Source organism: Medicago sativa, chromosome 5, assembly GCF_051527215.1.
Source record: "Medicago sativa cultivar Bolivia chromosome 5, Bolivia_mono, whole genome shotgun sequence".
Classification (NCBI taxonomy): Eukaryota; Viridiplantae; Streptophyta; class Magnoliopsida; order Fabales; family Fabaceae; genus Medicago; species Medicago sativa.
The window spans coordinates 66,180,677-66,241,624 of record NC_140753.1 but is presented as its reverse complement, the minus strand read 5'-3'; the positions used below and the strand labels follow the sequence as shown (position 1 = coordinate 66,241,624).

The 60,948-nt window shown below is 32.2% G+C and overlaps 5 protein-coding genes, 2 long non-coding RNA genes and 2 pseudogenes across 15 annotated transcripts; 4 read left to right on the top strand and 5 right to left on the bottom strand.

The window, feature by feature from the left end:
- Positions 1-2,651: 2,651 nt before the first annotated feature.
- On the bottom strand, positions 2,652-3,464 carry LOC146924138 (uncharacterized). The gene is made up of 2 exons (XR_015010957.1): positions 3,208-3,464; positions 2,652-2,986 (listed from the first exon to the last, which is right to left on the bottom strand). It is a non-coding gene; the product is annotated as an uncharacterized LOC146924138 (long non-coding RNA).
- Positions 3,465-6,075: 2,611 nt separating this feature from the next.
- Positions 6,076-9,469, top strand: LOC146924137 (protein yippee-like). The gene is made up of 6 exons (XM_085709163.1): positions 6,076-6,188; positions 6,327-6,464; positions 8,359-8,402; positions 8,678-8,786; positions 8,868-8,923; positions 9,185-9,469. Exons 2-6 carry the CDS (start codon positions 6,369-6,371, stop codon positions 9,267-9,269), a joined length of 390 nt encoding a protein of 129 aa, XP_085565289.1. The 5' UTR covers positions 6,076-6,188; positions 6,327-6,368; the 3' UTR covers positions 9,270-9,469.
- A 552-nt stretch (positions 9,470-10,021) lies between these two features.
- On the top strand, positions 10,022-17,658 carry LOC146924136 (uncharacterized). 7 transcript variants are annotated; one of them, XM_085709156.1, is made up of 7 exons: positions 10,060-10,257; positions 11,593-11,698; positions 12,775-12,965; positions 13,838-13,958; positions 15,220-15,334; positions 15,740-16,873; positions 17,159-17,658. In XM_085709156.1, the coding sequence occupies exons 2-7, from the start codon at positions 11,598-11,600 to the stop codon at positions 17,438-17,440; spliced, it is 1,944 nt and encodes a 647-aa protein (XP_085565282.1). In that variant the 5' UTR covers positions 10,060-10,257; positions 11,593-11,597; the 3' UTR covers positions 17,441-17,658. The 7 variants fall into 7 exon arrangements, with proteins under 7 accessions (XP_085565286.1, XP_085565282.1, XP_085565287.1 ...); XM_085709157.1 differs by having other exon boundaries at positions 10,118-10,257; positions 11,585-11,698; XM_085709161.1 differs by lacking the exon at positions 12,775-12,965 and having other exon boundaries at positions 10,104-10,257; positions 11,585-11,698.
- An 8,445-nt stretch (positions 17,659-26,103) lies between these two features.
- On the top strand, positions 26,104-26,824 carry LOC146924135 (Pleckstrin homology (PH) domain superfamily protein). The gene has a single exon (XM_085709155.1). The coding sequence runs from the start codon at positions 26,224-26,226 to the stop codon at positions 26,656-26,658; it is 435 nt and encodes a 144-aa protein (XP_085565281.1). The 5' UTR covers positions 26,104-26,223; the 3' UTR covers positions 26,659-26,824.
- Positions 26,825-28,320: 1,496 nt separating this feature from the next.
- LOC146924134 (putative LRR receptor-like serine/threonine-protein kinase At3g47570) lies at positions 28,321-31,882 on the bottom strand. 2 transcript variants are annotated; one of them, XM_085709154.1, is made up of 3 exons: positions 31,374-31,820; positions 29,103-31,266; positions 28,321-28,842 (listed from the first exon to the last, which is right to left on the bottom strand). In XM_085709154.1, the coding sequence occupies exons 1-3, from the start codon at positions 31,374-31,376 to the stop codon at positions 28,490-28,492; spliced, it is 2,520 nt and encodes an 839-aa protein (XP_085565280.1). In that variant the 5' UTR covers positions 31,377-31,820; the 3' UTR covers positions 28,321-28,489. The 2 variants fall into 2 exon arrangements, with proteins under 2 accessions (XP_085565280.1, XP_085565279.1); XM_085709153.1 differs by having other exon boundaries at positions 29,103-31,882.
- Positions 31,883-36,598: 4,716 nt separating this feature from the next.
- On the bottom strand, positions 36,599-40,262 carry LOC146924133 (uncharacterized). Its single transcript, XM_085709151.1, has 2 exons — positions 37,351-40,262; positions 36,599-37,140 (listed from the first exon to the last, which is right to left on the bottom strand). Exons 1-2 carry the CDS (start codon positions 39,986-39,988, stop codon positions 36,788-36,790), a joined length of 2,991 nt encoding a protein of 996 aa, XP_085565277.1. The 5' UTR covers positions 39,989-40,262; the 3' UTR covers positions 36,599-36,787.
- Positions 40,263-42,918: 2,656 nt separating this feature from the next.
- On the bottom strand, positions 42,919-45,628 carry LOC146924132 (uncharacterized). The gene is made up of 2 exons (XR_015010045.1): positions 43,441-45,628; positions 42,919-43,354 (listed from the first exon to the last, which is right to left on the bottom strand). It is a non-coding gene; the product is annotated as an uncharacterized LOC146924132 (long non-coding RNA).
- A 6,900-nt stretch (positions 45,629-52,528) lies between these two features.
- LOC146924131 (uncharacterized) lies at positions 52,529-55,867 on the bottom strand (annotated as a pseudogene). The gene is made up of 2 exons (XR_015010043.1): positions 53,198-55,867; positions 52,529-53,065 (listed from the first exon to the last, which is right to left on the bottom strand). The product of XR_015010043.1 is annotated as an uncharacterized LOC146924131 (transcript).
- Positions 55,868-60,870: 5,003 nt separating this feature from the next.
- The window catches only part of LOC146924130 (SKP1-like protein 1B pseudogene), a 471-nt pseudogene continuing 393 nt past the window's right edge, over positions 60,871-60,948 (top strand).

The following is a 60,948-nucleotide window of genomic DNA, read 5'->3' as shown; positions in this document are numbered from 1 at the left end:
TTCTTGAAACAGAGCCTAGATAGGGACAGATCTACACTTGATTCATACGGCTTCTAGGTTTTCAAACTTTTTCGGAATCTTTTGAAACGAAACCCTAATCTAAACTAATTTCTTCACTGATTATGGACTTGAACCTAGATTTACAAAATAAACGGTGAATCTTGGACGATTTACATTTTTAGGGTTTCGTTCAAACTTTTTCGAATCTTTTCAAAATTCTTCTTCGATTCACCGTTTATTTGTGATTACAAACCTTCGATGATGATTTAAAACAAAAAAACGAGAAGGTTTCGAGAGTTTACCTGGAGATTCAAGTGAGAAGACGAAGAAGATCTTCGTGGATCTTCTCTGAGTTTCTGGTAAGTGATTTGTTGTTGCGAATTGAACCAGTGAACTTCCTCTTCTACTTCTCTGATTCGAATCTTCTTTGTTCCTCCTTCTTCTCTCTCAAACTCTCTGCGATCGTACGAATTCCCACCTCTGGTGGAGGATTTGTGCTTGAATTGCAGAGGAACACCGTTCGATGATGAAGACTCGCCTTTGAGTCACTGAGAACGGTGAAGAAATTGCTTCAATTTTGCTCAATTTGTGATTCTGGAGAATTAGGGTTTTGAATGTTCTTCGTGTTCTTGGTATTTTTTGGAAACGGTTAGGATTTTGATTCTTGATGAGATGAGAGAGAATCAGTTTTTGTGTTTGTGATGATTTTGCTGAGTTGTTTGATTCTGACTGGAATGGCAATGATTGGGGTCCTTTTATAGCTTGACATGTGTATTTGTGATCCAATGGGATGTTGACACCTGTGTCTGGACTGAAATGGCTCGGCCTTGCTGGATTTTTGACAAAAGGACCTTTCTGCGAAAATTGAAAATTACAAGGACCTATCTGCAACATAAAAAAAAACTAAAAAAGAAGACTGGACAAAAATCAGGACCATTTTGCAATATTTGAAACTTTGGGGACTAAAATGTAATTGACCCAAAAAGGACTTAAAACGAAAATTGACCTAAAATTAAAAGGACTTAGAATAAAACGACACAAAGGGGCCAAAATGCAATTTTAGAATTTTAGGACTGAAATGAAATTTAAAAATAAAATTGAATTAAAATTGGTAAAATGGAAAATAACGTAAAGTGAAACGATTAACATTGACAAAACGGACTAAAACGAACCAACTACTTAAATGAGGTACTTTAAAGTAACCTCTCTCTGCCAAAATTTTGTGTGAAATGACCAAAATGCCCCTGAGGACTAAAACGACTCGAAATGACTCAGACGCAATTTTTTAAGATGGATTTTTAACAGGAAATTAAAGCAAGAGCTTATATAAGCAAATTAAAAGACTCAGAGACAAATTTTAGAATTTAAACAGGGTTTTAACACATAAAAAGACTAAAATGCCCCTAAGGGCTAAACTGACTCAAAATGACTCCCAATGCAACTTTTAAAAGGGATTTTGACACAGAATTGAAATAAGGACTTATTCGGACTAGTTGAAAAGACTCAAACAATCTTTAAAAGACTAAAATGAGCTTGGACACAGGAAATGACTAAAATACCCTTTTGTGTGAATTTTGCAGGTAATATTGAAATAAAGTGCAAAGAAAGATGTAATTGATCAGAGACATATCAAATGACTTGAAATACAAAAAAGAAGAATTGAGTTAGTATTTTTAGGTCCAAAATTAGGGTATAACACTTGATAACACACTAAACACACCAAATGATGAATGCAAACACACTTATCACAACACACAAAAGTTTGTGAATTGGTTTCCCTAGACAAGCCACGAATAACAATTAACCATCATTCACTAACGAACAGTAGTTAACTACAACTGGAAGTATCCTTTAAAAAAAAAAACTACAACTGGAAGTATTTTCGTCAATTAAGGGTGCTTGTGAGCAAATTGAGAGTGCCTAATAAGCAACTTTCTTAAATGGATCACGACTTCATTTGGGTTGTATGTTTATTTGAATAAGATTATAAACAATGAACTGTGAGTGAATTTCTCTTCCAACACCTCTTTTTTTTTTTTTTTAATTGTGAGTGGCTTTTTGTCATACAATCCAAACGCATCACATATATTCAAAAAAATTCATTGCTTTTTGTACGTCTAGATTGTACAATTCAGAAGGAGGAGTCTGTGAATTTTTTGACTGATCCACAGGAGGAAAGATCGACATTTAGGTTAATAGATGTTATGGTGTACGATGTACGGACTGGTAGGAAGGAAATATGTATGTGCGGACTTGACTGGGATTTTTCCCACTTATGGGATTGGGGACTGAGACTTTTACTGTGGCACACGTAGCCCCCAAAGTCGCTTCAAACAAATTAGAGAAAACGTATTATGACAATTAACATAATTTTATACCATTTGCTTTTGACATTGTTGACTTTCTAGTACCATGCGTTGTGGATCTTCTAAAAAGAGTTCAAATGTTCATGCATAGTAATACTGTGTCTCCTAGATCCATAGATGTAGTTTTTAAGAGAATTAGTTTTGCCATCTATGTAGAGTTAGTGGTGCAACTTGTTGTCTACTTGACTTTCGTTCTTCTCTCTATATGTGTGTGTGACCAAAAACACTTTAGATAGATAGACAAACATACATACATAGATATAAACAAATAAACAGACAAATATATAGTTTTTTTTTTAAGAAGCAAAAAATTATATTAAAAGAAAAAGAGTCCCAAATAAGCACAATATGTTCCTATGAAGGATTCAAAACAGTGTCACATGATACAATTGCAGAAAGGCCAAAGTAAAGCAAAAATTAAAAAAGATGCATGCGGCCATGAGCCTTTAACCATCACCAAACGTGAAATTTAATCCTTGCAATCAACTGAGAGAGATGAAGCTCTTTGTTTCTAAAAATCTTGGGAGTTATGTTTCTTCCAAAAGACCCATATACTAGCCAACCGGATCACTTGGAAGCAACAACTAATGTCCCGCTTTTAACATATGAAAACCACCAAACTATAGAGCATGATGCAAATGTCATATGGAAGAACACAACAAATCCCCAACCAATTTAGAATGGACGCCAAACATTGTCGAATACATCACAATCCAAGAAAAGAACACAAAAGATATTCAGGGTTTTTTAATTATGTATAAAATTGAAAACACAACAATACTTTAAAATTAACTATAATCAAAGAGAGAACACAAAAGAGATTCAAGATTTTTTTTCTTACCTTTCGAATCTTGTCCTCAAATGGAGTTTTTTGTGTGAAAGAAAAAAAAATATGGCTCACTAAAAGATAACACAAAAGAAAAAGCGAAAGAACCATTTGATGTGATAATCAAACCTTAGCAAAATTAAAATCAAAGAGTTCCATGAGCAAAATATAAATCTAGGGCTTTACTTACATTTTGAAGATGTGGAAGAACACACAAGAGAATAGGGAAAAAAAAAGATTTGATGTTCAATCGAAATGATTCGGTGTGCAATGGAAAGCTTTTCAATTAGGATTTTAAAAGATTTGTTTATGATGAAAAAGTTTTCGAGTATTTAATCAAGACTCTTTGTAACTTAATTTTTTATGAGAGAGACTCTTTGTAACTTGATAAAAAATTTTGTGGTATTTAATCAAAATTCTTTGTAACTTAAAAGAATCTTGTGGCATTAAAAAACATTATGATTTCAAGGGATTGTTTAAAAAATTGGAGTTTGATGTATTTTGTGAGACTTTTTAATGAATTTTTAGCATGAAAAAGTCTTTCATATAAACATGATATTTTTATGGATTGTCATTTTTGTTAAGATTTTACCTCTCTCTCTCACACACACACACAAGCGCGCGCACAGAGAGAGAGAGAGAGTGTGTATTGCCAATATTGTGAGAGAAAGTGTGTTATAATAATTTCTCTTAATGATTCCTTAAAATTCATAAAGTTCTTTGAAACCTTATAAATCCACAGTCATTTTTTTTACTTAAAATCCATAGTCGTTTTAAATACTTCAAAATCTGTTATATAAATCCTTTGAAATCCAAATTGTAAATCTTAAATGTTTTTTAAAATCTTAAACTCCATAAGACTTTTTTAAATATAATCAAAGCAGTTTTACTTGCAAGGACACCGTCCCTCCTAAAACACAACATATTTTGCCAAGTGCCCTTTTTAGTAAAAATGTTCAGGATATGGTAGTGAAGTTTGACATGACCACTAGACAGAAGGCGATTTTAGAGTGCTTGCAAGCAACACATGCTTAGGATTTTCTTCTAGCTATCCCTATTGATGGGTTAGGTCAGCATATGTCGCCAGTGGTGTATAATACTATCCTTAGATATCGTGTTATGATTTCACTATTTCCTATTGATGAGGCGTGTCCTGTTTGGCGTAAGGCGTGCCTAGATACTCTTGGGGAGCATGAAGTTTATTGTAAGGAGCTTCTTGGCTTTAAGTACATACATGACTTTGTTAGGGATGTCCTTTTGTTATATTCAGGTGGACGAAGGTATCAATGAAGAAGGAGGCGCATGTGAACTTCTTGACAGACCTACTAGATAAAAGATCTACACTTAGGCCTGCAAATGTTATGGTGTACGGATGGGTAGGAGGTAAACATGCAAGTGTGGACTTGACCGGGGTTTCGTCACTCGTGGGATTAGGGTTCTGGGCTTTTATGGTAGGGCAGGTATCCCTAAAAGTTGTGTTAAGTAAAGTGGTCAAACATGAGAAAATGTGTTCTAACGATCAACATGTTTTTATACCTTTTGCTTTTTGACACTTTTGGCTTCCTTGCACTAGAGGTTGTTGACCTTATACATATAGTTCAAAGGGTCATGAACAACAATGCCACGCCTCTTAGGTCCATGATTGTTATGTTTACGAGAATTGGTTTTGCCGTCCAAAAAGGTCTAGCGTTGTAGTTTGTTGCATGCTTGCCTTCTATTCATGTGTAATTAATCTTTGATATATAAAAATTTCTATGCACAACAATCCTAATCCAATACACTACCTTAAAGAAATAGAGAAAAAGTTTTTCAAAGAAAGAGAAAAAGGGGGAAAATTTCATAGCAAGAAAGAGAAAAGAGAAAATTTTATTTTGATATGGGAAAAAGGTTAAAGAAAATAAGGGACACTAAAAAATACACGCGAGCTTATTTTCGTGAAAGTGAAAAGTTGTATGTGGCTAATTACAACTATTACCCACGATCAACTTAACCGTCGCTAAAGAATCATGTCTAATGTCGATTTTCTTTTTCCTATTGACAAAAAATGATATTTATTTATTTAAATTGATAGAGTATGATACGATACAAATTCGTTAAAAACAAAAAGGATGAATCCACGAACAAACACCCAACATCCATCTCCATAACATAAAATGACAAAGTATATAAGCCTACAAATAGGCCTATATTAAGTCTACATAAAAGCTACACCTCCAGATTTACAACATTGATGATGTAAAAGTCATTAATTGGATTTACACTGGATTTGTTTAATATCTTTCTGTTTTATTAATTTTATGGGAAATGTTAACCAGTGCCCCCGGAGCACTGGATAAGGAATTATAAAAGGAAACATTATATTGGAACTTGTGTGTTCTACTTTTTAAAAGTTAAAAAAGTGCTATTTTTAATGTAAAATTTGACTTTTCTTTATACTTTTAGTTTCTTAACTAGTGCCCCGAAGGCACTGGTTAACAAGACCCTACTTTTATTACTTGACGAAAGGAGAAAACATTGTTTAAAAAGAAGTTTTGTGTTGCAAGCAAACTATAGCAACAAAATACTCCCTCCGTCCCATATTACTTGACCTATTTAGAATATTTGCACTATTCATGTAACATGCTTTGACTCTATTTTTCTACTAATATATAAAAACAAAATATAACATATAAGATGTTGTTAGATTCGTCTCGATTAATATTTTCAAAATATCAAATTTTCGTAATTTTTTCTACTAGATTATTAAAGAAATTTAAGTTTAAAATTGTGCATTGACATACGTGACAGAGTCAACTAAGTCAAGTAATATGGGACGGAGGGAGTAATCCATGTTGCATTAATGATTGTAGATAAAATAAAAACAAAAAACATTAAAAAAAATAAAAAACACAAAACCCACGCATCTTGTCGTGTTCTACTTTTTCAGAAAAAGCGATGTTTCATTTCTTCTCTCTCCTCATTTCTTACGTACTCTTCTCTCCAAAACCAAACCAAAGGTAACATTCAACGTTTTTCTTCATCTTCATGTACTTCATTAATTCACCCTTTTGTGATTTATATTTGACTATTTATTTATTTGTTGATTTTCACTTTGACCATTTTTGTTCTTTAACTGTCTTTTTGATCATGTTCAGTTATTGCGTGGAATTTTTGCGTGGAATTTTCTTAGTTGAATTATGGGAAGATTGTTTGTTGTTCATCTTGAAGGAAGGATCTATAGCTGTAAACACTGTAGAACCCCTCTTGCTCTTTGTGAAGATGTTGTTTCAAAGGTTCTATTTTTATTTTATTTATTATGACCCAATTTTGATGTTTTTTATGAGATTGTAATTTCTTTTTAAGTTTTTGTTTATGTTTGGATTCATAGTGAATTTGATAAAATTACGATGACACCGTAGTTTTGTTGAAGTTTCAACGATTAGGTTTAGTTTTTAACAAAATCACGATGACGCACTATGATTCATGGTGAATTTGATAAAATTACGATGACACTGTAGTTTTGTTGAAGTTTCGACGATTAGGTTTAGTTTTTAACAAAATCACGATGACGCACTATGATTCATGGTGAATTTGATAAAATTACGATGACACTGTAGTTTTGTTGAAGTTTCGATGATTAGGTTTAGTTTTTAACATAATCACGATGACGCACTATGATTCGTGGTGAATTTGATAAAATTACGATGACACCATAGTTTTGTTGAAGTTTCGACGATTAGGTTTAGTTTTTAACAAAATCACGATGACGCGCTATGATTCTGCCGAAGTCACTGCGAATCTGATTATGCATTCAGATTAATTTGTAATTTATTTTACTATGGTGGGTAGAAATAATCACAGTTTCAGTTTATGGTGATAGTTGGATAACAGCTTTGCTTATTTGGTTTATAACAATTTAGGGATTTTTTGTGTGTCTAATTTGTTGATTTTAATGTTGCTTTGAATACAAAATAAGCTAATTAAAAGACACGCTTGATAATCGATTTAAGGTTGCGTTTATGGTACACAGCTTAAATTTTGTGTTAAGGTACACAAATGGTCGGAAATTAAAGTTATGGTGGAACTAGAAGGACGAATAAGTAAAGATAAACAATCGGACTGATCGGCCTTGAGGCGGGGCACTTGACTGTATTACTGGTTGGGTTGTTGACCAGTTGAAGCATGACGATTAAAGTGAATTTATAAATTAGGGGTGAGGTTATCCGAAATAAAAGTGGTTAAGCATGGTATTGTGGCAATGGTGCAAGATACAAAATGGCGAACAAATAGACCGATACATCCTGAGAATAGTTGATGCGGTAGTGGTGCCGAAACTGCCGAAACAGCACCATGGCAGCGGTCATCAACCATTTGTGTATTGGTACACAAAATTGAAGTTGTGTAACGTAAACGCCTTGATTTAATGACCACCTTCAACCTTATGTTATTGTCTTTCATCTTTTCCAAATTGTGCTAATGCCAAAACATGTATGCTTCCTTGGAAACTTATAAATGCTTATTGTTTGCTATATACATAGAAAACAGTTATTAACTTTCATGCAATGTAATTGCTATTAACTAAAACTTTTTGGAGAATTCAATTGATATGTTATGAGTGTATCTGACAAAGTGGTCAAAGAGTTTGATTCTTGATTTTCTTGCTGCTATTCTTTTAACTACAAGAAGTTACTTCTGTGCAAAAGGAAAGGTGGAAGTAATCCTACTTTTGAAGGACTATTTGCTCCATTGTCTAATTCTGAAGTACAAGCCATGTGTTGCATGTTCATAGATATTCTCTGCTGAAGAAAAATAGTTGTGAAATTTCTAGTTTGTTTTCTCATAGAGAAGAAAGATTTCCTCTACAATCTACATAATTCACTGAGTGGTTTCATATATTTCACAGAGGAGCTGTGAAAAACCATTCTATTCTGATTTTGGTTTTTCATACTACTGTGAATGTCAATGTGCAAATGAAGTATAAACGACCAAGTTTTTTAGGGCCGGTTTAAATGGAAATATCATAGTTCGAAAGCGATATACTTTGAAATTGTTATTATTTTCCAAAATTCAACTTTTTCTTAATGTTTTAACGGTTTTTTTAGTTGGAATCGACATTTCTTTATTGGTTATTTGAAAAATATGTATATATATTCTGACTGGTATTTTTACTTGTGCTGTTTCATTCAGGCTTTCCACAGCAGACATGGGAAGGCTTATCTCTTCCGTAAGGTGTAAGTTATCCTTGACATTGGTACCTTTCACTACGTGTTCTGTCCTGATAACTTTGGTTTCACCATTTTCAATGAAACCGAAATCTTCCACCCTTTAACCTTTTGTCCTGCATCATTTTGGGCCTTGTAGTTTGTAATCAAAGGTGTAAAGGAGAACAGTTATGTTTTTTATTCATGGCTTTGGGCCTCCGAATCTCCATTAGCTCTAGCCGCATTATATTTTGCAGTTAGTTCTGTTCATGCATTGTAGTTAAAAATCTTCTATGCTTTTACAGTGTGAATGTTTCTATTGGAGAATTAGAGGACAGAAATATGATGACTGGGATGCATACTGTGGCTGACATTTTCTGTGTCGGTTGTGGATCAATCCTCGGTTGGACATATGTAAGACTTATCACGACACAGTTTTTTTTTCCTCCTGTTTCTATGCTGCATTAAGTTAAGTTACCCTTTGGTTTCTTTCAGGAGACTGCTCATGAAAAAAGCCAGAAGTACAAAGAAGGAAAATCTGTTCTTGAACGGTTAGTAGAAGTGATGTGTGAGAAAACATTTTTAATCTAATGTGATTGTGATGTTGTTTTGAGCTATGAAGCACATTCACGAACACTAGACACGACACTGACACGTCATCATTGATAATAATTAGAACAAGGGAAGAAAATGAATGTAATTACTCTGTCAGTGTCGTGGCAGTGCCAAACATCAACACATGTCGGTGCCACATGGGTTTTGAGCGATATATAAGTATGTCGTGGATTATGAGTTTTTGCTCTTTTGACCAGGTTCAAGGTGTCTGGTCCTGATGGCAGCAATTATTGGGTTAGCCATGCAACACATGGTGTTGAAAGTGATGCAGATGATGCTTAATCATCCCGTCCTCATTGACAATTGAATTGTATATTCTTTAATCCCCTCTCTGTTGATGTTCAATGAATTTGGATTTATAAGGACAATTTAGCAAAATCGGCATTTTGCCCCGAAAACCATTTGAATTGGTGATTCTCATGTAAAAAAAAATTGATGTTCAGACTTCTAATCAATCATGTATATCATGTTAATTATCTTCATTTAGATTTACTAATTGCTATGCAGTCGTATGAGCCTTAAAGAGCTAAACACAAGTCACTCAATACTTCTATCGTAAATATGACATTCTGGTTAGTTATCGGCCCAAACAACTCTTACCTCTGACCTGACACCGCATGCCACCAGGCACCAGCGAGCCGTTAAACAACCAACCACCCTCCCCAAATCAAGATGAAGTAGGTTTTTCTATTGCTAAAACTTAACTTGGTACGACCGCATTTAAGTTTATGTATTGTTGTCGGAATCAAAAAAATTGAGCTCTCTAGTATAGTTATGAATAACAATATGAGAAGAGTCCTCAACAAAGTGATGATGATTAGGTGAGTTTCACAGGTCGCTAGTATCCTTTGATCCTCTTTCAGTCTTTTCAATGTAGGTATAGCTGATAAATGATATAGTTAGTTAATAAGTGTAAAAAAAAAAATTGTTATTCACCATGGACCACTATGATGGTGGATGATAACAACAACTACTACTATTTTTTGAATAAACAACAACGACAACTATTGTTATGACAAAAAAAAAAAAAAACTATTGTTAATTTGTTTTACTTTACCTTTTCAAAACCTGCAAGTGAACACAACTATAACTGCACAGAAAAGCCAAAGAAAGAATATGAAACTTGAGTAGAAAGGAAGAATATGAACTTTGTGGCTATCAACTCACCACTAGAGATACAAGTATAATATTTTTCAACTTGTTTCTTGCTCACTCTAGCTCAAGTAGAGACTCCTTGTGGCTTATGCAACGACAGAGGCTACAATAACAGGTTATTGTTATTTTTGCTGATTGTTATGGTCTGTTAATTTGTTATAATGTTAAAAGACATTAACTAAAATATTTTGTATAGAGTCAATTATTGATAAATTTGACCTCTATCTTAAAATTTTGATTGAATACAAACTTATCACTACAAAACCGATTTATAATTAGGTGGGGTGGCGCCCTACTTTTCAATATTGAACTTAAAGTATTTCGCCAATATAAGCCTATGTTTGGAACAATTTACGCGTCCAATTTTCTCGCGCCTAAAGCATGTATAAGGTGAAATTAGAGAAGCTACAAAATGTAGCAGTTGCATAGACGTGAGTTTACTTTGATTTCAACGTGAAAACAAACAACCACTAAGTATGTGTTTGGTTTAGAGTTTTGCAATGACTGCCGCACATTTTGAAGCCATTTTACCGTGATTTGGAGAAGCTACTATACGTAGCTTCACTGGAAAAGTGGTCCTGCCGTGGTTTTGGCTTGATGTGGAATTGCCAACGCACATCCAAACATAGGCTAAGTAGATTATCTGATGTCAATTTTATAACTAATACTCATTCAAATGCTACAACATCTACTTCTTGTTAACTAATGTCACACGTGAACTAGCATGAGACAAGAACTCTTGAATGATAATGGAAACCATTTAGCTTCACAATAAAATTCATATTATTCTTGTAGAAGAATTTTGAAGGTTTCTTGTGTTAGCTTCTTGTTTCCATCTTCAAGATATAGAAATATAATTGGTGTGATGCTAACAACCAAATAAATAAGAGTACACTTTTCGGGAAGGTTAAAACAAGAGCAATATAGTTGTTAGTCAGAAAATGAAATGGCCACTCTCTCTCTGTTGTCCTTTTTTATATTAAAGCCAAACAACCAATGCATTAACTTATTCTAATGATTTTTAACTAACCATAATAAAAAAAAACCTTAAAAAAAACTATCCATAATTTTTTCACGATGAATATTAATTGAAAACCAACGGGGCAAATTAAATAACAAAAAATCGTTCTGAAGGAAAAACATTCCAATTTCCGAACAATTATTTATATTGACACTACAATATTTTGAGTAGTAAAAAAATATTGTAGTTTGAGAATTCATGTTTACAAAAATAAAAATAAAAATATATATTAAGAATTCCTTAAATCTCTCTAAAAAAAAAAGAATTCCTTAAATCAAATAACATAACAGCATGACTTTAAAATAAATTATAAGATAAAGATTATATGACAATATTATCACTCACTACTACTTATTTATTTATGTCATGTGTGTAGAAGATCATCCCAACTAAACACAAAAAATGCAATAACCGCTTTTAGGTGCGCAGGTTGCATGAGTCATGAGTGCAGGATTGTTAAAGTCAACTTTTTCCTTCTTCTTCTTCTTGACCTTACCCTTCGGGAAATAGAATGTTTTTTACTTTTTAAATTAAGGTATTTTTTTTCTTCATCTAGTTATGTAGAGTATTACTCTCTCCTTTCTAAAATATACGTGACTTTAACATATTGCACATAAATTTTAAAATGCAATTAATTTTGTATGAAAATGTAAAATTTTGGTTTATTTCATAAAATTATTTTGTATTAATGGTTTGAGAAAGAAAAATGAAAAGAATTGGAGAAATAGTGGGTAATAGACAATAAAGAGTTTATTAAGAAATTAGAAACATTCATGCTTAATAGATAAGATATTGTAAAACAAAACAACAACAACAACAAAAAAAATACCGTAAAACAACTTATAAAATGTAATAAGTTTTTGACTAGAATGGTATATATTGTGGGACAAATAGGTTGTATTTGGTAAAAAGTAAAGAATGATAAGTTAGTTGAAGGGGTCAAACTCATAGTATTAACAAATTAAATGAAGTACTTTGAACTCATTTAAGTTAGTTTAGTGATATTGGTTTGAGACTTAGAATGTACCTTGATAAGATTGGAGAATGCTAACTAGTGCCTTAAGGGTATTGCTTAAGCATCCAAAACAAGTAAGTTTTTATGAAAACGTTGTGTAATAATTGTTTGATCAAAAGTAACATGTTATATTTCCAAAATAAAATTTCTATTTGTAGATTCTTTAACCATTGTCCTGACTCATACAAACAATTTTGAGGGACTAAAAGTTAAAGAAATTTTTTAGAGAGACTAAGACGAAAGTTGCTATATTTATAGTGACCTTAAACATATTTAATCCTATTAATTGAAATGAAATGAAATGAAAAGAGAAGAGGGTAATATGGTCATTATCACATAACTCCTCAACTTTTTTTTTTTTTTTGAAGACATAACTCCTCAACTAATTTCATCAAAATGAAGCCAACCATGTAACGTAGTCTTCAAGTGATAGCAACAGTTAACGTAACGACAGCAACATCACAGCATCTATCCTCTCTTCTCTTCACTTCTCATCTCATCTTCCTCAAATGCCACTCTCACTTTCACCCTATTCATGTTTCACAAATTCGAACATTCTAGAACTTAATTAAGCCCATTTTCGGAATGAATCGTAGTTTCAGAGCTCCGGAATCCAAAATGCAATCTTCTGCGTTAAGGCAGAGGAATCATCAATTCGAGAATTTCAGATCTTCTTCGTTCAGGGATGACGAGCTTGCATTGTTTCATCAGATGAAGAATTGCGAAATTGAGAATGATGATCTTCTTCTTCGAGATTCCACTGAAGAATTCGTTGATTCACCATTTGGTAAATAAATACTAGTACAATTTGTATCTATATTAAGAAAATTAAGTAGTGTGTTTAATTGCTTTGTTTTTGGAGAAACGACTTATTTGTAGCTTATATCAAACAATAGAATAACAGCTTATGGCATACTTCATACGGTTATGTTTATCTACTGACATATGTTTGGGAGAATTTTTTAAAACAGCTTATGGCATTTTTCATAAGCTTTTTTTAGCTTACGAAAACAGGTTATAGCGTATACAAAAACAATTTAACTTTATTTTATCATTTGCTATAAAAATAGCTTATGTAAGCTCATACATTAGCGCTTATCGTGATAAGCGCGTGTGTTATAAGCTGCAAATAAGTTGTTTATCCGAATAGGACCTAAATTGATTTCTTATCAGTTAGAAGGTGAAAACAAGGTGAAAGTGGCTAATGAACATGTTATAAGCTCTTTTCATAAGTTCCGTCAAAGAGTCTCACAAAACTTATGCCAGTAGATAAACTCAAATAAGATGATCCAAACAGTCGTTAGTAGTTTTAATTAGTGATGTATTTATAAAATTGTAATAAATGTATCGAGTAATTTTGGAATGAAGTTTATACCTAAGGTTAATTTTTTTCTACAAACTTATGTTTTCGGACATAGGTGGTATATATATAACACATTTTGAAGTGAAGAGCACTTGTTTGGTGTTAAGGTTTTGGGAGGTTATGGTTTTTGTTGATTCCCCTGCATGATGATGATTATGTGTTTTTGTTGATTCCTCATGATAATCATGGTTTTTGTTGGATGGAAGTGAAGAACTGCAAAATCCTTTGTTGTTGGATCTATTTTATTGATGTTGTTGGTATTAACTATTATTATCTATGATTTTTGTATGTTGCAGACTTGAATCCAAAGGATTCTCACTTATTTAACATTTCATCATCAACTGAAGCCCCTGTGCATAGGACTGGTGCTACTGATGATTTTCTCAATTCTGAAACTGATAAGAATGACTATGAATGGTATGTGCTGCTGGTACCATTCTGTTTGCTTTTCCCATATTATTTTTGGTGATAATAGCATTCTGTTTTGGTAATTAGTGTAATAATGGAGATTGAGGGATTTTGTGTTAATGATTCCTCCTTTTTTTTATTAGATAAAAGATTATAGAATTTGGTTTCTATAATTAGAGAAAGTTAAGTTTTTGCAGTTTATAATATTAGCTTTGGTAACTTTACATCTGTGGTCTGTGTATATTTCAACTTTTTGCCTGATCTCTCACAATAAAAAGAGAAGAAAAAAATTCAATACACATCTGGTCATTTTCTTCAATGTCTGGTAGAAATTTAACAATTACAAATGGATTGGAAGTTTCCATTTATTCTTTATTGCTCCATGAGTATATATGTAGGTAGCACTCATTGTCATTGACATTAAATTCCTTCATCTTACTTAAGCAAATTAGAATCCAAAGCTAATACCTTAAATAATAATATAGGGTTCAATGATATAGTGTGTTCTTACCATATAATATGGTATTATCTGCTAATAGTTAACATCGACACCAACTACCATTCTTTATATATTGAGGTGTCATTGTGTTAGTATCGAGCCTATGTTTCTTGATGTTAGACAGTACACACAGACAGATTAGGAGAATTTATGGTTATATGATGACAAAAATGCCTTCAATACATTCACAGGACTTGGGAAATAAGATGTGTTACAAGGACTCTGTCATTCAGAACTTAAGTTTTAGGATACGTTTCTCTAAATTTACAAAGTTCAGAAGTAAGGGTTTATCTACCCTTGGTTTAATTTAAAGTATATATCATGATCTTATCTGACTATAATTCAAAAGTGGGCTCACCCTTGTGCACTACAGTTACGCTTATTTAGAGGAGAGTTTTCTCAGGTTTTACTGTTTTAGTATTAGTATGATGATATCGACAAAGTTTCTAAAATGTTACCTTTTTTCATAACATGAAGTTTGGTAGATGATGGTTATTTTATTTACAGAGGGAATTTTCTGCATTGTTTGATCTGTGTAGCCTACCTCATCTAGTGAATAAGGTTTGGTAGTTGTTGTACAAAGGCTCTTGCATAGATGCTGTGTGTCTGAACCAATGAGAAACATATTAATTAACACTACTATCGAATGTGGTGTTGTTAGCCACCTGCTATATATAATTGTATTTAATTATTTATCGGACATGGCCTTTTTAATGTTTTTAAGCTGTTAGTCGTTCAAATTGGAACATAGCATTCTTATTGTCTTTTCAGGCTTCTAACTCCTCCTGGGACTCCCCTTTTTCCTTCTTTGGAGATGGAAACTAAAAAAAATGTTATGAGTCAGCTTGGCGCTTCAACCACACGTCCCACGGAATTAAAATCTAGAGTAAGAAAATTTACAAATTATTTTGGATCATGTCATGATCATTGAGATATGTTGTCTTTTGCATCAGATTTTGAGTTCACTAATGAAATTGCACTTTTCGCATTAAGTTCCTGGTTTTGAGGAATTTTAGTTTTTATATCAGAATTGCATAGGATTCCTCTGTTGTTATATTGATTATCTATTTTTCTTGTTTTTTTCGTTGTTCAAAATTCTTTTTCCTTTGTAACTTTTCCCTGTATGAATAAGTTTCTACTTTTATGAATTAATCTTATTAGTAAATTGATAACTCTTGGTTTTAAACTAGTGATAAAATTATTAAACAACCATATGTTTCTAGTAGAACTTGATTATTTCTTGTGCTTGCTAGAAGTCATTCTGCTTGTATTTGTTTCATTGTGAATGTAGTTGGCAAATCCACCATCAGAGCATAGCAGAAGGAGCAACTTGGTATCTAAACAACAAGCTTCTTCTCCTGGGTTGACCTCTTCAGGTGGAACCAGGAGGCCTTTATCATCAGGGAATCCAGGATCAAGACCTGCAACTCCCACGGGACTATGTAAATTGTCCACATCTTCAAAATCATCTAGACCTTCAACACCTACTTCTCGTACATCTATAGCCTCAACCAGGACAATGATAACCACACCTACTGCTCGTACATCCATACCTTCAGCCAGGACAATGGTAACTACACCTACTTCTCGTACATCCATACCTTCAAATAGGACAGCGGTAGCTGCAGCCAAGCCCGTTGTTTCTTCTCCTAAGACTACAATTTCTGTCAGCAAGACTACTACAGTTCCTGCAGCTAAACCCACACCCACAGTTCCTTCTAGGTCCTCTACACCCTTGTTAAGATCTACTACAAGATCTTCAACACCAACTAGCAGGCCTACCTTATCTACTTCCAGGCCTGTGTCAAGGGCATCGACACCTACTCGGCGACCATCCACACCATTAAATGCGCCCAGCATATCTGCTCCTTCAGTTAAGACTTCTTCAATCTCCAAGCCAGCTCCAGCCGTGTCGAAGCAGCCAGTACCTTCACGTGGAACTTCACCAGCAAGATCAAGACCATGGAAGCCATCTGAGATGCCTGGCTTTTCACTTGATGCTCCTCCCAATTTGAGGACAACACTTCCAGAAAGGCCTGTTTCAGCAACTAGGGGAAGACCTGGGGCAGGAACACCCTCTGCGCGGTCTTCGTCTATTGAGCCTGCTTCTAGTGGCAGACCAAAGAGACAATCGTGCTCTCCTTCTAGAGGACGCCCCGCCAATGGCATTTCCCATACAAGTGGAAGCTCTATGCCTGCAGTTAATCGTGGATACTCCAATGTGAATGACAAAGTTAGTCCTGTTGCAATGGGCACCAAAATGGTTGAGAGATTAATAAATATGAGGAAACTAGCACCTCCTCGGCTGGATGTGAAAAGCTCCCCCCATAGTAATCTATCTGGCAAGTCGTCATCATCACCAGACAACTCTGGTTTTGGAAGAACACTCTCGAAGAAATCCTTGGATATGGCTATTAGGCATATGGTATGCATCTGCAATTTTGTATTTTTTATCCATCAGTTGTGCATAAATTTGTAATGCACCTCCTGCATAGTATCACTCATTACTCTTGTATAGGTAACTGTAAACTGCAATATATATTGTCACTGATTCCCTCTCCGAATGTCCAGTGTTTCAATATTATTGGAGAGTTTCTCATTTAGTGTTTGTCTCACGTCATGCTTTTTATTAATTACTGCATTACCATTGATTAGAACCGATGAATTATACTTTTTACCCTAATGATTTCGCTCGTTTCTCTTTGAGCAGGATATAAGAAAAAGTGTTCCGGGCAATTTACGGCCATTGATGTCAAACATTCCAGCTTCTTCAATGTATAGTGTGCGGTCAGGACACCAGCGTAGCCTAATGGTTAGTGTCTCGGGTTCTCCTCATGCCACTAGCAGTAATACTGGTTCTGAAGTCAGTGTAAATCAAAATGGTCTTTATTCAGATAATAGTGAAATAGATTATTATGATATGGTGAGTGACAGAGGTGGTCAATCTCCTGCCAGTGTGCGGGGCAGGTACAGCTACAGACCATCATATTGAGTTTTAGAGACAGTGGATTTTCATTTGGAGCTAACATACTTCTATAGTTCTATTGATGTAAAGTTTATGGAAATGATACAACTTTGTGTAATTGAAGGAATTTGTAGTTATATGTAGACCAGCTACATACTGAAATAGTAATACTTAAATTCTTTACAGTGTAATTTCACACGAAAAGTCGAAAATTGTGTTATGGAAAGCTAGGATTAATGATGTCACATTGTATTTTAAGCTCAACCTTGGATTTAACATATGTTTAGAATCCCACCATAGGCACAACAACTAATTAGAATCTTGTCTTCATAGCTTCGTTGAAGTTTCGGTAATAAAATATTGGGACTGAGAATTTATGCCGCACTGCAAATGTAAATTGACTACTACTTACAAAATCAACCTATCATCTCTCATGGAGTATAAAGAAATCAATTTCTTTCTCATGCAGAAAAAGTACTGAGAGATAGTGTCTATGTTTCCCCATTATTTAAAGCTAGCTTCTACATACAAGCTAGAGTTTGTCTACTAAATTATGAACGAGATAGCTTATCAGTGAAGACCATGGTAGTACATACGGTTGTCCGACAACTTTGTATTGTTGTTATTTGAACAACCAATTTGGTGACAATTTATTTGACAACCTTATTTTACAAAAAAAAAATGGTATTACTAGGAGGTTGTCACTATTGAATGTTGTTGAGAGAGAAAGTTGTTGCAAAAGTTGTCACTATTGAATGTTCAAATATCATTTCTCTTGTCAAAATAATAGGAGGTTGTCATAAAAGATGCTAGCAAATGGTTGTTCAAATATCATTGCTAAAATAATATTTCTGTTTTTTAGTACTACTAGTGTGTAAGACATAGCTTATTACTCAAGACCATTTGTTAAGGATCTTTTTCTGCTTAAACCGAGGTTCTAAATTTGAATCCAATTATGTATATGCAACAATGTTAAATCTCTTGAGGGTGAACTTCATCATCTATTGTTGTTCTACTTAAATCGAGGATTAATCTCTATAGTTGCATGTAAATGATATTCGATTAACATAACACAAAAAAGAAGACATAGTTCGGTTGGTAATGCGATATTATTAGACTTATCATCTTCATTCGGGTTCAAACTCGAAAACCTAACATTCGGATTCAATGTTAGTTAGTATGACCCTGATTGAATAACTCCCTCCGTCCCAAAATAAGTGACATAATTTGACTATGCACACAATTCTACAATTATATAAAGACAAATGATAACATATAAGATGTTGGATTTGTCTCGACAAATATTTTTAATACTCAAAAAAGAAAGTTTATCTTGGAAATGATGTACTTCTTCTGTCTCAAAATAATTGTCTTAGCATTTTTTATATTTCTCAAAATAATTGTCACTTTTGAATATTAATGCAGCATTTATTATTATTATTATTATTATTATTATTATTATTATTATTATTATTATTATTATTATTATTATTCATTATTATATCCTTATTTATTGAATTTCATCTAACTTAACTACAATTAATAAATGTATTTTAGTAAATGATACTTGCTGTTTATACCATTAAAATAAACACAATTAATCATTTTCTTAAAAATCAAGCAAAAACCTTAAACGTGTTATAAAACTAAGTAAATAGAAACAATAATAGAGATAAGAAGAGGAAGAGAGAAATATTATTATTCTCTGGTGTAGTTGAGAATGTTACAAATGAGCTTTATTTATAGGGAAATAGAATAGCTTATGGACTAAGCCCAATGATCTAGTAGTATAGTCCATTAACCCATTTGCTATTTGGACATCCACTATTAATATTTATAACACTCCCCCTTGGATGTCCATCGAGGATATGCCTCATTAAAACCTTACTAAAATAAAACCCAGTGGAAAAAAAAATTATAGTGAAGGAAAAAGAGTACAATATCCTTTTGAGTGTGAAATGCCTCGTTAAAAACATTACCAGGAAAACCCAATGGGACAAAACCTTGGTGAAGGAAAAAAGAGTGCATAACACATTTATTTCTCCCCCTCATGAAGACAAATATCTCTTAGACGGAGAAGACCAATTCTTAATACAAGTTTCTCACAAACTTTACTTGGGAGTGACTTTGCAAAAACATCTGCAAGATTATCACACGAACAAACTTGTTGAATGTTGATATCGCCATTCTTCTAAAGATCACGGGTGAAAAAGAATTTGGGAGAAATATGTTTTGTTCGGTCTCCTTTAGTGTATCCTTCTTTCAACTGAGCAATACATGGTGTATTATCTTCATAAATGATTGTTGCATCCATTCTTCCAGAAGATAAACCACAATTATTTTGTATATGTTGAATCAATGACCTTAATCAAACACATTCTCTACTTGCCTCGTGAAATGCTAAAAGTTCTACATGATTTGATGATGTTGCTGTTATGGTCTATTTTACATATCTCCATGAAATGGTTGTATCTCCACTTCTAAACAAATAATTTGTTTATGATCTACCATGATGAGGATCTGACAAATAACATGCATCTGCATAACTAATTAATTCTAATTTGGGTACTTGGGATAAAACAATCCCATATCCATTGTACCTCGAAGGTAACGAAGTACATGCTTGACCCCGTTCCAATGTCTTCACATGGGTGAAGAACTATATCTTGATAATAGATTGACAAAAATGATATATCAGGAGGTGTATTATTCACAAGATACATCAATGCTCCTATTGCACTGAGATATGGTACTTCAGGACCAAGTAGTTCTTCACCTTCTTCTCGAGGTCTGAAAGGATCATTCTCCACATCCAAGGATCTAACAACCATTGGAGTAGACAATGGGTGAGATTTGTCCATGTAGAAACACTTTAAAACTTTTGCTATGTAAGCTTCTTGATGCTCAGGAATCCCACCTTTTAGGTGCTCAATTTGTAATCCAAGACAAAACTTTGTCTTTCCTAAGTCTTTCATCTCGAACTCTTTCTTTAAGCAATCTATGGCTTTTGGAAGCTCTTCAGGAGTTCCGATAATGTTTATGTCATCAACATAGACATCAATTATAGCAAATTCATTTCCAGATCTTTTCATAAAAATACACAGACAAATGAAGTCACTTTTATATCCTTCCCTCATCAAATATTCACTGAGGCGATTGTACCACATGCATCTTGATTGTTTTAGCTCATAGAGAGACTTTTTTAATTTTATGGAGTAGTCTTCCCGAGATCCTAAACTATTTGCTTCTGGCAAATTAAATCCTTCAGGGAGTTTCATGTCAATGTCACTATCAAGTTAGCCATATAAGTAGGCTGTAACAACATCCAACTGTGCAAATTGAGCCCGTCTTGAGCTATAAGGCTAATTAAATATATAAATGTAATTGCATCAACTACATGTGAGTATGTCTCATCAAAATCGATTTCGTGTCTTTGAGAAAACCTTGAGCAACAAGCCTTGCTTTGTATCTAGCAACTTCATCATTCTCATGGCTTTTTCGCACAAACATCCATTTATATCCAACTGGCTTCAGGCCTTTAGGTGTTCGGACAACAGGTCCAAATACTTTTCTCTTATTAAGAGAGTTTAATTCTGCTTCAATTGCATCTTTTCATTTTGGCCAATTTTCGCTTTGTCTACATTCTTTAATAGACCTTTGTTCTTGATCCTCGTTATCATTTATCACATTCAGCGCTATGTTGTTTGCAAAAATATCATCAACGTTGATTTCATGTCGGATCCATTGGATTTCAGTAGTGACATAATTTACTGAGATCTCTTTATTTTCGGGAATTTCAGGTACCTGATCAGTTTCTTCTGGAATTGAAATATCAATTATGTCATAACACTCTTTTAGAGTTTCTATATCCTCGTTTGGGTTATCTTTCCTTTAAGCTCCTTTTCTTATTTGAGGTTTTTTTTTTCTATATATTTGGAACCGATTGGTCTACCATGCTTCAGGCACAGTTGAGACTCATTTGCAATATTAGAATATCCTACAGGGATATCTATTTCGTTTGGAGCATTAGCAGCTGATATTCAATTTGTTTAACTTTGCAAATGAGTTATATCTTGAGGATCATGATGAGACAATAATATTTCCTTTCAAATAATTATTTGAACTTCAGGTTCACATTTTTTAGCTGCTTATCATCTCCCCCTAATATTGGGAAAACTAATCCATCAATCGATAATCAACCTACTGGGTTGTAAACAAGTTGACTTAATAAAACTTATGATAGATGGAGATTCATATCAAAAATGTTTTCCCAATATTCTTTCAAGATTTATCCTAGTGTATTATATTGGAGCAACTGTGATATACACAACACATCCAAAAATTTACTAAGATGAGAAATATTAGATTGTTAACCTAAAACCAATGTTGAATTAGAGGGAGGACTTACATATAGTAATAAGTTGGCTTGATGCAAATCAATATATCAACATAAGAGATTGTTGATTCCCAAAATAGAGTTTATAATGTATATTGCATAAGTATCAAACATACAATTAACTTTAGACGTCTAAAGAATTGATCTTCAAGTCCATTTTTTATGAGCATATGCTAGCAATTTTTCAATATCAATTTTAATTGACAAATGATACTTATCAAACGCTTTCTGAAAAGTTCAGAAAATAAACTCTTTATCAAATTTGTTGACAAAATAATCTCACAAACTTCTAGTTGTGAATTGACAATAGTCATACATGTCATTTAGTTTATCCACACTTTCGATATATCGATTCACAAATATCACCAATTTTGAGAGACTCAAATTCTCAAATTTTCTACTTCCCTGAAAAATATTAAGACACAAAAGTTATTTGATTGAAGAATCTACTGGATCTTCAATACAAATCCATTAAAATTTATCTATTTTGCATCATAATAGATCCGGGATAACCCAACCGGTCTTGCCAACGACAAACTTAATATAGTATGTAAACTTCTGGTTTACATAATATGTGCTTCCATTGCACTAATATAAGCGTATTACAAATCATAGACAACATCACTTTTCCATTACACTTATTTTCACCAGAGTATATCTCATAATAGAGATATTTAACATATATTTTTCAATATGATATCCATTTGGATGGATATTTTATAACTCAATAAAATCATATTAGAATGCAATCTCAACGTGTAACTTTGTTACTTTATGTAACAATACATTAGCTCTTCAGGAGCTTCGAGTAATCTTGTAGTTCTTCGGGAATTATACCACAAATAATCAAGAAAAACAATTTTGAGCAATCCTTCTGGAATTGTTATATATTTTTAAGAATTACCATTTGAAAGAAGATTTGTAAACTTCTGGTTTACAATAATATTCGCTTCATTTGTTTTTATCAATTTGAAACAATAACAATAAACAACAACAAAATTCTACCCAAATAAAATTACATAAGGAATATTCTTAAAACCTTGATTTATCTTTTGCATAACCATAATTTTATCAATTATAAAACAAACTAAACACGAAATTTCTCGAAGAAGTAAAAGTTTATAAATCATAAAGCTTTTCTTTCAAGGTAATATTTAGGCAACACAAATTGTCAATAAAATATCCTTTTCAAGTTTGATATCTCCACCATGTAAATTACATGTGAGATCAAGATCAAATAAATGTATTTCATAAGAAAATATACATATCTAACATGTATTGTTTATGAGATAATAATCTTGAAGGATTTAGAAGTAAATAAGAGAATGATAATTCATAGAATATATTTTCAAGAATTATGTAAATAAAAATTTGTGCTTACCTTGTAATTCAAGCCATCTAGAAGTCTTATGCAATAAGAAAGAAGAAAATCATAACCAAACTTTGATAATGCAATAAGAAAACAATCTTTCAAGATTCAATCCATATGATATAAATATGATCGTATCAAGAAAATCTTTGATCAAATAGTAATTTTCTATCTAATCTAAGTTCATACTAAAGGAATTGTATGACCTTGGCATGTGTCATATCAATACTAATCTTTACTAAATCAATTACCATAACCATGATATTAGTTATATAAAACAAACAATATGAACCATTCACTTCTGGGAATGACGTTCAATGTGACTTTTCACTATTTTGATCAAAAACCACTCATTATTCAATTACAAATGTGAGTAACCATTTAAAAATATTCTTCAAGATATTCACTCATTTTGCTACTTCAGGAGCATATTCGAGTGGTATAAAAACATCTATTGTCTCATATTTTCCTCCTTTTTTTCATGATAAAATAGATCTTATAAATTTGTGTTCTGTTATGATTTAAATGTGTAGTTCTTCAAGAACTCAACATCAAATTTACATAAACGGTGACCAAGAAAAATCACCGTTTTTTACGGCCCATAAGGGTGTTTATTAAAGCATTAGTTCTTCTGGAACTATGCCACAAATCTTCATGAACAATGATTGAGATAATTCATTCCTTAAGTAGTCCTTCATGGATGCTTTCAATAATATGTTTATTTTAGTTCTTCAAGAACTATATCACAGATGTTCATAACCAATGATCTTTGAAAATTATTCTTCAAGTAATCCTTAAAAGGAGGCATCAATATTGAATTTTTCAAGAATTCATTGAGAATAAAAATTGGCTTTTTTTAAATTTTCAGGAATTAGCCAACATATTTAAACAAAATTTGAGACTTTTGAGTTCTTCTGAAACTCATAGAGAATAAACTCTAGACTTTTGAATTCTTGTGAAATTCATATAAAATTTGGTTTTTAAGTTCTTCAAGAACTATATAACCGATCCAATCAGTTAATTGTAGGATCCTTCTAGGATGTATCATTACCGAATTCTTCATGAATTCATAGAAAATAAAACCGAGTATTTAAGTTCTTCAAGAACTATGCAATATATTTAAACAATAAAATCAATCCTCTAACAATCTTTTAGAAATTAACACTTTTGAATTCTTCAAAAATGTATACAGAATAAATAATAACAGTAATATAAAAAAATTCACATAATTATGATTTAATGCAACCATAATGACATAACGTTTAATATGGTAATTATTCATGCATATTAAAATACTATTGATTACAATATTAAAATACAATAAAATTCACATTAAAGAAGAAAAATTGTTACTACTCTTACACATTAAGGTATTATTCATCACAATAATTAAAATAAACACTAAAGATGATCATACTAAAACAGAGCAAATTTACGATAAAAATAATGAAAATTGTGCTACTTTTGCAATGCTTCAGGGATATTAAAATACTTATTGAATTCTTTGTGAGTTCTTCCAGAACTATATAATAAATTAAATCTTGATCAAAAATATAATAACTCTAATTAATTCATTTGTACAATCCTTCAGGGATGCATCTTTGTTGAATTCATTAGGAATTCAGTAAAAAAATTGTGTTTTTAAGCAATCCTTCAGGGATGCAACACCTTTGAATTCATCAGGAATTCATTGAAAAACAATTTGAGTTTTTAAGCAATCCTTCAGGGATGCAAAACCTTTCAATTCATCAGGAATTCATTGGAAAATAGTTTGAGTTTTTAAACAATCCTTCAAGGATGCGTTCCTTTCTGAATATAGTTCTTCAGGAACTATATTATAGATGTGATCAATATTTTATGCAATCCTTCAGGGATGCATGAATGTTTAATTAAAAACAAACAAAACAGTATATAATTTGTATAATAACAATAATATGTATCTATAAGGCATTGATTATAAATTGATGGAATTGCAACAATAACCTATAATCATCGATACGAAATTACAACTTATTATAATAGATTAAGAAGAACTATTCACCTTCTTAGTTGATTAGAGCGTGCTGATAACGTGTTATAAAACTAAGTAAATAGAAACAATAATAGAGATAAGAAGAGGAAGAGAGAAATATTATTATTCTCTGGTGTAGTTGAGAATGTTACAAATGAGCTTTATTTATAGGGAAATAGAATAGCTTATGGACTAAGCCCAATGATCTAGTAGTATAGTCCATTAACCCATTTGCTATTTGGACATCCACTATTAATATTTATAACAAAACAACTATTATTTTGAGACAAATGGAGTGTCAAATTTTTATAATTTTTGCAAATACATAATTAAAGATATTAAAAGTTCAAATTCTGCATTGGGTGCAACAGTCAACAAGATCATAAAAATTGGGACGGAGCAAGTATTTTAAAAGGAAATACTAACAAGTGCCTTAAGATCATATATTAAGAAACTTAAAAGAGAAAACTTATCTTAAGAATGATGTATTCGACATCTTAAAACTTTAAAAATGTACCTTTTTCATATCAAATTTATAATTTATTTTTATTTATGAGTTCTTAAGACAATGGTTAGTGTAACTATTTTAAAACATCCAATCCAACACATTTAATTATTTTTGTGTAAAAAAAAAACACATATTTAATTATTTTTAAAACATCCAACACATGTTTTTGCTTACGTGTCATGTTGAATAATGAACTGAGAAACCTACTAGTAGGTGACAAAGGAAAATTCTTGGGTGGTCTTGGACCATAAATATGAATTTGGTCACATCCAATCAATGAATGACATCCCACAACAATGAGAGAGAGAAAAAAAACTAAAAAAAGAAGAAGAAAGAAATTGGCAATGCTTTGGTGTCCAGTGACCAAATCAAATTTTTTGGTCATGTGACCACCTAAGACCTTCTCGGTGACAAAAACGTTTTGTTCGGCGTATCCAGCAAAGCAACGCGATGCAACTTGTTTTCTTCACAACAAACTAGTTGTAATTCAGTTTCCGATATCACCTTCGCGTAAACCCGAACCGGAATGGCAGCGAGTCTGTGGCGCTACGCAACCGGTTCAACCACAAACCCGGTCGACTACTCCGGCGTCGAATTCTGGTCGAACCCAGAACGAACCGGCTGGTTAACAAAACAAGGCGAATACATAAAAACATGGCGAAGACGTTGGTTCGTTTTGAAACAAGGGAAGCTCTTCTGGTTCAAAGAATCAACAATTACACGCGCTTCTATACCGCGTGGTGTTATCCCTGTTGCTACTTGTCTTACTGTTAAAGGCGCTGAAGATATTCTTCATAAACCCTACTCGTTTGAACTTTCCACTCGCGCTGATACGATGTATTTTATTGCGGATTCTGATAAGGAGAAAGAGGATTGGATTAACTCGATTGGGAGATCGATTGTTCTGCATTCTAGATCTGTTACTGATTCGGAAATTGTTGATTATGATAACGGTAAATGATGATGTTGATTGCGTTTCACGCGCCACCGTGTTTAGGTAATTTATATTTTTTTAGTTTGTTGTGTATATTGTTATGGTAAGTTTTGATTTGTGTTTGTTGTTGTGAAACTCACTCTGTTTATGTAATTGAATTATTGGAATTATTAGTAATGTTGGAATTCTCAAATGTAAACTTTTGCTGTTATGTTGATTTTAGTTTATTTGTTGGGTTTCATAAACTTAAACGATTTCTTCAGTTAGAATGATTTTAGAGTTAAACTGTATTAAGTACCCTTTGAAAGATGTTTTGAAGAGTTAATTTTAATGCTTCTTTGGTTCTGTGGTCATAACAATTGAATGAGTTAAGAATCACCGACAAAGACATATACACTGGAAACGAGACACAGAGGTTGACACCAGTGATAATTTGATAAAATGAATTAATTGAATGTAATCTCATGTGTTACTGACACACCTAATCGGTGCTACAAGGATTATGATTATATGTGAATCAGTGCTAAAAGTGAGTTGTATGTGAAGTAGTTTATGTTTGGATACATTCACGTAAAAATGAGTAGAACGATAAATGTGAATGTTAAGATTACATTTGGAGTCAAACTACAAATTCCATCTTCAATTTAGAATGAATTCTAGAGTCGAAATAAATTCTACTTGACGACATCCAAACATGTTAAAATCAATTATTTACCTCTAAAATTTATTTAGGCTCATCCTAAATTTAAACCAAACATACAGTTACCACGGTGGGTTTTTCCTGGAATCACCGTCTCAAACACTTAAGTGCATGTTTAGAATCCAAGAAAACCCACCTAGATACCAAACATACATGCACTTAATGTCATTTCTTAGAATAGCTTTTAGAAACAACTCTGTGCTTTTTGGAGTTTATCAGTGAAGAAACAACTTATTAATGCCATTTCTTAGAATAGCTTTTAGAAACAACTCTGTGCTTTTTGGAGTTTACAAGTGCAGAAACAACTTATGCATCAGTTCTTATACCTAAGCACAAATTATTTAGGTGAACGCTCTCTAAGTTGCAATCTAAGAGTTTCCTCCCAATGTGGTAGATTTGAGACAGTGCAAGTTTCTTTATTGGAGGTATTTAAAAGTTCTGAGCTGAATAGTCTATTGAAAGGAAGCATTTGTTTATAGATACTATAGTCTGGTTCTGGTCTCAATTATATACTGTCTTCACTCCTTAATGTATTTTGTTTCCTGCCACACAATGCAAGCATTCCTATGCTATTGGTCATGGTGTGAAAATTTCACCATCAACTAATTATGTCACAGTGTTGCCAAACACATCCTTCCCTATACTGTGAAATATACTTAGTCTAGGGCCTCTAGGCTACGAATGAAGTACTTGACCATCTAAAATTTTCATGTAATCTAACTAAAATAATGGGTCATTTCATTACATTGAAAGTCAATTTTGCAGAATACATGATTTGTGGTATCATGATAAAATATACAATTCAGGTCGGAGCTTGGAGATGGCTTATGTTGTGTATAACCCGTCTTTATTTTGTGTCCGAGTTGTTATTTTATTAGTAAGCATCTTTTATGTGTTGGCAAATAAGATGATTTCAGATATAAAAATATAAAGTCAAGCCAAAACCATTGCATACTGATACAAAGGATATGAGCACACAAACAGTTGCATTTTTATCTTCCTGGCAATATTTGTTTATTCTAGAGACTGGTTAAAGGTGAAAGTCTACATGAATGTTACATCATTACATATAAATTGATGTGGTGCAAACAACACATATATGGGAAAGACAATAATGGATAGTAAATGCAACTATTTTATTGTCACAACAAATGGTGTCTAGAGGGTCAACTTCTGTTTAATTGCATGTAACTCTGCTATAACATCTTTTATGCACATTCGCTGAGCGGGGTATTCTTCCGAACATGCAACTCCAATCCTAGCAAAGGACACTAGATTCTCCCTCTGATCTTCCATAATCCCCATTTGTTCTTCAGAAAATTGGATAAGCAATTGTGAATCTGCTATCTCAGTGATCTTTTGAGGGATTGCCATCTTACATAATTTGTGTAGGCTTAGACCTTCACAAAACATGTTGTCAGTTGGTTTTTTCGCTGTTAACATCTCCAACAATAGAATTCCATAGCTGTAAACATCTCCTTGTGGTGATACTTTGCCACCTACTCCATACTCTGTTCCAACAACATATCTTTAGACAAAAACAAAGGTGAATAGTATATCTCAACCACAATTTCGTACTGGTTAGAAAAATTGTTGATAAAAACATTGAATTATTACAGTTTGAGTGCTTATTAATTTATTGCAACTGTGATATTGTCTGTCAATATTAAAACATGAATTAATCAAGATAACTTTTGCTCTTTTTCCATAAGGTAATTCACAAGTGTAGGTAAAACATTTAAAGTATATTTAGGAATATAAAGCTTTTTACCTGGGGGAACATATCCTATGGTTCCTTGAATTGCAGCTGAACTAACTTGATCTTTACTGGAACTCCCTGTAGCCCCATTAAGGAACCTTGCTAACCCAAAATCTCCTAAGTAAGCAACAATGTCATCGTCAAGAAGAACATTACTTGGCTTAATATCACAGTGAACTACAGCTTCATGGGAATTATGGTGAAGATAATCCAATGCATGTGCTACATCAAGAGCAACACTTAACCTTTGTCTGAGGTTGAGATTTAGATTTCTAGACTCAAGATGTTCATTATTGTGCAACAAGCCTTCTAGACTCCCCATAGGCATGAATTCAAAAACTATAGCCTTGAAAACTTCACCATTATAATCAACACTTGAACAGAAAGTTAGGAGCTTCAGAAGGTTTTTGTGTTTCATCTTTTCCAGTACTTTACATTCAGCCACGAAACTCTTCGATGCCCCTCGTGTTTCAAGTTTCAACACCTTTACTACAATAGGTCCTTTAAATTTAAGCAAAGATCCTTTGTATACAGAACCAAAACTTCCTGCGCCTACCAAATTGGATGAAGAAAATCCATTGGTTGCTTCATGTAAATCTTCATAAGTAACCTCCAAGTGCCCATTCTGTAGAGATGCTAAAGAAAGAAACTTTTTGGCCTTTTTCCCGAGAAAATAGATAATAATAAAAGCTATTAAAGAGATCAAAATTCCACCAATAACAACGATGAGGACAAACTTCTTTTTAAGAAACCTCGTATGTTTCTTGGAGAGCAACCTAGAACATGTAGGCAACTTTAATTGAGGAATACCCCCACAAAGATCATTGTTTCCCATAAGTGAAGTTGCAGTGACATTGCTAAAGACACCTATTATGGGAACCTCGCCATAGAGATTGTTAAAAGACAAGTTTAAAGAATTCAATGATGTTAGATATTCTAGTTCACGAGGGATAACACTCGTGAAGTTATTGCTTGAAAGGTCTAAGATTTCGAGGGACTTTAAAGAGGAGCCCAAGAAGGAAGGTATACTTCCATGAAAAAAGTTTCTCTGCAACACAAGCTCTATTAGTGTCAAACAACCAGCAAGTTCATTGGGAATTTGACCGGACATCTTGTTTGTGTATAGATACAATACGGAAAGATGCTTCAAGTTACCGAAATCTGAAGGAATGGGACCGGTTAAGGAGTTGTTGGACAAGTCAAGATTTATTAAACCTTCTAGATAGCCAAATGTTTGATCAGGTATATGGCCACTCAAGTTGTTGTCAGAAACACCAAATGATTGCAACTTGGTGCAATATCTGAGAGTCAATGGAATGTTTCCTTCTAATTTATTGGTATGCAGATAAAACTCAGACAACTTAGTAAGATTGCCAATAACAAAAGGAATCTTACCAGATAATTTGTTTTCTTGCAAGACCAATATTATCATATTCTTCAACATTCCAATTGAATCTGGAATTGTTCCCTCAAAGAAATTCTTCTTCATACTTAAACCTGTTAGACCTATCAGTTGTCCAATTCTTTCAGGTATTCTTCCATATATTTGATTACCCGCCATACTAAGCCAAATTAGATTGGTAGAAAAGTTGCCTATATGATCTTGCAATACACCACCAAATCTATTGTTATCCAAAATTAGTTCTTGCAATAGTGTACAATTGGTTAACGAAGAAAGAAAATCTAAATCGTTAGCTCCTCCACTCCCAAAATTGTTATTGCCAATATGAAGAATATGAAGTTTGTTTAAGGATCCCAAAGTTGGAGGTATTGGTCCATTGAAACTGTTCCATGATATATCAAAATACCGCAATTCTGTGAGGTTGGATATTGAAGAAGGAAACTTTCCGACCATGTGGTTCCCTCCTACTGAGAAGGCTTTAAGTTTGGGGAAATTAAGAGGTAAATTTGATGGAAGAGAACCTAACAATTGGTTTTCTCCAAGGACAAAAATTTGAATATTTGATAGGTTGTAAATAGAATTAGGGATTTCACCTGACAAATTATTTGAACCCAAATTAAACTCTTTCAAATTTGACAACTTACCCAAGACATGTGGTATATTTCCTTCCAATTGATTTCTTGCAAGTGTTATATTTTGGAGTGATGAAATATTTCCCAAAGAAGTTGGTATTGTACCCACTAGATTATTAGCTCCAAGAAGCAACTTATTAAGCTGCATCATGGAACCAAACCATGAGGGAACATTTCCAGTGAGATGATTGTACAACAAGATAATTTCCTTAAGACTGGTGCAATTGGTAAACTCAAAAGGAATCTTACCATGAAAATTGTTCTTGCTCAAGTCAAGAACTTGCAACCTCTTCAAAAGACCAACTTCTTTTGGAATTTCACCATGCAAATTGATGTTGGAAAGTTTGAGTATTCTGAGAAAGGTTAGATTTCCTAAGGATGGTCCAAGAGTACCACCCCAATTTTGATTTTCCAAATGTAAGACAATGACTCTCATGTGGCGTCGACCGCATGTAACACCCTCCCATTCACAGAAATGAAGAGATTCATTCCATGATGGAAGAGCATCAGGTATACCATTGATAAGCTTTTCTTTCAATGAAAGTAAAGCATGTTTATCAGTCACTGAACTCAAACTCAAAGCAAGAGCAACTGTTGTTGACAACATGTACAACAACAAATGGGTCCTCATTTTGCAGTTAGTGAATGAGTATTATTGAAAGAAGTAGATGTAATTAGAAAGTGTACTTTGCAGTCCAAAAAAGAAGGGATTGGTCCAATAAATATATCTATCCTACAATCTGAATCCGCGTGAAAAATGTTCCTTTTTTGTGGAAACTAATACGCTTGAAAGCAAAATTGACGTGTGAATTGGGGACTCAAGGTTTACTAGGAAAGGAATAGAAATGTTTCATAAATTTATCAGTCAAAATGGTGTAGTGTTTGTGTCTTTTTTTGGGTCTTGTTAACGAGTGCTCCCGGGGCACTCTTTAAGCATCCTAAATTTAGAAATTATTTTTAAAAAAGTCAAATGTCACAAATTTCAATGCATTAATTACCTTGATTTTCATAAAAACTTACTTTTATAGGAGCTTAAAGAGTGCCCCGGGGGCACTCGTTAACATTTCCCTTTTTTAAAAGATAATTTTAATTGAAATTAAAATTAAAATTATAAAGGATTAAATATATTTTTGGTCCTTATATATTTTATTTTCCTTTTAGTCTCTAAATTTTTTCTTTTCCTTTTAGTCATTTAAAAGTTTTTCATCACCACTTTTGGTCATTGTTTTTAAGACAACTTATGTATCATTTGAAACTTTTGAGGGACTAAAAGTTGAATTTTTTCTAAAGACAATAAAACTAAAAAAATGGTATATTGATAAGGATAAAAAACATACTTAATTACTAATTTTTCAAAAACCATGATATCATTATTATATTTATACAAAATCCGCATATCATTTAAATGATTATATAAGCATAAATACCGTAGTTTTTATTTTATCACATGAAGATAATCTTCAAGCAAATAGTACCACACATTTTTAGCCCTGTTAGCAAGTTGGGTTGATTGACTTGGAATGAAAGACTTGACTTCAAAGAGCAAACGGTTCACTTGAATGTGATAGTAGTACAGAATAATTGGAAGAGAACAACGAAATTGTAAATGCATTTGTTCTATTACCGTCTGTATTTCTAGATCAACTTCCATTAAGGCGTTACCACACAAATTAAGAAAGTAATAAACGAATAAATAGATGTCATAATTTTATTAAAGAGGAGTATGGAAAATTTAACCAATAATTATTAGATCATCATCATCATCACAAAGATGTTTCACGAGCATGGAAGGAACAAGGTTACACCTCACAAGAGTACTAATTTACTACACTCCATCGATATTAATGGTATTAATGCAATTTGAAAAATAAATTTACTACGGAAAACTCATTGTGGTTGTTGGAGCTGAAATATCAATCAATAGTAAATAAATGTCATCATTTAGAGGACTAATGTAGGGTTCACTTCAACAATAAGGTTGCATTGCATTAATATTTTAAACAACAGTAGATGTAATATTCAATGTTAGATTCGGATGTTAATCTCCTCGGATAAAAACTTTAGCTTAAATAAGTAAATTGTCCGTGTAAGTTTGCGTGTTTTTGGTTTTCGTTCATGTATCTTTTTTTGTTTTAAAACAACCTCTGTAAGCTATAAACGTTTTGGTTTTGGTTCATGCCGTCATCATCTGTTACAAAAACGTTTATGTGACAAACTGAGGATGACGTGACAACATGCGATGTAGCAGACGACGCTGATGTGATCGTTCCATATGCTGAATCACAAAGTTAGAGGGACCATCAAAAAACAAAATTCGCAGAGGAACCAAACCCAAAAATTCATAGAAAACTTCATCTTCTTCCTTCCTTTCCTCTTCTTCATCATCTTCAACACATCTTCATCAAACTTCATAGAAAACCCAAAAAAATCCAGAAATTCATCAACAAACATTAACATCATCATCGACATCACTACACAAAAAATTCATAAAAAAATCTATAAAAAAACCCATTTAACTTATTTAAAAGTAAAATCAGCATATATTCTTGATAAGGATAAAAAACATATTTGATTGTCAATTTCTCAAAAACCATGATTATTATTATTATTATTATTATTATTATTATTATTATTATTATTATTATTATTATTATTATTATTTTTTAATTTTTTTATGCAAAAGCAGCATATATTTTTGTATACACGATTATATAAGCATAAAATCCTGTAGTTTCTATTTTTATTTTATCACATGAAGATAATCTTCAAGCTAATAGAACCACACATTTTTAGCCCTATTAGCAAGTTCGGTTAATTGACTTGGAAGGAAAGACTTGGCTTCAAAGAGTAAACGGTTCACTTGAATGTGATAGTGGTACATAATAATTGGAAGAGAACACCGAAATTGTTAATGCACTTATTCTATTACTACTCTATATTTCTAGATCAACTTCCATTAAGGTGTTACCACACAAAATAAGAAAATAATAAACGAATAAATAGATGTCATAATTTTATAAAAGTATATTTATTCATTATTTATTGTCATAATAATGGAATACTCTCTCTTTTTCGAGATTATAACCTCCTATTTAAAGTCCATTTCAAAATCCGCATTGGAGTCCATTTCAATGTAAACCATCGTTTTGGAGACCATTTCAAAATTCATATTCATCAATTGAAGATCCTTAACCCATTGCAACACCGATAATAGACCCAGAGCCTCACCGATATCAACATCATCTATTGGTGCAAACCATTATGTATTTGCGAGAATAAGAATCTCCTCGTCGTCCCTAATGCACACTCTAATACTGACTTTGTTGAGGGAATTAGAAAAAGGATGTGTCCACATTGCATTGAATAGGATCTCGAGTTGTATCATTTCAAACCCTGTTGTTTCTGTCAACTTGTGAGTAAGGAGCCGACTCGGTCACAGATGTCTTAACTGTTTCAGTTGCATCATTCCAAAACTTGTTGTTTCTATGCTTCCACAGTCTCCACATGGTGACTCCAAATACTTGTTTTTGGTGAGCATCCAGCAGGTTAGAGAATTGAGAATATATAATCCGCACAAGAGTACATAGGCTGCATTGCCTGCAAAATTGCATTTCAAAGACAAAATTATTTATCTTTTTCATACAATACTTGTTTTTGGGCCAAATTTGAAAATTGAAATTGTGGTCAATTTTCAAATTTAAAAAATTCGAGGGGTCAAATAATATTTTTTGAAAAAATTGTAGGGTCAATTTACAATTTTTTGGAAATTTATTGGGGTCAATTTGAAAATTTTGGAAAATTTGAGGTCCAAAATGAAAATTTTGAAAACTTATAACAATGAAGAAATTTGAAATTCTTAGCTTTTATGTGTCATTTGAAATTCTCTAAATTTAACTTGAACAAAATACTTCATAAATTTCCACCATTCTGAAAATCTTCAAATTATCATCCAATCAATAAAATTCACTTCAAAGAATTTGAATTCCTTCAAAACATTCCTCGTCCAAATACACTCTAATTTAGTTTTCTCACAGTGATAGAATTCCATACTTTATGCAAACAATTGCTTGTTCCTTTCACGGAAATAATTGAAAAGAATATGGCAATAGTTACTCTGCCATTAAATAAAATCAAATAAAATACACAAATTTTCAAATTTAAAATCAAATAAAGAGGAGTATTGAAAATTTAACCAATAATTATTTTACGTGAGGAAGTCAAATATCATCATCATCATCACAAAGAAGTTTCATGAGCATGGAAGGTTACTTCTTTAAATGTTTGTAGGAAGTTCCTTCTTTCTTTACCAAACTTTAGGTTAGGTTTTATTCGAAGGTAAGCCAACAATGTTTCTTACTTGTTATCAGTGGCGGAGCTAGAAAATATTCTGGGGGTCGGCCAAATTATTTTTTATCCATTCAAGTGACCAATTATTTCATGTGCAAATTTACCACGTAAAGGAGTTTTATTTTTGGATCAACCAAAACCTAAAATCGACATAAAATTGTATAAAATCTCGCAAAATAGACCTATAATTGAATTATTTAAATTTTTTGGGTGAGCCACTACACCACTTTACGGGAATTTGGATCAACCGAAATCTAAAACCGACACAAAATTGTATAAAATCTCGCAAAGTAGACCTATAATCGTTGATTTTTTAATTTTTGGGGGTGGGCCGTGGCCCACCTCAGCCCATGAAGGGCTCCGCCACTGCTTGTTATCTAGAGGCTTAGAGGGGCGTTGTCTTATAGTAGTCACTACATTTTTTAATATATTCCGACATGTATTATTACTACCTGGAAGAATTAAATAAGTTAAGTTTGCTTTTGCAAAAAATAATAATAGGGCACTGCTATTTAGTGCGAAGGAATTTATCCCGAACACCTCACGAAGCACACGTGTTAAATAGTGGAAGGGTGTGAAATCCGGATTTTGTGGAATAAAGGATTGTGGTGGATATATTTGTGGCCAAAATAAATGCCAAGTCTCCTCGTGGAAAACTCGGGATGAAAAATTCGCTAACTTAAGCATTGTCCATAATAATAATTGTATTCAGCAGATGGCCAATGAGTTGCAACATCTTATTATATTCATTAATCATCATTGAATAATATTTAACCACATTTTTAATATTTAATCTGTACTCCCTTTAGTCACGGTATAAATAAAACATCATTTTTAAGTTCATTAAATAATTAATGCATTTTCTTTCAAAAAAAAAAAAAATTAATGTATCTTATCAATATTATAGACCAATTGCATATAGTTATTCTATGAATTAAAAAATAATTTTTTTTATAAAACAGTGACCGTATTTATCTATTCTTTCTTTGTGTCAAAATAACACAAATCTTTATCAAGTTTCTCATTATTTCTTTAGCAGGCTACCGAATATTCTTTGCGCTAACAGTACCACAGTGCAATCCGAAGTAGGGGAGGGAAACCTTTGGATCATGAATGAAAGACTTAACTTTAAAAAGGAGTAAATGTTTTCATTTTGATGTTAATGTGCTTACTCATTACTCTCTCTGTTTCTAGATCAGTGTTGATCAAGGATTTCTCACACAAAATAACAAAACTAAAAACACACGTAAGGAATACAAGATTTGTCCATCATCAAGGCGGACACCATTATTTTCTTATCAAAGTAGTAATAGTTCCTAGCACGGTAATTTCTGTTTAATTTCAAGCAACTTCACTATAACATCTTTTGTGAGCATTCTCTGACTAGGAAATTCTTCTGAACATGCAACTCCTATTTTAGCAAACATCACTAGACACTCCTTTATGTTGTTTTCCACAACATGTGTTTGATCAGCAAATGACATAAGCAAGCATGGATCCACTATATCAAGAATTCCTTCTGGAATTTTCATCTTACAAAATTTGTGTAAGCTTAGATTCTCACAAAAGATGTTATCTGTTGGTCTCTTTCCAGTAAGCATCTCTAACAGAAGAATTCCATAGCTATAGATATCTCCCTTTGGTGATACCAAACCACCTGATCCATATTCTATTCAAGCAACAACAATTCTTTAGAAAAGAAATTAAGGAATGGAGTATATATCAAATACTTATGCATAATGATTAAAATAAAATCACTTTTTAATATAATGAGAAGGCTAATGAAATTGTGTGAGAGGTAAAGATAAAGGTAAGTCATTAGCACATGAAAAATATCTTAAAGGATAGCAACAAAAAATGATCATAGAAAGAACTTTACCTGGAGGAATATATCCTATAGTTCCCTTAATTGTGGAGGAATTAACTTGATCTTTAATTGAATGTTCTGTGGCTCCATGAATGAGCCTAGCTAAGCCAAAGTCTCCTAAGTGGGCTACCATGTCATCATCAAGAAGAACATTGCTTGGTTTAACATCACAATGAACTACAACTTGCTCTGTATCATTGTGAAGATAATCCAATGCATGAGCTACGTCGAGAGCAATGTCTAACCTTTGTGTGAAATTGAGATTCAGATTTCCAGACTCATGTTCTTCGTTGCCATGCAACAGGTTTTCCAGACTCCCATTTGACATGTACTCAAAAACAATAGACTTGAAATCTTCACCTTTATAATCAACACTTGAACAACAAGTTCGGATCTTGACAAGATTCCGATGCTTCATCTTTCCTAGAGATTTGCATTCCGCGATGAAACTCTTTGCTGCTCCACGTGTTTCAAGATTCAAAACCTTTACAGCAATAGGACTTTCTAAATAGGGAAGAGATCCTTTGTAAACAGAACCAAAGCTTCCCGTACCGACCAAATTCAATGAAGAAAATCCATTGGTTGCCTCATGCAGCTCTCCATAAGTACCCCTCATGAGTCCGTTATTTAGAGATGGTGAAGAAGGTAACTTCACAGAATTTCTCTTGAGATTATATATAAACATAAAAGCCATGAAAGATATAAAACCCTCACAAATTACACAGATGAAGATAATTTTCTTGAAAGGCACCCTAAAGCATGTAGGCAACTTCAATTGTGGTATCCCTCCACATAGGTTTTTGTTTCCCATAAGTGAAATTGTAGTGACATTGCTAAAGACACCTCTTATGGGAACCTCACCATAGAGATTGTTAAAAGACAGGTTTAAAGAATCCAACAATGTTAGATTTTCCAATACCCGAGGGATTACACTCATGAAGTTATTGCTAGAAAGGTCTAAGATTTGGAGGGATCTTAATGAGGAGCCCAAGAAGAAAGGTATACTTCCATGGAAAAAGTTTCTCTGCAACATAAGCTCTATTAGTGTGAAACAAGTAGCAAGTTCATTGGGAATTTCACCGGACAATTTGTTTGCGTATAGATACAATGTGGAAAGATGCTTCAATTTACCCAAATCTGTAGGAATGGGACCGGTCAAAGAGTTGTTGGACAAGTCAAGATTTATTAAACCTTCTAGATAGCCAAATGTTTGATCAGGTATATGGCCACTCAAGTTGTTGTCAGAAACACCAAATGATTGCAACTTGGTGCAATATCTGAGAGTCAATGGAATGTTTCCTTCTAATTTATTAGTATGAAGATAAAAATCAGACAACTTAGTAAGATTGCCAATAACAAAAGGAATCTTACCAGATAATTTGTTTTCTTGCAAGACCAATATAACTAAATTCCTCAACATTCCAATTGAATTTGGAATTGTTCCCTCAAAGAAATTCTTCTTCATATCTAAACCTGTTAGACCCATCAGTTGGCCAATTCTTTCTGGGATTCTTCCTGATATTTGATTACCTGCCATACTAAGAAAAGTTAGATTGGTAGAAAAGTTGCCTATACGATCTTGCAATACACTGCCAAATCTATTGTTATCCAAAATTAGTTCTTGCAATAGTGTACAATTGGTTAACGAGGAAAGAAAATCCAAATCGTTAGCTCCTCCAATCCCGAAATTGTTATTACCAATATGAAGAATATGAAGTTTGTTTAAGGATCCTAAAGTTGGAGGTATTGGTCCATTGAAACCGTTCCATGATATATCAAAATACCGCAATTCTGTGAGGTTGGATATTGAAGAAGGAAACTTTCCGACCATGTGGTTCCCTCCTACTGAGAAGGCTTTAAGTTTGGGGAAATCAAGAGGTAAATTTGATGGAAGAGAACCTAACAATTGGTTTTCTCCAAGGACAAAAATTTGAATATTTGATAGGTTGTAAATAGAATTAGGGATTTCACCTGACAAATTATTTGAACCCAAATTTAACTCTTTCAAATTTGACAACTTACCCAAGACATGTGGTATACTTCCTTCCAACTGATTTCTTGCAAGTGTTATATTTTGGAGTGATGAAATATTTCCCAAAGAAGTTGGTATTGTACCCACTAGATTATTAGCTCCAAGAAGCAACGTATTAAGCTGCATCATGGAACCAAACCATGAAGCAACATATCCAGTGAGTTGATTGTACAACAAGATAATTTCTTGAAGATTGGTGCAGTTGGTAAGCTCAAAAGGAATCTTACCATGGAACTTGTTCTTGCTTAAGTCAAGAACTTGCAGCCTCTTCAAAAGGCCAACTTCTTTTGGAATTTCACCATGCAAGTTGATGTTGGAAAGTTTGAGTATTCTTAGAAATGTTAGATTTCCCAAGGATGGTCCAAGAGTACCACCCAAGTTTTGATTTTCCAAATGCAAGGCAGAGACTCTCATGTGCCGTCGACCGCATGTAACACCCTCCCATTGACAGAAATGAAGAGATTCATTCCATGATGGAAGAGCATCAGGTATACCATTGGTAAGCTGTTCTTTTAATGAAAGCAAAGCATGTTTATCAGTCGCTGAACTCAAACTCAAAGCAAGAGCAATTGTTGTTGACAGCATGTAATACACCAACAATTGGGAATAAGTCCTCATTTTGTAGTTAGTAAATGTGTATTATTGGAAACCAACTATAATATAGTGTTTGTTTTGAGCTATAATTTATAGATATTGAAAGAAGTCGATAAAATATCTGCAAAATAAGTGCTTGGTCAGCAATAAAATATGTGCGTGAAAAATGTGTTTCTTTTTGTGGAAACTGATACGCTGAAAACAAAAACTGCGTGAACTGAGGACTCACGTTCACTAGGAAAGGAAAAGAAGTACCTATTCTTAGCAAAGGAAAGCATTGGAAGGAGTATGGACTGCAGCAGTCAAAATATGGTAGTGTTTGCCTTTCTTTTTTTTTTGAATAAGCTAAATTAGCCCACCCAAATCGACACCGGTGAGAATCGAACCTGAGACCACGACGAGGAGCACACTCCCAGGCCCCAAGCCAATACCACTAGGCCAACCCAAGTGGGTTTGTTTGCCTTTCTTTTTAAAAACAATCTTAATTGAAAATAAATATTTTTTTGAAAGATAATTGAAAATAAATATATAAAGTGTGAAATATGTTTTTGTTTCCTATATATATTTCTATTTTTTATTTTAGTCCTCCTAAATTTTTTCTTCGATTTTTAGTCCTCCAAAATTTTTTATCACCATTTTTGGTTACTGCTTTTCAATCAACTCATGTATCATTTAGAATTTTAAATTTTTATTTGCATTCATGTTTAGTACATTATAGAATTTTATTTTGCAAAATTTTGATTCTTTTGACAATGGATAAATTAAATATGAATTCTTGTATTTTTTGCAATTAAAAGTCTTGTTTAAGTTATGTTTTGTTAAACAATTCAAACTTTTTTGAAAGAGATTCTTATAATATTATAAACAATCATGCAAAAACTCATTCAAAAATTTAAATGTTACATGTGATTTGATTTAAAAGCAAAGAGCAAAAGTGTGGATAAAAAACTTTTGAGGAACTAAAGAGAAAAAAAAAATCTGAGGACAATAAAATAAAATTGAAATATTGATAAAGATAAAAACATTTAATTTTATAAAATCAGCATATCATTATTTTTTGTTTTAGGAAACACATCATATCATTACTTTTTTTAGGGAGCAGCATATCAATCTTGAATACACAATTATATACGCATAAAATATTGTACTCCCTCTTTGTCAAAAAAAATAAAATATTGTACTAGTTTTTATTTTTATTTTTCCCACGAAGATAATCTTCATGCTAATAATAGTATAATACCACACATTTAGCCCAATCAGCAAGTTGGGTTGACTGACTTCGAATGAAAGACTTGACTAAAGAGTAAACTGTCACTTGATTTGATTGTGATAATAAAATTAAAAGAGAAGACAAAAATTGTTTAATACGTAATGAGGTACTCGGTACTCCTCTTTCCTCTGATTATAACCCTTTGAAGACCTTCCCCCTAAATACAATTCTATGCAATTTTCTAGATGCATTTTTTTTCTTTAAACATAGTCCTTTTTCTTTGTTTAGAGAACATAGTCCTCCATAATACTACTATAGACGAAAGCTAAAATTAATCTAGGTCGGCTTAGTTTCCTCAACTAATTCTCTTTGGTTCAAACGATTAACACCTAAGAAGGAACTTTATCCCTCCTCTGCGTGTTGTTCTACTCTCTCTCTATTTCTAGACCAACTTCAATTAAGGTGTTTCCACACAAATTAAGGAAATGGATAAATAAATGTCATAATTTTATAAAATTATATTTATTCACTATTGGATGTTATTTATCTTCATATATAAATACCTAATGAAGTATAACAATTAGAGAAAAAACTAGACATCATTCATTTATCAATAACTATCTCCAATCTTTAATATAAACAAAAATAAAAAGTATTTAGTCTAACTAATTTTGAACAAATATGTGTGACCTTTTACTTATATTTAAAATCGGATGGTGTAAATTACTAATTAACATGTGGTTGGTATGAGTGGTAAGGGACTAGGGGTTCTAACACCTTTATGTCATCAGAGGTTCGATACTTACTATTTATGTATGAAAAAAATTTAATTGGACGACTGAAATCCACTTTGACTATTCGACAACGATTAATCATCACAAATGCTAATTTAATATTTAATTGTACTCACGCATTTGAAAATAAATATCACGTTCGTACGATTTGATGTTAGGGATGTCAAAAGATACATATGTTGAGTATTGATAAAAAATATACTACTTTCATTTACTTTTATTGTTTTTTGAGGGGCACTTTCATTTATTTTTAATTGTCTTTTGAAAGTTACTTTTATAAAATTATTTATGTTTTTTATATAATACGCATTTATGTTTAACTATTTATTATGTGATTACACTATTTCTTTTCCTCAAATAAACAATTATAGATTTTAAAAGACAAAGAAAAAAAAGAAAGATCCTTATTTATTAATTTTGTTAGGTCTGCAACAATTTAACTTAACTAGAACGCCGACCTGTGCAACGCACGGGTCTCACGGGCCGGAATAATTTGATACATAATAAAACGAATAATTAATAAAGTTTTTAGTCCCTATAAATATATCAAATTTAGTTTTTAGTCCTCGTAATTTTTTTTGATAGATTTTGGTTTCTATAAAAAATTTCAGCACGTAGTTTAGTCCCTATTAAATTAAAATTTATTTAATTATGCTTAAAATTTTAAATTTTTTAATGATCTGTTACATACTTGTTTAAAACATTATAAAATGTTCCTTCGCTTAAACACATACTAAGCAAAGGCAAGCATACTAACTTGGTTTTATCAATCTGTACTTTTAATTTAACATGTGAATGCGTGGGATCTAGTTACTCAAGCCAAATCAGTATTGGGTTTTCTTCATCAAGCATACCAACTTGGTGAATGACTATCTAACATTCAGAAAAATATTAACACCTTCCGGAGGTAAATCTAAAAATAAATTTCGTACATTTAGAGGTCGAAGCGCTAATAAAAGACAATGATAATAAATTGTTGAATTAATACTTATGGCAATGAATAAATTTATTTAGGTGGACTGGAAAAAGTTTCCTTAGCTAAGTAAATATAGCCGACACAGCAACTTGAAGAAAATTAAAAACCAAACTGTAAAAAACAAAAGGAAAAAACACAGATTATTTAATGTCTGATTTATGCAGATTGAAGGAATTCGATAACAAAGCAAACGGCTCTAGCATTCGAGCAAGCTAAACATCTTTGTCGTCCTTGTGCTCAATTTTGACACGAACAACTCTGGTAGGTTTTGTGGCCGACGTCTGGCCAGCTTCATCATCATCAACAGCCACATAGTCAATGCTATTAGAGGACCTCTTAGCACATGTTTTGGTGGTTGGTGTGTCAATCACACATGTATTGCTGCATGAGTCCTCAGCCTCTGGTACATCCTGCAGACATTGGCGGCAAACAATTTGATCAATTGTGTTACGGATTAAACCTTTACGGACTCATGAAAGATTAATGTAATAATTACCATCTGAACATTTGAATTGTTTGGCGCAGCACAATCCACACTAAGCTCAACAACAGATCCATCGTCGGAGTTATTAATTGTATTTGTTTCTCTACTGACTTTAGTCTCGTAGAGCTAACGTGCCTGCATGCACCTTCCATTCCACCGTAAAGACTCATCGCCACTGTATCAGAACACTTTTCACCACTGTTGCCTCCATCGATTCCTCACCGAATAGATCAGTTACCATACATTGATTGATTAGTAACTAATTTAGTAAGGGAACCATAGTTTCAATTATAAAATTAAAAAAGTATACCAAAAATTATATTAGGAGAATACCAGCACACAGATTTGTTAGCAAACAAATGAATAGTCACGCAACCGTTTAAAATTCCAGAGTAAACTTAAAAATGTCGTGATTTTATAGGAACTAAACATATTTATTTATAAACATAAAATTTCATTAGATATAGATAAAGAAACTATAAATTGTAATAAGTTAAATATAAAGTATGTAAATAAATTAAAAATTAAAAATATAATTATGTCTATATATACTATATTTTATTACCGTGTTTTTTAAATTCGTTTAAATATTATTTTAATTAATGGTTAAGAAAAGGGAAAATTTCTTATACGATATTTAGTGTGACAATAACAATAGTTAAATATCATAGTAATATGAAATCATGAATATAAATATGATAAAGGGCGACAACGGATTATACCCATGTTGGAGAATCGACTTAAACTAAACAATTTTAGAAGCTACTATGCATGTGTTTGATTATGCGGTGACCAAAATTGAGTTTGATTGAATTGATTTTATATATTTTTTCTGAAAAATAAAAGAAGGATTATATTAATTGGAAATGGATCCCAAATTTCTTTTGGATTTTCTTCTACCCAAATCTTATTTAAAAGACTTAAACGCACTTTTGGCCCCTAACTTTATCATAGTTGCAATTTTGGTCCCCTATTAAAAAAACCACTTTTTAACCCCCTAAGTTTACCCTTTTTTTTCAACTTTAAGGTCCCCTTAATCTTGACTCTATCAACGCCCACGTGGCTCATCACTTAAGTGAGTTGGACGCCACATGCATTATTTTTCAATTAAATTTAAAAGAAAAAGCCACATGTGTATATTATAATTAAAGAAACAAAAAAGAAAAAGGTAATGGGAAGGGGCGCACGTGACAATCTTCATCTAAAACACAAACAACGATGTCAGCAGTTCAACATCTTACAACATGAACAACAACAAACCACTTATTATCAAAAGAAAAAAAAAACTATGGTCCTCTTTAGAAAGAATTTATCAGGCCACACTCATGCTTTCTCACCTACCATTTCTTCTTCTTTTTCATGGATAAGAAAATTCAAGGATGAAGGTGACATTCACAGCCATGGTCATGTGTATTTATAGTTATACCGTATGAAAGAAAGAAGTAACAAACAACACCTTTGTGTTCTTAGTAAAGTGGATGAAAAAATGGGGGGAAAAAATTAGGTTTAGGGTTAGCTTTATGGATTAAGCATTTACCACGGTTTAGGGTTTATTTTTATCGAGAGAAACAGGTTTAGGGCTTCGTATATATAACCAAAATATTTGCTTCATAAAAAAAAAGGCGAGGATAAGAATAAAATTTGTGCAATGCATTTTTTTAGATGAAATTTGTTATGTTAAATTGCAATCGTAAAAGTGTAGCAAATATTTGTTTCAAAAAAAAAAGAAGGAGGATACGAATGAAATTTGTTAGGTTAATTTTTTTTTTTTGAAAGGGAAATTTGTTAGGTTAATTAATAAATAAGGATTCGGATGACCAAAACTATAGGAAAACAAATTTCGGATTTAAGTGAATTGATAACAAATTTCGGATATGACCAAAATTATAATTAGAGATAAATATGAAATAGTTGTTACGGAAAATAGAAGAGATAAATACGAAATAGTTGTTTTGGAAAATAGAAGAGATAAATATAATATGATCAATGGCTAAAATTGAATGGCGCCTAAATGCGCAAGATCCAATGGCTTAGAAAAGTGGATGAAAAAATGAGGGAAAAAAAAATTAGGTTTAGGGTTAGCTTTACGGATTAAGCATTTACCACGGTTTAGGGTTTATTTTTATCGAGAGAAACAGGTTTAGGGCTTCGTATATATAACCAAAATATTTGGTTCATAAAAAAAAAGGCGAGGATAAGAATAAAATTTGTGCGATGCATTTTTTTAGATGAAATTTGTTATGTTAAATTGCAATCGTAAAAGTGTAGAAAATATTTGTTTCAAAAAAAAAAAAAAGGAGGATACGAATGAAATTTGTTAGGTTAATTTTATTTTTTTGAAAGGGAAATTTGTTAGGTTAATTGATAAATAAGGATTCGGATGGCCAAAACTATAGGAAAACAAATTTCGGATTTAAGTGAATTGATAACAAATTTCGGATATGACCAAAATTATAATTAGAGATAAATATGAAATAGTTGTTTCGGAAAATAGAAGAGATAAATACGAAATAGTTGTTTCGGAAAATAGAAGAGATAAATATAATATGATCAATGGCTAAAATTGAATGGCGCCTAAATGCGCAAGATCCAATGGTTTAGAAAAGTGGATGAAAAAATGGGGGGAAAAAATTAGGTTTAGGGTTAGCTTTACGGGTTAAGCTTTAGTAAATAAGATATTTTCCCACTCATTTGCTGTATTAGGTTAGCAGTAATTTAACCTAACAAATTCCATCTAAAAAAATGCATCGCACCAATTTCATTCCTATCCTCTTGTATTTTTTTTGTACATTTATTTAATACTGAAAAAATGCATCGCACCAATTTCATTCCTATCATGTTGGCTATATCCTTATTTATTAATTTTGTTAGATCTGCAACAATTTAACCTAATATTTTCCCGCTCATTTGCTGTATCAGGTTAGCAGTAAATTAACCTAACAAATTCCATCTAAAAAAATGCATCGCACAAATTTCATTTCTATCATATTCCCTTGTTTTTTGTACATTTATTTAATACTAAAGAAATGCATCGCACCAATTTCATTCCTATCATGTTGGTTATATCCTTATTCGTATGTCAATCCCTTTACAATAAACCTGGGCGGAGCACGGGTCAAATATCTAGTTTATTTCTTAAATAACGAACTGAGAGCTCTGTGCAAGTCAAGTTATTTGCCAAAATATTCCATTGTTGCGTTATTTTTATAAAAATGATACAATTCGATATTTTATGCAATGAAAAGACAATGGAAATAGTTATTCCCCCATTAAATAACATGCCATAAAAAATAACATGCCATAAATACACAAATTTTCAAATTTAAACTCAAATAAAGAGGAGTATGGAAAAATTAACCAATAATTATTTTACGTGAGGAAGTCAAATATTATCATCATCATCATAAAGAAGTTTCACGAGCATCAGGTATACTATTGGTAAGCTTTTCTTTCAATGAAAGCAAAGCATATTTATCAGTCACTGAACTCAAACTCAAAGCAAGAGCAACTGTTGTTGACAACATTAGTACACCAGCAATTGGAAATGAGTCCTCATTTTGCAGTTAGTAAATTAAAATTACTGGAAACCAACTATATAATCTAGTGTTCCTTCAAAAAAAAAAAAACTACATAATCTAGTGTTTGTGTTGTCCAAAAAAAAATAGTGTTTGTTTTACGTATGAAATATTCATATAGAAAAAAGTCGATTTAATATTAATTGAATTGAAAATGAATATTTAAATTCGATCTTTTCAGAAAGCACGATATCATTATTTTTTATACAAAATCAGCATGTCATTATTGAACAGACGATTTTGGACCGCAAAATACTCCCTTAATTTATATTTTATCATCACATGAAGATATTCTTCATTTGAATAGTACCACACAATTAGCCCAGTCGGAAAGTTGGGGAGTCGTTTGGAACATAGCATTGTTGGGTTGACTGACTTGGAAGTTTATTCTCAGTCTTCCTCCTTTTCGACTAGGGTGAGTTTTTCCAAATAGAAAGTTAAATGTTTTTTGGTGTTGTTTTCTCCTTTGTTTTATTGTTGGAGTTTCTTTGACTTTGTTATTGCTTAACTTGAGTGCTTCTTGTATTTAAGATTTGTATATGTTTGTATAGTTGTTGGAGATTTCTCCTTTTCATATATATATATATATATATATATATATATATATATATATATATATATATATATATATATATATTTATTTGCCATAAAAAAAAGTTTAACTTGGATGTGATACTCCCTTCATCTCATTGATAAGTTATATTTATTTTAAGAGATACAATTGTATTTATTCACTTTTGGATGTTATTAAATAATATTAATCATCATATATAAATATGTAATGAAGAATGACAATTTTAGAGATAAAATTAGACATCTATTCATTTATCAAATACTACCTCTGGTCTTTAATACAAACAAAAGTTATATGAATTTAGTCTATATTTCAAACAAATACGTTTAAGTACTTTTTACTTATTTTTAAGGTCAAATGGGGTAAGTTACTTACCAACATGCAGTTGGTATGAGCACTAAAGGCTCATACACCTTAAATAAATGGTTAGAAATTTGATTTCTGCCTCTTGTATACAGAAAAATTTAATTGGATGAATACAATCCACTTTGAGTATCCAACAAATCGACTTTTTAATAAAGATTAGTCATTGCAAAAGACTAATTAAAGATTTTTCTTCAAAAAACTAATTGAATATTTAATTCTACTCTCGCATTTGGAAATAAATATCACGTTTGTATGATTTGATGTTAGGGGTACAAAAAATATGATGAATTTTGAAGAAAAGTATTCTACTTTCGTTTATTTTCAATCTTGAGTTTTAAAGTTACTTTTATAAAATTATTTATCTTTTACATATCATGTACGTCTTTAACTATCCTTTTTTTTTTTTTTTATCAAGCAAAGAAATTCCATTAAAGACTTGGAGAGGGCCAGAACCCTTAGCAACAAAAGTGCTTACAACAAAACAAAAAGAATGTGCAAAACATTACATCACACCGATTTATAACAAGGAAGGCTTGAACAAATTCTCAACGAATTAAACTAACAAAGCAACTGATAAAAGAACAACACCAAAGAAATGACATAAGCTACTATCTAAACACCAAGGTTCACAAAGATGCTTTGAACACCTAAAGAGATAGAATCAACAATATCATAGAATATGTCTTGTTGCCTGAACAAAAAGTTGCAAATAACACTTCCCATGAAATCTTTTACCATTGAACCAACTATTCGGTATATGCCAAGGAAGCTTTGGGGGTACCCTTTTGGGCACGAGCCCTCATTCCGGCTGAGTTGAAGCTAGTAGGCTTCACTTTGTTTGCCTGCTTCTTCTGCTTTCTCTCTGCCTTAGTGCTCTCTGACAGACTTGGATGATGCTGCTCAAAGATTGATGTGATGACTTTATCACTGTCCTCTTCCACAACTTCATCCCCCCAAAATTTGGAGAGAATCTTTACACTCTTAAGGGCTGCAGCAGAATGGAGAGAGGGTTTGGAGGCATGAACCAAGTTTTGAAATATAGAGCAAGTCACATGCCATAAAAAGTCTCGTAGCCTACCCCCCGACCGGCTTACTTAAGTAAATATGAATAATATTATTTATTAATTATTAATATTATCATATTATATTTTATACTTTGAATTATAATATTACTATAAAGTATAATTGAAATATGATATAATAGATAGACAAATTGTCTAAAACCTCATGTTAAATATCAAAAGAGAGTTTAATCTCATTGATCTATTAGTTCATTAGTCTACTCAAACTTGAATCATATTACTTATTTAAAGATGTTCATATGAAATAGACTTTTAATAAGTCTAGTAGACAATATGAAACTTTCAAAAGGCCATACTTAGGCCTAAAAAAATTAGCCTATAACAGGTCGTATGTGAGACTTAAGCCTTGCAATTTTTGACTGCAGGTCAGACTTTTTTACAAATCCAAGTTTGGTCTAGCCTATTCCCATCATGTAACCACAGTCAAGTCTAATTTATTTTTTTTAACAACAGAAGTCAAAATAGGTAGTTGCCAAATTCTTCCATTGTTGCCTTATTTTTCTTAGTGATATAATTCCATATTTTATGCAAACAAATCTTTGTTCCTTTCATGAAAATAACTGAAAAGACAATGGAAATAGTCTGTCTCCCTTTAATGTATGTGAAGTCTGAAAAAAATGACATTATAAAGAGAAGAGTTTAAGAAAACACAGATTTTACCTCTGTAATTTGATATTCTACCTATTTTATCTGTTCTATTTTATCATCTATACTATGTATAAAGAAAATAGCCAATTTCAGCTCTTTTGGGTTGGCTTTTTCTCTTTCCCAAATTACCCTCAATTTTAAGTACAAATAGTACATATAACAAATAGATAAGAATAAATTCAAATATTAAAAAAAGATAATTGATGGGAGTGAATTCAAAATAAAAAAAAACGTGGCTTAAGTACAGTTTTACCCCCTATTTTGATTGAATTGGGATTTTGCCTCCCCTATTTTAAAACTCGGAGTTTTACCCCCCTATTTTGATTGATTCTGGATTTTGCCTCCCCTATTTTAAAACTCGGAATTTTACCCTCTTGTTTTATGTTTTTTAGGATCCCCCCCCCCCCCCTCCCCCCAATTGGTTCTTTATTTAAAAATAGGGGGCAAAATCCTGAAAAACGTATAACAGAAGGGGTAAAATTCCGAGTAAATAAGGGGGGCAAAATCCAGATTCAATTAAAATAGAGACGGTAAAATTCCGAGTTTTAAAATGGGGGGGGGGGGGGGGGGGTAAAAATCCAAATTCAATGAAAATGGGGGGGGGGGGGGGGGGGGGGGGGGGGGGTAAAACTGCATTTAAGCCAAAAAAATGTAACAAACACGATATGAATGCATGATCAGTTTTTTTCCTTTATACTTTAAAAAGTATAACAAATTAAATTGAGCATATATATACAATATATAAAGAAAATATAAAATTTTGGACTGAATTTTTCATTATCTCAATTACACCCTAAAACAACTTTTTCTATAATAATGATTGTTGTTGGTGTCATTAGAAAGATAAGAATTTAGATTATGTTTTTTTGTTATATTGTTGGTGTCATTTGAAGAGATAAACAAGGTTAGTTTGATTTTTGATATAATTTAAAAGCAATAATCATTTATATTTATACTTTTAATCAAAATCAAAATTTCATACAAAAACACCGTTAATAATTTTCAAACATTAGCGCAGTAAAAAGAGCGGAAAGACGAGCACTTGGGTGCCCGTCTTTTCGCTAGTGTATACATAATGTTGATTAATGATTTCCCACACAATTTCAATGACAATAATAATAATAAAAAAAATTAAGCTCTCACTGCATTTTGTCAACAAAAAAAGAGTTTAAGTTAGCCTATGAAAATAAACAAAAAACGCAACTTTTAGTCTCTAAACAAAAATAAATGAATCATAGTAGTCATTGAGTTACCTTTTTTTAAGACGAATGCCAGATACATTGAGGTTTTTTCAACAAAAATATTTGGTGACAATTTGATCCCCAAATTTTTAAAAAATTTCTAGATCAGAAAATTCAATTTTCATCCACTTTCATTTCTCCTTTCCTCTTTCTCAATTAAATGATCAAAATCACAAATACTTTTGTCTATAAACAATGATGAATAAGTGATGTCATTAGCTTATTTATTTTGAGAAGTAAAATAGTTTTTTCTTACTTGTAAAGGACTTAAAATGATAAAAAAATATGTTTTTAAAATTATCTTGAAGTACACTCAAAAGGATATATTTCTTGAACAAAAGATAGCATGCTATCCCTTGCATAACTAACATCATTTCCAAACTACAAGCACAAATTTCTTATCCCATACTACATGTATATAGGAATTGTAGTAAAAAATAACTCAATTAGAAACACACGTGAGTAATAGCTTCTAGGAAGGGATCTTCTGTTTAATTTCAAGCAACTTAACTATACATCTTTTGTGAGCATTCTCTGAAGAGGAAATTCTTCAGAACATGCAACTCCTATTTTAGCAAACATCACTAGACACTATTCTGCTTGACTTGGAAAATTTAGCTACACACGGAGTTTATTTCTTAAAAAAATAAAATAAAAAAAGCCCAAAACGTAATTTATTTTCTTTATTTGTAATTTGTGTATTTTAGAGACTGGTTAAAGTTGGAAGTCTACATCAACCTATACTAACACTTCGAATGAATAAATGTTGTTATATACACGTTTCACGTAATTAAGGATAATGCAATGTGGATTAACATTACCCTTAACATAATTCAATAAATCTCCAATCCTAATAAATCAAAAGACTTCACTACAAGAAGATTTACTTTGAGTGGCAATCGCTTCTACTATCAGGGTGACCTACGATTTTTAACTGTTAGTAAAAGTTCTCCAGACCTTCACTACATGTTTTCGACTTCTATCTACGGCCATCGCAGTAGGCAAAAATCGCATAAATATAATAAATTATTTGAGCTGTTCCTACAGTTTTGTATGTCACTAAACATATAATTATTATTAAATCACAGGATTGAGCCAGGGAAAACAAAAGGAGGACATGAAGGACGAAACTTTTGAGTAAAAGGAGTTATTTGAAAACTTATGAAATATTTTGTATTAGTATAAATATAATTAAGCAAGTAACAACATAAATACTGCTGTAAATATAACTAAGAGGGAATAGCAACTGTGAATCAATGAGTAAACGAATCAGATGTGTGCTTTCAAAGGAGGAATGTGCTTACTAATATTGCAAGAAAGTTAGTTTTATAGTGGTAAATGACAAAGAAGACTCAAATTTAATCAAAATCCTCACATCAATAGAAGACTTGAACATGACTTCATAGCAGGGGTGAGTGAGTAGTAGAACAAAGAAATTTATGCAGATGTGTAACCATACGAGAAGCATATAAAATTGTTTACATACCTGCGAGTGAGTTATCTAAAATTGTTTGAATAGATTTCTGCCCAAGTATAGCTATTATGACAAACGTGCAAGACATCAAAATAACTTTAGAAACTAAAACCAAAATTACTTCATATTAACTAACAATATTTCCAAACAATACCATGCATTCAATACACTGACTACATATACAAATTATTATTCCAATACATAGAAATTATAATTCGAAGTAACGCAACAACAACAACAAAACACACTTCGTGGATACAAGTCTATTCCAGCACTCTTGTGTTAAACACAATTATTTTCTTATCCCAGTAGTAATAGCTTCTAGCAATGTAACTTCTGTTTTATTTCAAGCAACTTCACTATAACATCTTTTATCGCCATTCGATGAGCAGGAAACTCTTCAGAACATGCAACTCCGATTCTAGCAAACATCACCAAACACTTTCTGATCTTGTTTTCCACAATCCCCGTCTCATCTTCAGCAAATGGCAAAAGTAATTGTGAATCTACTATCTCAAGGATTCCTTCTGGAATGTTCATTTTGCAGAATTCATGTAGACTTACACTCTCAGAAAAGTTGTTATTTGTTGGTCTCTTTCCGGTGAACATCTCTAGTAGAAGAATCCCAAAGCTGTAGATATCTCCCTGTGCTGATACTGGAACACCTTCTCCGTACTCTTCTCAAACAACAACAACAACAACAACTATTTAGGAAAAATATAATGAAGGAGTATACGATATATATCAAATTTTAACACATCGGTCATAAAACATTGAGTTTCATATCTGATATAAGTTTAGAGCTTTACCAGGAGGAATATATCCTATAGTTCCTTTAATTGTAGAAGAAATAACTTGATCTTTACTTGAAAGCTCTGTGGTTCCAAGAATGAGCCTAGCCAAGCCGAAGTCTCCCAAGTGGGCTACAAAGTCATCGTCAAGAAGAACGTTGCTCGGCTTAAGATCACAGTGAACTACGGCTTGCTCTGTATCATTGTGAAGATAATCAAGCGCATGAGCTACATCAAGAGCAATGTCTAACCTTTGTGTGAGGTTGAGATTATGATTTTCAGACCCTTCATTATCATGCAAAAACATTTCTAGACTCCCATTAGGCATGAACTCAAAACAATAGCCTTGAAATCTTCACCATTATAATCAACACTTGAACAACACGTTAGGATTTTGACAAGATTACGGTGCCTCATCTTTCCTAAAGCATTGCATTCCGCAATGAAACTCTTTGCTGCTCCACGTGTTTCAAGATTCAACACCTTTACAACAATAGGTCTTTCAAAGTTTGGAAGAGATCCTTCGTAAACAGAGCCATAGCTTCCTGTACCTACCAAATTGGATGAAGAAAATCCATTGGTTGCTTCATGTAGCTCTCCATAAGTAACCCTCAATTTCTCATTTCGTAAAGATGGTGAAGAGGGTAACATTTTGGGCTTTCTCGTGAGAAAATGCACAATTATAAAAGCTATGAAAGAGATCAAAACTCCTCCAATTACAATGATGAGGATAAGTTTCTTTTTGAAAGATATTTTGTTTTTCTTGGAAGGAACCCTAAAGCATGCAGGAAGCTTTAATTGAGGTATCCCTCCACAAAGGTTCTTATTTCCAATTATTGAAATTGCTTTCACATTGCTAAAGACACCTCCTATGGGAATCTCACCATATAGGTTGTTAAAAGACAAGTCCAACGTATGCAAAAATGTTAGATTTTCTAGTTCAAAGGGAATTGTGCTTGACAAAGTGTTGTTAGAAATGTCTAAAATTTCCAAGGATCTTAAAGAGCCCAAGAACAAAGGTATCCTTCCATGCAAGAAATTACTCCCCAACCCAAGTTCTGTCAATGCTAAGCAAGAAGCGAGATCCTTAGGAATTTCCCCAGATAACTTATTTGAGCTCAGATACAATACTGAAAGATGCTTTAAGTTACCAATCTGTAAAGGAATTGGACCGGTCAAGGAGTTGTTGGTCAAGAAAATATTTATCAAACCATCTACATAGCTAAATATTTGACTAGGTATATCACCACTCAATTTGTTATTAGTTATACTTATAGTCTGCAAGTGGGTACAATATCTAAAGGTGGATGGAATGTTTCCTTGCAATGAATTGACAGACATGTCTAGTTCAGCCAAGAGAGTAAGATTTCCAATAACAGTAGGAATGTTACCAGATAATTGATTTTCTTCCAAATCCAGGAATACTAGATTCTTAAGCTTTCCAATAGAATTTGGAATTGTTCCCTCAAGGAAATTGTATCCAATGGTTAAGAATGTTAAACCTGTTAGCTGTCCAATTCTTTCAGGTATCACTCCATATATTTGATTACCATGCATACCAAGAGAATTGAGATCGATGGAAAAATTTCCTATGACATCAGACAACTCCCCACTAAGTTTATTAAAATGAAAATAGAGTGCTGACAATTGAGTGCAGTTGGTCAATGAGGAAACAAAGTCCAAATCGCGAGCTCCGCCACTTCCGAAATTATTAGAACCAATATTAAACCATTCAAGTTTATTTAATCGACCCAAAGTTAGTGGTACTGGCCCATTAAAATCATTAAAAGCTATATCAAAATCTATCAATTCGGTGAGGTTGGATATGGAAGACGGAAAAGTTCCGCTGATTTGGTTCCCTCCCACATAGATTTTTTTAAGATTCGGAAAAACAAGATTCAAATTTGGTGGAAGACTACCAAATAACCTGTTTCCCGCAACATCAAAATACAGAATATTTGATAGATTATAAAGAGAGCAAGGGATTTCACCTGACAGATTATTTAAACTTAGACTTAGACTTTTTAAACTTGACAACCTACCCAAAGAATAAGGTATGCTTCCGTCCAAGTGATTTTCTTCAAGTAATAGAAATTGAAGTGACGAAGCATTTCCCACGGAAGATGGAATAGTACCAACTAGATTATTGCCACCTAGATGCAAGTTAGTAAGTTGCATCATTGTTCCAAACCATGTCGGAACTCTTCCCATGAGTTTATTGTACCCTAAAAAAATTGTCTTGATATTCGTACAGTTAGTCAGCTCTTTTGGAATCTCTCCATGAAGATGGTTTCGGGATAAGTGAAGAAATTGCAATCGCTTCAAACGACCAACTTGTTTTGGAATTTCACCATGCAAGTCGATGTTTGAAAGGTTGAGCATTCTGAGAAATGTTAGATTTCCCAAGGATGGTCCAAGAGTACCACCCAATGTTTGATTTTCCAAATGCAAGGCAGAGACTCTCATGTGACGACGACCACATGTAACACCCTGCCATTCACAGAAATGTAGAGACTCATTCCATGACGGCAAAGAATCTGGTACTCCATTTGTAAGCTTTTCCTTCAAAGCAAGCAAAGCCAACTTATCAGTCTTTGAATTTAAAGAAAGTGCAATTGTTGCCAATGGCATGAAATACGCCAACATTTGGCTAGCAAAGCAGAGAAGAAACATCATAATAAATTTCATTTTGCTATTGGGAATATGTATTATTATGTGTAACTAAAGAATGCCTTCTGGTGCATATATGGAGCTTTGAGATTTGATCAGATATATAAAGAGAAGTATCTGCAAGAGTTAAGTGCTTTATGGTTGCATTAGTTTATTATGATAAAGGACATGATCTGTTAAGGAATTCAAATTATACAAATGGGATATATTTTATTCCAAACGTGGCAAGAATTATCACTCCAAACATTAAATTCCACAAATGCAGAAAGCACAACATAATATCGACAGTGGAAAATTGAGAAAAAGAGTTGATGGTAGAAAGGAAATGGAGAATATTATATGGACAACCAAACACTGCTTTACACTTTTAGATAGAAAGAAATAGAATGAGTGATGTGACAGAAATAGAGATAAAGAAAAAAATGGTGTTGAATAAATTGTGGAAAAATGGAGGTGTTCAATATGTATCATATTATCTTTTAAAAAAAATAAAAATAGGTATCATATTATCTAACCCAGCCTATACTCAGGATAAATCTAATTTTTCTTTTCATAGGTTATCCACTTTGTGACTCAACTGTATTGGTTAAGGCATCTCCTGTCTTTTATATTTTTTTAGTGCTTTGATAAAAAAATATAAACTATCCATTATTTTATTTTTGACAAAAATAAACGATATTCATTCATTTAAATTGATAGAGTACATCGATACAATACAAATTCAAAGTCGCTAAAAACAAAAAGAATGAATCTGCGAACAAAATCACAACATTCATGTTAATAGCAAAAAATGACAGTGTATCTATGCCTACAAATATGACTATATTCAAGTCTCCAAAATATTGATGTCCCCATATCTGCAACGCTGATGACGCCAAAGTCATTGATTGACTGAATCCGCACTTGTTCAAAGCTAATCTTTCAACTTGAATCAAATAAACACAGCACTAAGATAAGAAATAAAAAAATACACCGAATAAAGACGAGAAATCAAAACAAACAGAGTCGTGCAAAGACAACGAAATCAAAAACGAATTAAAATAATAAAAATGTGTGGAAATCACTTATTTAACTAAAAAAAAGAGAAAAACATATTGAAGAGGTGATTTTGGATCAAAATTGACCATACATCATCCCTCTTTGATTGATTAAAAAAAAAAAAGTGGTGAGTGCAAGAGTATAAGAAGGAGAAGATAGAGTGTGTGGTTGGCTAAACTATCCATTATTTTAAGTTAGTTCTTTAGTGTTTCTAAATAACCCCATAAAAAAATTTATAAAAAAATCCATAATAACAGAATATTGCTTGAGTATTTTTTTTAGTGGTCGGAGTTTGAACCCCAGACATTGCAAATATTATGCATTGTCTCTACCAATTGAGATAAGTTTGCTTAAGTATAATATAATATAACATTTTTACCAAAAAAAAAAAGAAAAGAAAATAATATAATATCTCATATAAATCAACAAAACATCCACGAACACTTGGACAAATAGTGTTAAAAATTTCATGAATGGGAGATTTGTCCCATTTTAGTCTTACTCAAAACTAATTTTAAAAAGGAAACTAGGCCAAATATCACTTTTGGTCCTTTTAGTTTGACAGAATTCACAAGTTAGTTCTTTAAATTTCGAAAGTTTCAATTAGGTCCTTTTAGTTTGACAGAATTTCCAAGTTAGTCCTTTAAGTTTCAAAAGTTTCAAATAGGTCCTTTTAGTTGATAAAATATTTCATTGTTACCCCTGTTGTCAGTCTCCGTTTAACTGATGCTGATGTAGTTGTTAAGTTGTTGACTTAGATCAGAATGTTGCCTTTTAAAAGCTCGAGGGTGTCTAAACACTACGTTTAATGATCACAAATGATCATTTATAGTGCTAGAAAGACAACTATTTACAACAACAAATGTCTTTCTAGCACTATTAAACGACATTTATAGTGCTAGAATGGTCATTTTTGACGATTAAACGTAAAGTTTTGACACTCTGGAGTTTTTAAAATGCAGCATTTTGATCCAAGTCAGCAACTTAACGGCTACATCAACATCAATTAATTATTAACTGACAGCAGGGGTAACGGTGAAATAATTTATCAACTAAAAGGACCTATTTGAAGCTTTTGAAACTTAAAGGACTAACTTGGGAATTCGGTCAAACTAAAAGGACCTAATTAAAACTTTCGAAACTTAAAGGACTAACTTAAGACTTCTGTCAAACTGAAAGGACCAAACGTGGTATTTAGCCAGAAGCTATTATTGCAAGTTTAATAAAACCGGGAACAAAAGCAAACAACATATTGGTCTAAACGGCAAACAACTTGGACCCCTTAAACATGTTGTTAGAGGTAATCTTATTTAAGGTGTGTCAAACATTAAATAAGAATATTTATTTTAATTAGAATTTGAACATTGACTCATTGTGTTGTAGGATAAACTGAATGAGTAATAATTAATGATAAAAATCTTTTTTATTTAAAGAATGTGCATTTCCAAGACATTACTAATTAAAAACAAGGGTTAAATATTTTTTTTATTCCCTTTAAATATATCATATTTAGTTTTTAGCACCTTAAAAATTTCCTTCAGACAATGATCCTTTAAATATTTCCTATTAGCATTTTTTATCATTGTTTTTAAGTCAACTCATGTGTACCATTCATAATTTTGAATGATCTCTCCCAAAAAAATTTGAATTTTAACAAAAAAAAATGAATTAAACAGATTTCTATAATGTACTAGACATGATTGAAAACAAAAATCAAAATTTTAAGAGATACACATGAGTTGAATTAAACGCAGGGATAATTATTTGAAGGATCATTAGTCGAAGAAAATTTCTGGAGGTGCTAAAAATAAAATATATATTTAGATGGTGCAAAAACTTATTTTACCCTAAAAACTATCATGATTATGTTGGATGACAACTTTATTTTAAAAAAATAATCAATTTTTCTCTTTGTACAACAATAATTAGTCTTTTAATCCTCTCAAAAATTAATTACAAATATCTTTTTTTTTTTTATTTGGCAAATAACTTCATCTTAAAATGAGCTAATTTTCAAACATGCTTGAGCTTCAATGAGTTTTTATTTTGAAAACTTATGAATCGATTAGTCAAGTCAATCCAAAATTTATAGTCTTTGATTTACTTACTACTTTCCCCGTAGTTTCTATGCATTAGACCTCACGATTAAGGATATATTTTTCTATCCAAACGCGTGCGTAGTTCCCCACCAAAAGTAGATTCCACTCATGAGACAATCCAAAATCCATAATCACACAATAGAGAAGTCTAGTTTTCATACATGCATCAATGAGTTTTTCTTTTGAAGACCTATTACTCTATTATTTCATACACAATAGAGAATAGAGATTACCATATTATTGCAATTTCAACAACGAAATATGTTTTTTTTCTATCCAAACTTGTAATTTTAATCAAAATAAAAATTTCATAAAAACATATCGTTCATAATTTACACAATTAGCGCAATAATGTATACTCACGTGTCTGTCTTTTCGCTAGTTTTAATAAAATATCGAGACACTATCATTTATATCTCAACATATGCAAGGTATCATCAAAGTTGAATCTAATTACATAAAAAAGAGTGTTTTGCAAGTCTTAAGAAAATATAGAAACAAAAAAGTTAATGCATATTTTTTAGAATTTTCTAACCAATTTCCCTGCAAGTTCCTTGCAACAGCTGTCATCATCAAATTAGCATTCGAGAGGAAATTATGCATTATTGCAAAGCGTTGATTTATAAGTATGGACATACATCTGGTCACTAGTATTACTTAACCTTTGGGCAAAAAAGCCTATTAATATGGAGTTAGACCTGAAAAAAAAAATGTTCATAAGTTGTTTTGCTAAAAAATGTAACACACGTTCTATCGAATGATTAGTCTTAGGAGGAATAAAATATGTTCATAAGTTGTAGGATCTATTGCCTAAAAAAAGATTTATTAATTCAGAAAGCCAAAAGAATAAATCACAGTTAATTATTTTTTTTTTTGAAGAACACAATTAATTGTTTATGTAAAAAGAATCACAGTTCTTTTCTAAGATTATAAATGATATCTGATTTTATTTTAATTTTATTATATTTCATTAATTAGTCTATTAATGTATTAATTTTAATTTTATTTTAGTATATTTGTTGGATTTAATTTATATTATATGTGGAATAAAAAGATACTTGACAAGCAAAGGTCACCCTGAAGAGTTCTGACGGCGAGGCCTTTGATCAAATTGACAAGGCAGTGGTGTTGGAATCGGAATCGCAAAGTCACAAGCATATAATTGAGGATGATTGTATCCACGATAATGGAATCTGTTCTGGACCGGTTAAACGCTTAGGTCCAATTACTTAGGTCCAATACAAATACAATCTAAATTCTACATTTGGCAACATTACTCGCAACACACCCCTCCTCGCGGGGTGCTCAGAGCAACAGTGATCCCAAAAAAAAAAAAATTAAGGGAGTAGTTATTTTATCATTAGAATGAGATGTATAAATTCAATTTACTCACTCTATTTTCAAACTAAGAAAAATAAATTTAAGGTTTAGGACTTTTTACCTTTTGAATAGCGGAAGCAAAAAAATCATGTCATCGACGAGAAAGGTCACCCTGAAGAGTTCTGACGGCGAGACCTTTGAAATTGACAAGGCACTGGTGTTGGAATCGGAATCGCAAACTCTCAAGCATATAATTGAGGATGATTGTATCCACGATAATGGAATGTGTTTTGGATCGGTCAAACGCTTAGACCCAATTACTTAGGCCCAATACAAACACAATCCAAATTCTACATTTGACAACATTACTCGCAACACACCCCCTCCCCGGGAGGGGGTTCTCGGAGCAACAGTGATCCCAAAAAAAAAAAAATTAAGGATGTAGTTATTTCATTATTAGAATAAGATGTATAAATTCAGTTTACTCACTCAATTTTCAAACTCAGAAAAATAAATTTAAGGTTTAGGACTTTTTACCTTTTGAATAGAGGAAGAAAGAAAATCATGTCATCGACGAGAAAGGTCACCCTGAAGAGTTCTGACGGCGAGGCCTTTGAAGTTGACAAGGCAGTAGCGTTGGAA

Excerpts from the sequence above, each read along its gene's own strand:
- LOC146924137 (XM_085709163.1), top strand. The coding sequence starts at position 6,369 with ATGGGAAGATTGTTTGTTGTTCATCTTGAAGGAAGGATCTATAGCTGT. Across the intron at positions 6,465-8,358 it reads GTGAAGATGTTGTTTCAAAG|GCTTTCCACAGCAGACATGG; the intron begins GTTCTATTTTTA and ends TGTTTCATTCAG. Across the intron at positions 8,403-8,677 it reads GCTTATCTCTTCCGTAAGGT|TGTGAATGTTTCTATTGGAG; the intron begins GTAAGTTATCCT and ends ATGCTTTTACAG.
- LOC146924136 (XM_085709156.1), top strand. The coding sequence starts at position 11,598 with ATGAGTCATGAGTGCAGGATTGTTAAAGTCAACTTTTTCCTTCTTCTT. Across the intron at positions 13,959-15,219 it reads GATAAGAATGACTATGAATG|GCTTCTAACTCCTCCTGGGA; the intron begins GTATGTGCTGCT and ends TTGTCTTTTCAG. Across the intron at positions 15,335-15,739 it reads CCACGGAATTAAAATCTAGA|TTGGCAAATCCACCATCAGA; the intron begins GTAAGAAAATTT and ends TTGTGAATGTAG.
- LOC146924135 (XM_085709155.1), top strand. The coding sequence starts at position 26,224 with ATGGCAGCGAGTCTGTGGCGCTACGCAACCGGTTCAACCACAAACCCG.
- LOC146924134 (XM_085709153.1), bottom strand. The coding sequence starts at position 31,755 with ATGAGGACCCATTTGTTGTTGTACATGTTGTCAACAACAGTTGCTCTT. Across the intron at positions 28,843-29,102 it reads CATAGGATATGTTCCCCCAG|AGTATGGAGTAGGTGGCAAA; the intron begins GTAAAAAGCTTT and ends TTGTTGGAACAG.
- LOC146924133 (XM_085709151.1), bottom strand. The coding sequence starts at position 39,988 with ATGAGGACTTATTCCCAATTGTTGGTGTATTACATGCTGTCAACAACA. Across the intron at positions 37,141-37,350 it reads TATAGGATATATTCCTCCAG|AATATGGATCAGGTGGTTTG; the intron begins GTAAAGTTCTTT and ends TTGCTTGAATAG.